Source organism: Amblyomma maculatum, chromosome 5 (genome assembly GCF_055883805.1).
Source record: "Amblyomma maculatum isolate TAMU_Amacu chromosome 5, ASM5588380v1, whole genome shotgun sequence".
In the NCBI taxonomy this organism is placed as follows: Eukaryota; Metazoa; Arthropoda; class Arachnida; order Ixodida; family Ixodidae; genus Amblyomma; species Amblyomma maculatum.
The window spans coordinates 150,286,096-150,358,184 of record NC_139348.1 but is presented as its reverse complement, the minus strand read 5'-3'; the positions used below and the strand labels follow the sequence as shown (position 1 = coordinate 150,358,184).

General features: G+C 44.3%; 2 protein-coding genes across 2 annotated transcripts in view; one reads left to right on the top strand and one right to left on the bottom strand.

Annotated features, from left to right (window-relative positions):
* Nucleotides 1–3,036, bottom strand: part of LOC146189955 (uncharacterized) — a 5,191-nt gene extending 2,155 nt beyond the window's left edge. The window contains exon 1 of the mRNA XM_084605388.1: nucleotides 2,242–3,036. Within this exon, the coding sequence (XP_084461514.1) occupies nucleotides 2,242–3,036 (795 nt within the window). The remainder of the gene's footprint in view (nucleotides 1–2,241) is intronic.
* Nucleotides 3,037–40,283: 37,247 nt separating this feature from the next.
* On the top strand, nucleotides 40,284–63,066 carry LOC146189954 (uncharacterized). The gene is made up of 16 exons (XM_084605387.1): nucleotides 40,284–40,386; nucleotides 41,994–42,139; nucleotides 45,343–45,390; nucleotides 45,604–45,639; nucleotides 46,094–46,289; nucleotides 50,505–50,657; nucleotides 51,138–51,711; nucleotides 52,336–52,576; nucleotides 53,224–53,262; nucleotides 53,394–53,426; nucleotides 54,219–54,318; nucleotides 56,728–56,840; nucleotides 57,540–57,584; nucleotides 57,823–57,858; nucleotides 61,703–61,868; nucleotides 62,937–63,066. The coding sequence occupies exons 1-16, from the start codon at nucleotides 40,284–40,286 to the stop codon at nucleotides 62,942–62,944; spliced, it is 2,037 nt and encodes a 678-aa protein (XP_084461513.1). The 3' UTR covers nucleotides 62,945–63,066.
* Nucleotides 63,067–72,089: the final 9,023 nt, after the last annotated feature.

The following is a 72,089-nucleotide window of genomic DNA, read 5'->3' as shown; positions in this document are numbered from 1 at the left end:
GTCTTTTTGTCCGTAGGTGTTGGGAACTTGGCGACTGCGGAGAGCTTTTCAGGATCAGGCCGGACACCTTCTTGGCTAACGACGTGGCCTAAGAACTGCAGCTCCTCGTAACCAAGTGACACTTCTCGGTTTTTAGGGTGAGGCCTGCAGATCGTATGGCCTGAAACACAGCTAGCAAACGCGTAGATGCTCTTCAAATGTAGCCGAAAACACAATTACGTCAAGATACACCAGGCATGTTTGCCACTTAAGTCCCGAGAGCACAGTGTCCATCAGCCTCTGAAATGTTGCTGGTGCCGAGCACAAACCGAACGGAAGCACCTTGAACTCCTACAATCCGTCGGGAGTGACGAATGCTGTCTTCTCCCGATCCCTTTCATCTACTTCTATCTGCCAATATCCACTTTTCAAGTCCATTGATGAGAAGTAACGTGCATTTCGTAGGCGATCAAGGGAATCGTCGATGCGAGGAAGAGGGTACACGTCTTTTTTAGTCACTTGGTTGAGCTTGCGGTAGTCTATGCAAAATCGTAAGCTGCCGTCCTTCTTTTTAACAAGCACCACGGGGGAAGCCCAGGGGCTCTGTGACGGCTGGATAACGTCGTCTCTAAGCATTTCGGCCACCTGGCGCTGAATGGCTTCACGTTCTTTCGGAGCCACACGGTAAGGATTTTGTCGAATCGGGCGAATCGAGTCATCCGTAATGATTCGATGTTTTGTCAAGGGCGTTTGGCCGACCCGTGATTCGATGCAAAGCAGTCTCGAAATTGATCAATGAGATCCAAGAGGCGGTCCCGTTCTGAAGAAGACAAATTTGGACTCACATCGACGATGGTTACGGGCGTCTTGCACATTGACCCTTCCTGTTGCAGTGAGAAGCAGTGCTGCGCATTTAGGATGCTGTCGAAAAAGGCCACAGTTGTGCCTTTCGGAATTTGCTGACGCTCGTCGCTGAAGTTTGTCAACAGCACTTCGGTCTGTCCATCGGTCAAGTTGACTAGCCCCCGAGCTATAGAAACACCTCGGCTTAGTACCAGGGTGACTGCCCTTTCGGCGATTCCATCGCCGGTATGCGCCACGTCGCACTTCACTTGAACAAGAGAGCATGATCGCGGAGGTAATGTCACCGTCTCCTTGGCGACGCGTAAGGGCATCAGTGGTACTTCCGCATAACCAAGGTCTCCATGATTCTTGGTGAAGGCAACGACGCTATCTCGAATGCTGATTACAGCCCCATGAAGGCGCAGAAAGTCCATGCCCAAGATGAGGTCTTTGCAACAGTCAGGGAGAATAACGAAACTGCCAACAAACACCGCGTTTCCTATTCCTATCCGGGCAGTGCACTTCCCTGTCGGTGCCAGTAGCTGACCCCCAGCACTTCTAATTACTGGCCCAGTCCATTCGGTTCTTACTTTACGCAGCGTATCAGCCAGTTTCTGGCTAATAATTGAAAAATCCGCTCCGGTATCCACTAGAGCATGCACCTCCAGCCCGTCAATAGAAACGGCGAGGTCAGCACTAACAATTTCATCCAGGTTGCTCGTCTTTTCGGCATTTGCGGCGGAAGTGCAGCAAGGCCGGCGCTGTCAGCTTCGTCGTCGGGGCTGCTCATCTGGTGCGGCATTTTCGGCGGTAGTGCGGCGATGTCAATGTTAATATTAACAGCGGCGTCAGAAGCACATGTTGTCGGCGGTTGCGGCGGTGGTGAGGGGTTTGGCACTTTTCGACTGGTTGCAACCTCCCCTCGCGAGGTTGCGGCTGTTAGTTTCCCCGGTGAGGGCTCGGGGACCGCTGTCCGCTAACTTCTGCAATGCTACGGCGCATCGGCGAAGGATAACGCTGTGGTGATGGGGAGGAGCGGCGGCGGAAGCCCCGGGATTTGTTTTCCCTGCTGACCGGAGGGTCGTCCTCGACTTGAGCAGTGTCGGCACTGAAGTGTTGGCGAGCAGAAGCAGGCGGAAAGGCTTGCCCTTCTTCGCGGTAGCGGCAATACCGATACACTTGGCCAGGCTGTCCGCAGTAGAAATAGAGTGGCCGGCTATCATAACTGCGCCACCTGTCAGTTCGGCGTGGTTGAAAGCGCCTGGAAGGCGCCCACTGAGCTCCATGGAAGAGTCGCGTCTCCTGACGGCTCGATGAGCTCGGTGGGGCGTGGTCTGGAGGCGGGCGACGAAGGACTGCGGCATAGCTCTCATGTTGCGGCTCGTGGTAAGGTGCAGGAACGTCAGCCGTGAAGCTGACCGGTTGTGGAGCGTGGTATGGCTCCGAAACAGCTGCCGCGTTGTCGCCGGGGTGAGTCTGGTTACATGGTGCAGACGGTGATAAGGCATACCGAATTTCATTCCTGACGGTTTCCACGAGGGCCTGTGATGACTGAGCCTTCGTAGCCGTGATTCGCTGGAGCTCCTCAAGAACAATTTCCCTAATGAGGTCTCGAAGAGCGGTCCTATCGGTTGCATTCAGCGCCGCCGCAGTCGTCGAAGCACAGTTAACGGGTCGGTTGTACTGGCGGCACCGGTCTTGTAGGGCTCGCTCTATAGCAGTAGCGTCCTTAACGAACTCTCTCACCGTTTTAGGTGGGTTGCGTATCAAGCCGCCAAACACTTGTTCTTTGACACCATGCATGAGATGCCGTAGCTTCCTTGGCTCACTCATATCAGGGTCGGCACGGCGAAAAAGGCGAGCCATGTCTTCCGCAAACATAGCCACGCTCTCATTTGGCTTCTGGATGCGCACTTCAAGCAGGCGCAGCACATTGTCCCGTCGGTCAGTTCTCGCGAAAGTGTCGACCAGCTGGCAGCGGAAGTCGTCCCATGTGGATAAGCTGGCCTCGTGGTTTTCAAACCACGTCCTAGCATTATCCTGAAGGGCAAAATAAACATTACAAAGCTTCTGGTCTGCGCTCCACTGGTTTATCTTGGCCACTCGCTCAAACTGGTCGAGCCAGTCCTCCACATCTTGAAACGCTTCCCCGCGAAAGCACTCTGGCACCTTGGTGTTCTGTAGAGTCACCGGCGTAGGGTTGGTATGTGCCATGGCTTGGGAGGTCTGAGGAACTTGGGCGTTTGAGGAGTCGTTCAGCAGATGGCTGTACTCCGGCGCTAGGCCTAGAAGACGGCGGCTAGCACGATGGACAGGCGTGTCGATGTTTGGGATCCGCTGTGGACTGCCGGAAGGAGTCCTATGCATACCCCAGCGCGCTCCACCAGTGTCAAGTCTCGGTAGAACACCAAGGAGAACATAGCGATAGATGGTTTGAATGGTCGACCAGAACAAGCCTTGTGTTCAAGCTTCTTTCACTTCCAGGCTCGCGCTTGTCGTCTCAGATGTCATCTTTTGCGTCGTCTTCTATACGCGTTAATATCTTCAGGCTGAAGAGTTTGAGTTTTCCCCCAATAGGGCGCAGCGGGGTTTGAAGAGCGCTTTGCTAGTTCACAAAACGGTGCTTCGTGATTCATCAGTGCCGTCAGGACTTACGTTTATCATGCTGCTATTTGAAACACTAACGGATATTTCCCTGTCGGGAAAATAATAATAATAATAATAATTGGTTTACAGGAAGGGTAAGGCGCAGTATCTGTCACACTTTCTATGTGTACACCCGAACCGCGCCGTAAGGGAAGGGGGGAAGGTGGGAATGAAAGTGGATAGAGAGAAAGGGGAGCCGTAGTGGAGGGCTTCGGAGTAATTTCGACCACCTGGGGATCTTTAACGTGCGCTGACATCGGACAGCACACGTACGCCTCTTCGTTTCGCCTCCATCGAAACGCAGCCGCCGTGGTCGGCATCGAACCCTGCAGGAAAAAAACTAGACAATTTTTTCTGCTGTTACGACAGAATTTGTGTGGTTCTTTAAAGGACACTTGTTTTGATAGCAGAAATTTCTACAGGAACATAACAATGTTCTGTAGTTACAATGGAAAAGTACTAAACAACTACAGAGAACAGAACTTTGCTACAGAACTACAGAAAGATCTCGTTTAGAGCAGAACTTTGTCCTATTTGACACGGTTTTGTAGTTTTTTTTTTTTCGACTGGGTTCGTATGCTTTTCTTCCAATCACCGCGCACCCATCCCTTTTAAGCTGGTCAAATATTCAAACCTCTTCAGTTATCGTTACCTAGAGTGAATGTGAATATTTATAGACGATGAAATGGAAGAGAAATTCACAACTGAATATCTTCTGGAGACCATTCTGAGGCATCGCTTGCAAGCAGAACTGTTTGTTCGAAAGAATGATTAGGGATCCTTCGAAGGTAGCACGTATCAACGGTGTTCGAGACATGAAATTAAATTTGCACGTGAGGCCTAGATCATGATAAACTGTTGGTACGCTGTTGGTGAATGGAAGAATCCTGCTTTGATATTTCGCTCTTTCGGCTTCACCCCTAATTCAGGTGCTGCGCCTCTGCCCTGGAGAAAGTGACCCACCTCCCAGCGTTGAAGGAGAAGGTCGCCTGGGTGGCATCGGTCAGCGAGGCCGAAGCATCTGTCATGATTCGCTCAGCATCGGCACGCTTGCAGCCAATGGATGAGTTCATGCGACTCGCGGGGGTGGTCCGGGAGCGGGTTGCATGCCACCCGAGGAGCGATGGTCGCGTGCAACTCCACGACCTCAACGAATACTGCTGGTGTTCTGTGAGACGCTACCTGTCCTTGAGCGACATCAAAGCCGGCCCGGAACTGCAACACGAAGTTGGGCACATTCCTGATCAGCGACGTTACGAGAAATAAAAACTTTGCGATACACGTAAAGAAACCGTAAATTGAATTTCTGCACCTTCCGCTTTGGCTGAATGGCTAAGACGCTTGGCTATCATACTGCACTACACTGCGTCAAACACAACCGCAGTGGACGCGTTTCGGTGGAGTCGAAACGCAAATTCGTCCCTGTGCTACGCGACATCAGTGCACGTTGCAGAATAAATAAAAACGGCTGCTGTTTAGCTCAGATAAACCCGCTTATGCAAGTAGTAGAAGTAGCAGTTTAAAACTTTATTCCGTAAAATGGGAAGGACCTCATGGGTTGGGGTCTTGAGCTGCAGGTGGTGTTCCTAGGTACAGGATCTCATTGGTTCTAGCTGCCTCTCCGGCCCGCTCAAACAGCGCTGGTTGATCTTGCGGGTCGGAGCTGGACAGAAGCCCCGAAATATTTGTTCTGCTTGGTTGTGCTGATTTGCTAAGCCGGTTAGGCTTATATATAGCTCTTCGCTGCCGCCTTTTGCCTCATTAAACAACCGCTGTTCCAGCCGAAGCTCGTGTTGTCCGGCGGTCTCTTTCGCTAGCTTTGCACGTCGATGTTTACTACCCCTAGCTAAATTCTTAGCAGGTCTGGCAACGTTGGTTAATTAGGTCACAGGAAAAAAAAAATATCACAGGAAAAAAAAACTGATTTATTTATAGGAAGGGAAAGGCGCGGTAACTGTCTCACTTGTTTTTCTGTGGACGCCCCAACCGCGCCGTAAGGGAAGGGAGGAAGATGGGAGTGAAAGTGGAAAGAGAGAAAGAGGAGCCGTAGTGGAGGGCTACGGAGTAATTCCGACCACCTGGGGATCTTTAACGTGCGCTGACATCGCACAGCACACGACGCCTCTTCGTTTCGCCTCCATCGAAACGCAGCCGCCGAGGTCGGGTTCGAACCCGGGTACTCCGGCACAGTAGTCGGGCGCCTTGCCACTGCACCACCCCGGCGGGGCTCACAGGAAAGGAAACATGCATCCCATATTTAACACAGAGAGGAGAGAGAAGAGAGCAGAAGCACTAATCAGACGCTTCGATTCGATGGACAGCAAGTCGGTTGCGTACGTGGATGCGGCAAGTGGCAAAACGGGGGCGGCGGTCGCCTCGGTGGTCGACGGCCGAGGTGCCCCGGTATCAGCCGCCACCATTAGAAGCCGCAACACTGAAATGGCTGAAGAAGTTGCAATAGCGCTCGCTTGCATCGGAACGCAAGCCAATTTCATAATCAGCGATAGCAAAACGGCTATTTTGAATTTTGGAAAGGGTAGGGTCTCGCCGGAAGTGGCAAGGATTCTGGCCAGCAGACGACTAAACAGGAAAATTCGCCTAATTTGGACCCCTGCACACACGTCCGTTCTGGCAACGAAGCGGCCCACGAGTTAGCCAGAGCTCTCTACTTCCGGGTAACTGTGGAGCCGCCCGATTGCCGGAACATGGACGAGCGTCTGCAAAATTATACGGAGGTTCTTCAAAATTACAGGTTAAGAAGGAGACTTGTGCCACCACCGGATAAAAGTCTAAACAATAGGGAGGCAGTCGCATGGCGGCGCCTGCAAGCTGGGAACTTTGTAAACCCGGTCTGGGCATATTATGTCCAAATGGAAGATAGGAGAAACGATAAATGCAAGCACTGTGGGGAGAGAGGGACCCTCGACCATATAATCTGGGACTGTACTAGCTCCCCAGGGGCTAAAACAAATATAAATTGTAGAGAAGCCAGGGAAGCCCTGCTGCGGAGCGAGGCCCCTGCTCCACAGCTACAAGCCATCCGCCTGGTGGAAGAAGCCGCGAAGAGCCAAGACCTCTTTGTTGGTCTCTGCTCCCGTCCCTTAGGCCTGCGTGCCGGGGGCGGGAATTGGGGGCCTCCTTATCTGGTGGAAAATAATGTTATCATCATCATCATCAAGACGCAGTATCTGTCACACTTGTTTCGTGAACACCTGAACCGCACCGTAAGGAAAGGGAGGGTGGGAGTGAAAGTGGAAAGAGAGAAATGGGTGTCGTAGTGGAGGATGATCGAACTTAGCCCCTTATCCATACGATCGTTCCGACGACGATGACTGTTCCGGCGGATTTGCTTAATCCACGGCTAAAGGAAGAGGAGGATAAACTTTACTTTTGTCGTCCGCAAGTAGTAATTTTACTTCAAGACACTTGGCTAGCCCCAAATCGACCAATATAAACATTTCATCGGGTGAAGGTGTCGCACAAAATTCTTCGACCAGACTGTGAACTGCTTTGCGGTTGATATTGCAATTCCACATTGTGCTCCTCTCACTATTGCAACTGTCTACTTCCCAGCAGGCGTCCGTACAAATGTTTAAGTGAGTTATTGACTTCAAACAAGGCAGGGATTATTGCTGGCGGTTAATTATCACCATGTTCTTTGCGTTTACCGTTCAAATATATGTAGCGGCGTCTTTGGAACTGGATGTCTCTAAATGATGTGCGTGGCCGTAATAGTCAAGGCATAGCCTACCTACATGCAAGCAGCCTCTACGTCAGTAATTGATTTAACGCTAGGAGCGAATGGATTAAGGACCTCATCACGGGCTACAGCGGATTTTGATACTTCTATCGACCACTTTCCAGTTGCGCTTGATATAGTGTCCGTTCCCCTTAGAGTAATAACTTGTGAACAAACACTTGTCAACCGTGAACTCTTCAAAAAGCTTGTGAATTCCTCTTCTTCTTCCATAGTATCATCTGAGCACTCTTAACGGGCTCAATAAGCATTCTCTTCTGTGTTAAATGCCACTGAGCGTTCAGTGTTCACTGTGAAATCGCTTGTCAATAACAAAATGTCGTGCGAATGGTGGAACAAATAATGTGAAAAAGCATGCCCCTCTTGGAAAAGCTGCATGGAAGAGCATTTCTCATAACCAGTGTCCTCAAAATTGGATACATTACAAATTTCATGCGGTTTCATTTCAAAGAACTATTGGTTAAGCTAAGGATGAGTATAATCCTAATTTAAACATTTATCTTTCTAATCCAAATAATCGGATGGCAATGTATGCATTCATGGAACGCAACCAAAGTTCATCTATACCTCATGTAACCGAGTCAGAGGTTTTACTGCCCCGTAAAGCAAGATGATAAACTTGAACACATAGCGAAAGGCCTTGCTCCTAGCTTTAAAGTACATACAATCGTTCTGTTACCTCGACCTACACCATATGCTGATTCCATTGCAGCTGAGCCATCGTAGTTGCATTTGATAGTAGCTGCTCTGATATCTGCAGCCCCTGGGGGCGATGGTATCACAGTCACTCTGCTGAAAACTTTAGTGCACGATCACAACTCGGAAGTGTTGAATATTGTAAATTGTTTTCTCTGGGGACTGCTTAGTTGCCTGAAGACTGGAGAGTCACTAAAATTATGTCAATCCTCAAAGATCTGAAAAGAAAAAAAAAGTGTTGATTTGAATAATATTCGGCTGATTTCTCTAATTTCAAATTTAGTGTTCACATTCGCCTAACAAACCACGTTATGACTCTGAATGCCTTCAGTAATGCACAGATTGGGTTTCGTCAAGGGTGCTCGACTCGGACAGCTCATATAAACTTGGAGAGTAGATTCAGGATTGCATTTGGTCACTATGGATATCCCCCAAAGCATATTACAGTGAAGAACACTGTATACTGTTGAATAAGATATACGAAATGAAGCCACCTTTTTACACTTTTGCAAGGCTAAAATGATTCTTGGCGAATAGAAACTTTTTCTGCACTAGAGGTTCTTTTACTTCTGAACCTTATTACCAAACTAGAGGTGTCCCTCAAATATCGATGCTGTCTCCATTGCTTTTTGAATATATTATTGAGCTATATCGCAAGAACCCTCGACAATTTACCTGCTGCGTCTCAGAAATCGCCACGACGACAGGCCGAATCCGATCATTGAGTGGGCGTAGCTCGCCGAGAGGCTGCCGCAAAGAGACGAAGAGAGACGGGACGAGAGAAACTTGTGGTCGCTTTCGCTTTGGGTACTTAGGTTTAGCACTGCTTCTCCTTTGAATATTTTTTTTTTCGAGACCGTCTACATCTTTGCCAATGACGCTTTCTATCTAAAGAGACCAATAATGCTAACTAGTCCATGATAACTAATGAGTAAAAGTCTGATGTCTAGGCAATAAATATTCACATTTTAGGCGCTTAAAATAGGCGCATGATATTACAATTGAGGAACCAAATGGAGAAACTTAGCACTAAAATCGTCATCCAAAGCGCTTATTGTATAAGATCTGAACATCGGTGTATAATATCTGGCGCAAAATGAAAAAGAAAATGGAGTAATGATTTGTGAATAAAGAAAGGCCCGAACTTCAGAAGCAGTTTTTTTTAAAGCCGGCTCGCAGCATGAATCATAAAATTTACAAGTTTCAGTAAACCAAAGGGGTTAGTCACTTCCAGTCACGGGAAATCTTTGGAAACAGTGTTACTAGCCTATTCAAACACGTGTAGTGCGCCTGAAAGGAAGCACTAAAATTAAAATACAACTACTGAGACTCGTTAAGGTGCTTACTTAAAGACGAGACTTTCAATATCTTTAACGTCAGAACTTGCATGTGACGTTGTAATAGTAAAACAAGGAATGAATCTTTTACGAGGAGGAGGTCTTGTGTTTAGAGAAAACACAGGAAATGATAGTTTAAATCATCTGATATATGAGCGCAAGGTATTCACCCGTACACGAATTAAACGTCTTCCTGTGGACATGTACGATGCCTCAAGATTCAAAATATAGGTTACAGTTTATTTAAAAACATTGGGATAGCTAGTGGCTTCAGCGTATAGAGCCACAACACCTTCTAGAGCTGCTTGCATTTAGAATAGCCGGGGCAATCGAAATACTTGATGCGGGAAATTGTTCCCGTACGTTGCTGCTTAACAATACATGTGGCGGTAAAAATAACTTATTCTGCACGGGCCTATGTACATCCGCTGAGGGCCCATAATCAACACCGTCCATCTAGAAATAACTTCAAAACCTAAACATTCATTGGCACGGAAGCGCAATTTGCTGGTTAATGGGCTCCAAGTTATGCCCCATCTCGGTCAGGTGGGGGTCGCAAGCTATAAAGAAGCACTTGATATCAATGAACGTACATCAGGATGCTGATTTGTTGGTTTGTGGGGTTTAACGTCCCAAAGCAACTCAGGCTATGAGAGACGCCGTAGTGGAGGACTCCGGAAATTTCGACCACCTGGGGTTCTTTAACGTGCACTGATATCGCACAGCACACGGACGCCTTGCTTTTCGCCTCCACCGAAAAGCTGCCGCCGAGGCCGGGATTCGATCCCGCGTCCTTGGGAACAGTAGTCGAGCGTCGTAACCACTGCGCCACCCCGGCGGGGTATACATCAGCATGCTTCAAATTCTAAAGATCCGGTGCTTTTAACTACTCTTGAATACGGCTTGGTATGAAGACTGCTTGAACATTGAAAACCTCTTGTTTTTGTCCAAGAGTGACTGTAGTGACTGGCGAATATATTTGGCAAATTGTCTACAAGGAATAGTAGCGATTCGTTTCTGCATGTACACTCTCAATTAGTCTCCTGTTGTTAGTGAGGATTACAAACCTCCATTCTGGTTCTCTTATAGTTGTCGCCTAAAAGAAAAAATAAGTTGTTACACAGTACACCAAGCCCTGTTGGGAATTGTCGTGAGAAAGGGAAGCTTCAGCCCTCCTGACGAAGCACTTCATCCACTGAGAAACTCTATGACGGCATTTAGACAGAAAAGTGACAGTTCTGGCATTCATGGCTTACAGCTGCGTTTCCCCAACTTGCGATGATAGGCTTCATTGAGAGGGACACTTCCGGCAGCTGCCCTTTCAACAAGCACACTCAAGAAGGTGCTTTCAAAACACATCTTTGACTGAAGCAATGAATTCGTCAACGTCGTTGAAATCCTTTCAGAGTTCACTAATGCGGTGAAGTAAATTAGCTGGGCAGTGGACATGGATCATCCGCGGGTAGAACGCCTTGAGTAGAAGTGCAGACTTGTCTATATAGGTTGTTTCACCTATGTAAAAGATATAAAACTCTGCTTTGTTCAGTGCCATTTGGGTAAGAAATGAAATGAAATGGGTACAAGCGTCCCCCGGCCTGGCGCTCGGCTTTTCCAGGGGTGTGCGTTTGGCAGAAGCAAGGATTGGCTAAAAAGGTAGGTTATAATTTTCCCAATTGGTCCACCCAAAGGCGTAGGGCCTATAAACTTAGGCCTCTTCTATTTGTCTTCAAGATTTTGTGCTAAGAATTTAAAGAACAAGGAACTGCCCCTTCACATTTGTTTTTTCATCTACGGAGACCTAAAACCAGGAGTCGTCGCACTCGTCTCGTTTCTTTCCGAGCATTACTTAATAAGTAGGTTCGAGGCAGTTTTTTCGCAGTGTTGATTCGGACTAAACGGTATGCGGCAATACGTCTATAGGAACTGTTTAAATACTGTACTTGTTTTGTTTTTTTTTTGTCTATGCCTTCTGCTTTGGCATGGCTTTTATGTCCAGTAGAAATCCCTTGCCATATATGAAAGCAACGAGGCATGGTGCGTAAGTGCTGCTGCTTCTGCTTTGGTTAGCGATGCTTTTACATGTAAGTTGCACAATCTGAAAGAGAACGGCGGAACCAATCCATTCGAAGGATCAAGGTGATCAAGCACGCGATTGACAATGGAAAAGTGGTCTTCATGAAAGCATTAAATAAATACCGTATAAAAAGTTGTTGTCAGGGCGCAGATGTGTCATAATATGCACGCACCACTGACAGCTTTCCATTGAAGCATGTTTATATATCAGATCGCAGCCACATATAACTTGAGAAGGATAGCCGGTGACAAGAGCAGCACATGCGTCTATAAGGCGGATAGTCAGGTGGAAATCTTCACCACTATTCTAGTGCTAGCTAGTTTATGCAATAGGTTTCTTTTAGTTTCTGAATACATCAGTTGGGAAATGCGTTGACGAACGCGCAACTAACTTCAAACGCTTTATCAAATGCGGCGCCATTCGGTCGATTCCAACTTTGCAAGTCGAATAATACAAGCTGCAACAATAATTATCAAAAATGGTAAAACGGTTTTCAACATCTTCTGCTCACGTGGTTGGCACCATTTGTTGGTCCAGGACTATTTTCTATAAAACAGGGCATTTCAGGCATCAACGTATGAAATAGGCATCTATAGGCACTACTACCCGAAATGGGCAGTTATATTCACTACAAAGCTAGTATTAAACGTATTTTCGACACCTAATTAGTGTTCATATGTAAAATGGTGTGCTTATGATGCACTAAAAATTAAGAATTGGCCTAATATTCGGCATCTACTAATGAGCTTTGGGTTATGAGAAGAATACCGCAGAGTAGGATAGCAGGCTCTAAACTACTCTCAGCAGGTTCCAGTGAGCTAGGACACACTGCATTTTTTTCAAACCTTGGTTACATTTGGGTAGGACATCGTGTGTATATTATTTGGCTTTTAAGAACATCAAAAGTTTATTTTTGATTTTTGCACCATTGTTGCATAGAAGCATTTAACTGAAAAAAGCATTTGCTTGCATGAAGGCCGGACTTTCAAAATTGGCGACGTTCTCTATTTTCCAGGGTCAACAGTACGTGGAGCTGTGCTTTATAAACTAAGCCGTGCCCCGAAGTGGGGGTGTTTTAGCAATGGAACTGAAAGACGTCGTTCTACTTCTCATCTTTGGGCCTTCGCTGGCAGCCTCTCACGCAGGTACATCCGCCAGAGTGACCGCCTTCATTTCCAGGCAGTACTATATCACGAGCAAATATTCTGTATAAAAAATACCGAGCCATGTATGTCCTTAAGCAATGTTCTAGAGCTGTAAAGCGATTCATATGCCAAACGCCGCAAAAAAAAAAAAAAAAAAAACAGGCTGAAATGAAGGAGTTGAAAAAGCATGTTTAAACAACGGGTATATGCTCAGAATCAGACTATTCGTAAGAAGACAGTGGCATCTAGCATCAGAAACACGAAATAAATATTATAGCATGTCCTTGGGTTCATTATGCAACTGTTCCTTAATGCTAGCTAGTCATCACTCTGCGAAGATAGTGTGGTGGACAACAGGGAATGAAGTAAAAAATCGGAGAGCAGGCTTCGAGCGAGCATCATTAGCGAAAAATAAGGATTCGTACATGAAGCTTATACTCAAAAACGTTTTAAGAATTTAGCAAACTCCTACAGCCTTCAAGCACTGCACGTGTCCAATGAAAGTCACAATAAGCACTGTTCTTGGATAAAATGCACAAAACCTCACTTATTTCGCTGCACGCCATGATAGGCATTTGATAATAATTTAAATTTATTCCTTGAAGCAGCAGTTTATGGGCGCCTCACGCAGGTATATCTTTCAGTCAGCCTTGACAACTTATCGGCAGCACCGCGTTTTTCATTACTGAGCAGACACCTGCCTGCCGCGCTCAACAGGAGTCTTCCATAGCCCTTTCCTGTAGGTCCTTTTACAGAGGCCCAAACACCATCATGCTTCTTAGTCAGTTTTAAAACTCACATTGCTAGATAAATTCTCAAAATACTTCTAACAATTCACATCCAGCTTGGATCATGTTGATGAATGCTTTTCAAAATAACAAAAGCAGCCGAAAAAATGAAAACACAATCTATGATACATGAAGGCGCTGACTCATAGTCCTGCGCTCTTTGCTGTGCTTGCGTACAATATACTAGTTTTATTTCAAGCGGTCTTGTACAGATCAGGACAAATGTGAATGAAGAGGGTTAATGGCTTGTAACTTTTCTTACGCTCTGCCTGAGATGAGCAGGTGCGCTATGGGCCAGCACCCAGTGCACGCTTGTGGCTTCCTTAATTTATCTTTGAGAAGCTGTGCTCATATTTGAAACGGAATATCGGGCTCCCTTATAGGTGGTCGCAATCCAATCTTCTGACGACCTATCATGCATCTTTCCATCTTTTAAGCAGGCGAGTATGTTACTTACAGAAAAAGGCAATAGGGTTGTTAGCATCGCTTGTGAACAGTGAAAGCCTCCATGCGTGGAATAACAAAGCAGTTGCTGGACTATGGTAAAGGATATGAGCTTTATTACTGCATAATAATAGCGAGGGCATTATTTGGTAGAAAGCGGGGTGAATGGGTTTCTTCCGTGTATTCCGGCGTTTGCTTCCCGTGTAAGAACACTTGGGCCCAGGTTGCATTTGGATCGTGCCCGTAAACATGCCAGTGTGGTGTTCTGAACTCTTAAAGCTATGTTATAAGCTTTGTGTTAGGTCCTGAACTTCCACTTTTGTTCCACACTTGCCGCCCGCGGCTCTGTTTAATAAGCGCAATTATATGGCTACAAACATTCATACTCTGCACACAGAAGATAACACTGCTTTGGCTCTCAACTCAAAACGAAAGCCCATTGGTTTACCTAGTAATCCCTTGTGTTAGTTGCACCGCGCCGTACATTTTGATTTAAGTGGTATCTTGTATTTGTTACTTATCATATAAAACAAGATGCTATTATATTGATCAATGCTCAACAGATGCGTCCATGTCCGAAGCTCGCTATGTTACTTAATAAAGTTCAGACCTATGCATCAATCTATTATAGTTGTTTTTCTCAAAACCAAAGAGCCTGGAAAGAAATATGCAAAAGTGGACTGAGCGAGTACACAGTGTCAATGTCGCGCAAAATATAGGTCCTACATGAAAGGTTTGCTGTCGTAAGGAACATGCCATGAAGAGTCCCCTCTCTTTCAATGACAGCCGACGTTCCCGAGACTCTACTCTCATATGGAGCATATAATGTACTTGCAACGGGGTCTCTAGCAGTGAAGAGGACCCCTAAATGACCTCGTAAAATGACAGTCTAGCTTTCAATGTCATCAACTCGATCTCGCACCATGCTCTCGCTGTGCGGCTGCTGCCGGAGATTATCTTCCTCTTCCCAATTACCACCGGTGAAACGACGAGCCGTCCTTGCGGCTCACGGCGATAACATCATACAAGGGTCATAGCAACGCCTGAGCAAGCACACAAGGACAGTTTCTCGGTTGCGTCGGCGGATATCAGCGGCGAGCTTCGCGGATTCCACGATAATGTCGACTGGCGAAGTGCAATCGCGGGTGCGATAGGGTCCATGCTATTTGGGCAGAAGTTTCGAAGACCTACCCGGTGTGGTGGATGGCACGCGATGCCAGACGGGAGAGCCGGGTCAGTAGGTGTCCGTAGTGTGGGTAGAGTCGAAGCGGGACTTGGCGTCTCTGCTTACCGGACGTCAAAGGCTGAGCGAGCCCACGGCATTCCTCTGCGTGCTTGGAAGCTTCAGAGACAGTGGCGCATTTGGACGTGTCAGACCATTAAGGAAGTATTGTGTCCAGCAGAGAGGAAGGTAGAGGAAGACAAATAGAAAGCAGTAGGGGTCTGCATGGCAGTGTTGCAAGCTTACGTAGCGAATGGTAAAAGCAGGTCCCAGTCGGAACAGTCAGTCGCGATGTATTCAACATTTCTCAAACCATTCGTCTGTAGATGCTATCCTGTAGTAGTCCGGTGAGGGATGTTACATTTTTGCAATAGATATTCCACAAACCCGCGAAAGGAGGACATGCCCTCGGTCACTAAAACGTCCGATGGGTACACTGTGGCGCAGAATGCACTGGTGCAAGATAAAAGAGGCAACACAAGATGCTGTAACCTCAGAGAGAGCCGCTGTTTCGGTGTAACGAGTCATCTGGTCAATAGCTACGATAATCCAGTGGTGGCCGGCAGCAGACTATGGATGCGGTCCATAGAGATCGATCCCAATGCGGTCGAAAGGTCGCAAGGGGAAAGGAAGAGGCTTCATCGGGACGACTTAGGTAGGAGTACCAGACATGCCACGCTGGCAGCCGGCAGACGAGCGGGCGTACCTGAGAACGTAGGCAAACATATCACGGCTATTATAGCGGAGGCGGAGCCATGTGCATGTTCGACAGGTTGTGGCATAAGCTTAAAATGGGTCATCGTGAAATGATGCGCTGATTTTGACCTCAAATGTACAGGGATGACAAGAAGTCGCTTCCGAACATTAGAGGTGTAGTTACGGCGGTTCATGACGCCGTCGCAAATGGTGAAGTGAGCAGCCTAGCAGGTGACAGAACGAGGTACAGGTGCGCCCAAGGGATCCGAGAAAATGCTAATAAAACGAGTTGTTGCTTGCTGGCTATATTGTGCAAAGGAAGGGTCAGCGACGAGCACTCGAAGCGGAAACTACAGGCGCCGATGGGGGATAGGGGAGAGCGGGATAAGGTCTCGGCGGCTGTGCTTCCGGCCGGAACGATAATTGAGACAAATATTGTTCTCCTGGAGGTGGAGGGCTCAGCCAGCCATAGGGTCTTTCAACGAGGACATCCAACAGAAGGAATGGGTGGTCGTATACGTAAGGGCGAAACTTGGAGATTGCCCAAATGATGGCTAGGGCTTCCTCTTCAGTGATGGAGTGATTGAATTCTGCTTTGGTCAACGAATGGTACACGTATGCAATGCCATCTTCTTCAAAATCGGATTTGCATTGTGTAAGAACAGTGCCGAGGCCAATGTCACTGGCATCAGTATGAATTTAAGTTGGAGCAGTTGAATCGAAATGCTGTAAAATGGGAGATGAGATGAGGAGATGTCGCAAGGTTATGAACCCGGCGTCGCAGGCATTTGGCAAAGCACTGTTACGACCAAGCATCCGCATTTGCGCGCTCTATTGTTCGCCTGTGGGCATGGATAAGTTTTGTGAATAGGTGGTGATGGTCCAATGGCTCTAAGTGAGCCTGTTTCCAGGAATCCTGTTTTGTAAGCATGTTTTGCTTTGTGGACAACCTGCAAATGCCAAATTGACCCTGTCAAGAGAACGTCTGGAAAAACACAAAGAAACGTCCCCCTGCGGGAAATAGCAGGAAGTGCTTTCTTTCTTTTGTTCACCCTTCCAGTCGAGAAGTGCTATCCTCCAGTGATGAATGCCTCCTATCCAAAGGAGACGACAGAGTGACATGTCCGCTGACGTGCAGGACAAGAAAGGAGCATGACTCATACGGCCATTAAGTGATTTCCCGGGAATGCAGGAAAGATTTGCAATTGTCGAAAAGGGACAATGTTGGGAGCCCTATGCGGCGCCACGTGCACTCGGGTTTCTGAGAAGTAAAACCCCTTGTCAGAACCAGCCTGTGGTTTCTTTGCTGAAGAATAGAAATGTACCTCCTCTCCTCGCCGTTCCCAAGCTTTTCCCGCCAACAAGTGATCACGCCCAACGAATGAATGCCGGACCAGTCAGTGCTTCAGACCATCAGTGCAGTGATGTGTTCGATTGGATGCCGATACCTGAGGGGCGTGCCCTGGATTTGGTTGGTCAGCATCTTCAGAGAGGGGCTGGACATAGGGGGTTTTAAGGACGCTGCAGAGCACGAAATGTCGCTCTGGGCCCTGGGTAAACGGCTCATCCAGTCGCTTCTCGCTATGAACTCTTAACGCTTGCCATTTTGCTGATGTACCCTTCTTTTTCGTGTAAATAATCTTGTAAATAAGTTTCTCAAAGTGCCATTAAACCTGCTTGTACATATTTTACCAACTTCGAAGATTCAGTCCTTCTTCAACCCGGAGTCTCTGCACGCTACCAAGTGAAGGCCGGGTCGACGTAGCCCCAGCGTCACGACAACTGGTGACCAGCGTTGGGATCTGAATCTACAAGCCACAACATCTGGTGATTGGAGGTGGATCTGAAGCTACAAGCCACAACACCTTGTGATCGGAGGTGGCATCTCAAGCAACAAGCAGGAGCAACAATCGGCCAACAAGAGGGCAGCTCGGAACATCGATCGCATGTGTGGGTGAGTGCTTGGCTTTTCTTCTGATGTGGACCAGGTTCTAGAACAGGGTTAGATTTTAGAACTGGTAAAGAGAGTGTGGAAACGCCTTTAGGTTGGTAGTTTGCACAGTTGTTTTGGAAGTAGCCGACACTCGGAGCGATCATGGACCTACAAAAGCTGCAGAAACCGGACCTGTTGCTATTGTGTGAGGAATTGGGAATTGATACAAGTGGTTTGGCACGAAAACCCTTGATTATAAAGGCAATCACTGATCTGGGAACCGATGATGAGGAGCTCAGTGAAGCATGGAACCTCATCGGTCAAAAAAAGGAACAGCTCAGACAGCAGAAAGAGCGTGAAATTGAAAGAGAAGCAAAAAAGCTGGAGCTAGAAATTGAGCTCCGGAAATTAGAACTAGAGTTGAGCAAGAGGTCGGGCGATTGTCCCCAGCTAGCGGTACCTCGTCTCAACAAGGAGGCAGATTTCAGGATGTCAAAGTACATGCAGCCATATGTGATATCAGGGGATATCGGTCTATATCTGGCTAACTTTGAGCGAACTTGCGAAAAACTGTCCTTCCAGCGAGACACGTGGTCTCAGAGATTATTGACGGTTCTGCCCTGCGAGGCAGCGGAGGTTGTCGCGCGGCTAAGCAAGGAGGACGCGGACAACTACGAGAAGGTCAAAGCTTGCCTTCTGAGAAAGTATAGGCTTAGCGCCGAGGCGTTCAGACAACGTTTTCGGAACGCTACTAAGTCCAGGGACGAGAGTTACCCTGAATTCCTGTACAATTTAAGAGTAAATTTGGGCGAGTGGCTAAAGAGCACAGATTCCTACAGTGACAGGGACGCTGTAGTCGAGCGAATTCTTTTGGAGCAGTTTTATAACTGCCTCCCAGAAAAAGAAAGAAATTGGTTACAGGACCGAGGCGAAATTAAGTCGGCAACTGAAGCTGCCGAACTTATTGAGGAGTATGCTTCGCGCCGACAATTCAGCAACCCAGCAGTGGATAGGCCCCGCAATCCCAAGTTCAGTGTGAAAAACCGTCAGGAAAGGCACTTTGCTAGAGTTGGAAACGAAGAAATGAAGGTTTCTTCAGGCAAATTCCCTAGAAAGGACGGCAGTGAGAAAAGTGGGGAAGTGACCAACGTGCAGAACACAAAGAATAAGCTTGAGGCTAGGAAGCCGCTCACATGCTTTAGGTGTAATGAGCAGGGTCACATTGCCGTCAACTGCCGGAAAGAAAAGATTGCTTTCTCGTATGTCAGGGACTGCGATGAAAATATGCAGCTTTTAGAACCCTACCTGCATGACCTAGTAGTCAACGGGAAGCCTTGCAAGGTACTGCGCGATTCGGCCGCAACGATGGATGTTGTCCATCCGGCGTATGTATCGCCTTCCGACTATACAGGACAGTGTGCATGGATCCGACAGGTAGTTGAGGAACAGAGTGTGTGCTTGCCGATCGCGAACGTGGTCATCGAGGGCCCTTTCGGCGAATTAACAACCGAGGCTGCCGTTTCAGGAAAGCTTCCTAAGTGCTATCCGTATTTGTTCTCCAACAAATCGGACATGCTGCTGCGAAAGAGGGGCATCCTTTTCGGAGACAGAGTTGTGCAAGCCTTAACACGTTCAAAGGCGCGAGAACTAGCTACACTGCTCATTCCAGAAAAATCCACAGCGGAGGAAACGGCAGTTAAAACAGTGGTAAATGCGGAAGATAGCAGGTCAGAAAACTTTGAGAGCGAGGCATCTCAGATATGTCAACTTGAAAGTGAGCTTGATGAGACGCGGAATGAGGACGTTCTTGAGAGTAACCTCTTGCCGCCAGTGTCTAGTAATCTCACGAGACTTTTAAGTGGAACTCGAGAGGACTTAGCTATGGAGCAAGCCAATGATCCCAAGATACAGGAGATAAGAGAGCGCCACCGCGCCACTAAGACAGCAAAGAACATTTTTTTTGAGATGAGAAAGGGAGTGCTGTATCGCTTATTCAAGGATAAGCGCGGAGTAGAGCGGGACCAATTAGTCGTTCCCCAAAAGTACCGCGGAGACTTACTGCGACTTTCCCATGGCAGCTCGTGGTCATGTCACCTTGGAATAAGGAAAACAAAGCAGAGGCTGTTGCAAGAATACTATTGGCCTGGATGTTTTAAGGACACGGAAAATTTTGTACGATCATGCGACACGTGCCAGCGGGTTGGAAAGGCGCAAGATAAGTGGAAAGCTCCGATGGTGTTAGTACCAATCATTACCGAGCCGTTTCACCGGTTAGTAATAGATGTAGTTGGGCCACTTCCTGTGACAGAGTCAGGGTACCGTTATATCCTCACTATGTTATGCCCAGCCACAAAGTTTCCAGAGGCTGTTCCGCTGCGCGAGGTGACGTCCGAGAGTGTAGTGGATTCGCTGCTGTCAGTGTTTGCACGAGTTGGATTCCCTTCCGAGGTCCAAAGTGATCAGGGTAGCGTTTTCACGAGTGTCCTCACCACCTCATTTCTCGAGCGATGCGGCATTAAGGTAGTGCATAGCTCGATCCATCATCCGCAGAGCAACAGCGTAGAAAGATGGCACTCTGTTCTCAAACGAGTCCTGAGGGGACTGTGCTATGAAAACAAGCGCGAATGGGATACCTGCCTGCCTGCAGCGCTTTTCGCTTTGCGGTCAGTGCCGCACGAATCCACTGGATTTAGCCCAGCCGAGTTGGTGTACGGAAGGTCACTGCGCTCACCTTTGCGAATGGTGCGCGAAGCCTGGGAGGGGCGCGGAGAAGACCCAACAGTAGTAGAATTCATTCTGAACCTCTTGAATCGCTTACATAACACTAAGGAACTCGTTGAGGCCAGCATGAAGTCAGCCCAGGCTCGTTCCAAGGTGTACTATGATAAGACAGCCCGTCAAAGGACGTTTTGTATCGGGGACCAGGTGATGTTGCTGAGAAGTTCAAGGCAGAATAAGCTCGAAGTACAGTGGGAAGGACCGGCTGAAGTCGTTGCAAAGCTTTCTAACACTAACTACGCAGTGAAAATTCCCGGTAGGCGTAAAGAAGTGCGCATTTATCATTGCAATCTTATGAAGCCTTATGTGCAGAGGGAAGCCGTGGTAAATCTAACGTTAAACCTTCCCGAGGAGATGGGGGACAACTTGATTTGCCTCAGCGGAAAAGGAAGCAACGCTCAGGAGCTTCTCAAAAAGACGGAGCAGAGAGGAGAACTAAAGAAATCCCAGCTGTCCGATCTGGGCGAGATAATAACAGAGTTTGAGGCCTGCTTCGTGGACAGGCCAGGCAGAACTGATTTGACTGAGCACGATATTGAGCTGACTTCAGACGTGCCAGTGCGATCAAGGTGCTACCGATTTTCTCCAAGGCAAAGAGAAATTCTGGATAGGGAAGTAACTCGCATGCTGGAATTGGGAGTAATAAAACCCTCGGAAAGCGATTATGCTTCGCCTATGATCTTAGTAGAAGCTCCAGGTAAAGACCCTAGGCCTGTGGTAGACTACCGAAAGCTAAATTCTCTCACCAGGGATCAAGTGTATCCTATTCCGAATATTGAGGAGAGAGTAGAACAGGTCAGTAGAGCGGCATATGTGACTACGCTGGACCTTACTCGAGGATACTGGCAAGTACCGCTCACTGAACGCGCCAGCAGATACGCGGCTTTCGTCACTCCGACGGGCAGCTACCAGCCAACAATGATGAGTTTCGGGCTCAAAAATGCTCCATTTTGTTTTTCCCGACTCATGGATAGGGTTTTAAAGGGGTGTGAAACATTCGCAGTGCCTTACTTAGATGACATTGCGGTTTTTTCCGACTCATGGGCGGACCATATGGTACATCTAAGAGCTGTACTGAGCCTTTTGCGTCAAGCTGGACTAACCGTAAAGGCCGAGAAATGTTGCCTGGCAAGGGCGACCGTGGACTACTTGGGTCACAATGTAGGTCAGGGTTTCAGGAAACCCAGCGAGATTAAGATTTCTGCGGTAGCAGACTATCCGCGGCCGAGCACGAAGACGGAAATTCGAGCATTCCTAGGTCTGACTGGGTACTACAATCACTACATCCCTAACTATTCAGCTTTGGCTAGCCCTCTGACCGACGCTCTCCGCAAGACAGAACCGACAAATGTAGTCTGGGACGAACAAAAGGAAGCCTCCTTCGTAAACCTGAAGGCTGTGCTGATTAGCCGTCCGGTATTGCGAGCTCCAGACTATGACCGAGAATTCACGGTCCAGTGTGATGCCAGTGATCGAGGGTTAGGTGCTGTTCTCTGCCAAAGAGATGACGACGGTAATGAGCACACCGTGCTCTACCTGAGCAGAAAACTGAGTTCTAGAGAGAGGGCTTATTGCGCGTCAGAGAAAGAGTGCGCTTGCATTGTATGGGCCATTCAAAAATTGCAGTGTTATCTTGGAGGGGCCAAATTCACCGTAGAGACGGACCATTGTCCCCTGGCTTGGCTGCAAACTGCGACATCGAAGAACAGTCGCCTTCTTAGGTGGAGCTTGATTTTACAGCAGTACAATTTTGAAATAAGATACAAAAAGGGGAAGTTAAATGGGAATGCGGACGCGCTTAGCCGCTCTTTCTAAGCGGTCCGAGATGTTCCTCACCATGTATCCAAATTGATAATCAGGTTTTTTTTTTTCGTGCGCTTGTATATGTGTGACTATGTAAAGCAGCACGTTTGGTTTTCTAGGAATACGTGGGTCCTGAACGTCTTGAGAGTGGGCTTTTCTCGAACAACAATGGCAGTTTTCTTTTGACCTGGTCTCTTCAGACGGGAGCCGAGTGCTTGCTTCGACATGTGGTTGAGTTTCAGACAGCTCGAGCAATTTGGCCTACAACAATCAAGACAACGCGACAAGCAACAGCGAGCTTCAAGCGTTCACGTGCAGGCCATTAAGTCGTCTCTTCATGCAGCAGCTGGGACTGCTGCCCTCCGAGACTCTTCTGGCGGGGGAGGAGGCTGTTACGACCAAGCATCCGCATTTGCGCGCTCTATTGTTCGCCTGTGGGCATGGATAAGTTTTGTGAATAGGTGGTGATGGTCCAATGGCTCTAAGTGAGCCTGTTTCCAGGAATCCTGTTTTGTAAGCATGTTTTGCTTTGTGGACAACCTGCAAATGCCAAATTGACCCTGTCAAGAGAACGTCTAGAAAAACACAAAGAAACGTCCCCCTGCGGGAAATAGCAGGAAGTGCTTTCTTTCTTTTGTTCACCCTTCCAGTCGAGAAGTGCTATCCTCCAGTGATGAATGCCTCCTATCCAAAGGAGACGACAGAGTGACATGTCCGCTGACGTGCAGGACAAGAAAGGAGCATGACTCATACGGCCATTAAGTGATTTCCCGGGAATGCAGGAAAGATTTGCAATTGTCGAAAAGGGACAATGTTGGGAGCCCTATGCGGCGCCACGTGCACTCGGGTTTCTGAGAAGTAAAACCCCTTGTCAGAACCAGCCTGTGGTTTCTTTGCTGAAGAATAGAAATGTACCTCCTCTCCTCGCCGTTCCCAAGCTTTTCCCGCCAACAAGTGATCACGCCCAACGAATGAATGCCGGACCAGTCAGTGCTTCAGACCATCAGTGCAGTGATGTGTTCGATTGGATGCCGATACCTGAGGGGCGTGCCCTGGATTTGGTTGGTCAGCATCTTCAGAGAGGGGCTGGACATAGGGGGTTTTAAGGACGCTGCAGAGCACGAAATGTCGCTCTGGGCCCTGGGTAAACGGCTCATCCAGTCGCTTCTCGCTATGAACTCTTAACGCTTGCCATTTTGCTGATGTACCCTTCTTTTTCGTGTAAATAATCTTGTAAATAAGTTTCTCAAAGTGCCATTAAACCTGCTTGTACATATTTTACCAACTTCGAAGATTCAGTCCTTCTTCAACCCGGAGTCTCTGCACGCTACCAAGTGAAGGCCGGGTCGACGTAGCCCCAGCGTCACGACAGCACTCAGTTCGTTGTTGACGCGTAGGAGGTTCGGCACAGACGCGATAAAAGTGGCCAACTTTCGAACAAAACGTCGGAAGTATACACCAAGAAAGCTGTGATGTTTCTTCATAGTTGACGGCTTCAGGAACTTATTGGCGATGTGAATTTTGGCAGGAGCAGGAAGCGCGCCGTCCTTGCAGACGACATGGTCTAAAACCATGATGTTGCCTGCGCCACAGCAACACTTCAATTAAAAAGTTCAACACACACTCCAAGCGGAGAAGGTTGGTCTCGAAATCAGAAGAGAAAATGACAATGCCATCTAAATATCAGAGATATGTTTCCACTTCAATCCATGCAGAATCAGATCTATCATGCACTCAACAGTGGCGGCAGATCACAAATTCCGAAGAGCATGACGTTGAATTCGTATAGGCAGTCAGGTGTTACAAAAGCTGTCTTGGTGCGGGCAGCATCGCGCCAGGGATACTTGCCTGTATCCTGATCACAGGTCTAGAGGGGAAAAGAATTAAGCTCCTTGTAAAAAGCCGATAGTGTTATCAGTTCGGGGCAGTGGATAAGCGTCTTTACGGGTGATGCTAAGGCGCCGATAATCGATGCAAAGCGGTATTGTGTATTCCTCTTCTTTTAAAAGGACTACAAGTGAGGCCCACAGACTATTGAAAGGTGAAATTATATCCCGCTGAGGCATTTCGTCCACTTGGTCTTCCATAATCTGTTGTCCAGCCGCCGAGACACGGTATGGGCATTGACGCAGCGGTTTGTCGTTACCGGTATCAATCTCGTGGGTGATCGCAAACGTGTGACCGAGTCGACGTTTAAAATATCTAACGAGGAGCGATACTTGACCAGTAAGTGAAGAAGCTGTGCGCTATGCGGTGCAGCGAGACTAGCGTGCGTCGACGGACCCCGACAAGACTGGCTGCAGCGGAAGCAGTAACGCAGGCAAAGCGAGAGATTAGGCAGAAGGAGATGTGGAGTCAGTGCGACGATCCGGAACGATCAAGACATCGATGAGCTGGACATGAACGAGGCACTTACCACGAAGAAAGTATGGATGGCTCAGAAAAGCGTTGGAAACCCGTTTTTATGTTGCAGCCATCTTGCTCAGTAAGCACAGTGGAGGATAGAAGCAGGCCGTTACGAGATTCGCAGATTTCGGACGGGGTGAAAATGACGACGCAGTCAGGTGCAAAGATCAGGAAACAGGAATGATGATCCCACTGTCGAAAACGTCTGGCCAAACGACTGGTGTAGGCGAAGAAGCAGAGACGTGGCTCATGTCTGGGGTCATAATTGGCGCGATGGTTCGACTTCGGAGCTCCAGGGTGGTAGCCGAAGGATTGACCCAGCATGCTACACTAAGTTGTGGGGCTTCTGGCAGCAAAGAGGACCCGAGTGAGATTTCGTAAAAATGCCAAGCTTTTATTGCCAACAACTCGATCTCGCACCGTTTACTCGCGGTGAGGCTGCTGCCGGATCTCATCTTCCTTTTTGCATAACCTTTAGCTTTCATGTTATTTCACGAGAGCGCGCCATCTCTAATCACGACAGCCAGGAGTGCTTTGCTCCATGTAGATCAGAAAGACAAAATCCACCATGGGCAAAGCCAAGCTTTCTAGCATTCGCTGAAAGTATGAAATACTTCCAGCTTCCTTAGATGCTCCTATGTAGGAACAACGTTGTAACAGTGGAGTTGCAGTGACTGAACCGAATGCACACTAATGTGAATTTTTGTTTATTTTTAACAGGAATGGCACGGGTGGAGACCGAAGCCACGCCCAATGGGCCTACGCCTGCTATGTCCTCAAGTGGATCTATTGGCGTTGGAACCAAGGAACCAATAGGGACTACGAGTAGGGTACCTACTACCACATCAACTCAGAGTACGACTACTGTATCCACCACTGCCACTACTAGCACTACAACAGAAGGAACGACAGTGACGACAACTACAGCCACTACTGACACGCCGGCTTGGGGTTCAGCTAGTACAACTACCAGTACTCCTTCTCCAAAGAAAAGCACGACAACCACGGCTATCAAACCATTTGCTTCCACAATGAACTGGCGTTCATCTAGTACGTCGACGTGATAATTATATGGCGTTTCAATAGTGGGACTGACAGAGATATTGACTGGAGCAGGTCATGTTGCGACTTTTGCGTCCGCTGCTGCCCGACCTCATCTTCCTCTTTGTATAACCAATAGCATTCATACTACTTCTCGAGAGCATGCCATCTCCCATCATGACAGCCAATTGTGCTTAGCTTTATGTAGACCTTGCAGAGAAATTCACCATGGACAAAGGCAAGCTTGTTAGCGTTCGCTGAAAGCATAAAATACTTCCATCTTGCTTAAATGTAAATGATGCTCATTTGTAAGGCGGTGTTGTAAAAGTGCAGTTGTAGTGGTCTGAACCGAATGCACACCAGAGATGATATTTTGTTTATCTTTAACAGGAACGACAAGGATGAAGACCGAAGCCACGCCAAATATGTCTGCGCCTGCTATGTCCACAAGTAGATCTATTGGCGTTGGAACCAAGGTACCAATAGGGACGTCAAATAGGGTACCTACTACCACATCGACTCAGAGTACGACTACTGTATCAACCACTGCCACTACTGGCACTACAACAGAAGGGACGACAGTGACAACTGCAGCCACTACTGACACGCCGGCTTGGGGCTCACCAAGTACATCTACCAGCACTCCTTCTCCAAATAAAAGCACGGCAACCACGGCTATCAAACCATTTGCTTCCACAATGAATTGGCGTTCATCTAATACGTCTACTAATACGTCTACGTGATAATTATATGACGTTTCAACAGTGGGCCTGACAGAGATAATGACAAGGGTAGGGCATGTTGCGAGTTTCTCTTCCGTGCTGTGTGAGCCGCCACTGTCGGAACGATGCCAGTGCACTGGTGAAAGAGGCAAAACAATACAGTTTGCACTGTTCTTAGTAGAAATAGAACTTCCTAAACTAGAAAAGCATTGGCACAATAAATTTGTTTCCGCAGGTAAGTTTCGCAACGAGTCACATGCATATGAAAGTCATTAGTCGTGGAACATTTCTCTGTTCTCGTGGCATACACATCCTCCCACCCATTTGCATCGCCGACGAAAAGAGCGGCGGACGGCGCGCGCAGGCACCACAAACTACCGCGGGCAGTTAGGAGGCTTTCTGAAAGTAAGAGGTGAAAGCAAGCGAACTTGATGCTCTTGAGCTCTGTAGAGAAGCTGTGCGACAGGACCGGCTACACTGGATTGCGCGACTTGTTCTATAGTTCCTATTACCTCGGGTAAATTTCCCACTTAATCTAATACCGTTAGTGGAACCGTTAGAATCGTAATGCCTGTTCGTTGTGAACGCACATAAGGGTAGTCACTTCCCCCCCCTCCCCCAATGTTCGCGGACTCGTCGATTTTGTACATGCATTGTCGAGTGGGGTGTTCGAATAAAGTATGATTCATAGAGAATGTTGTCTGTTGTTGCCTTGCCAGCGCGCGCTCTAAAGCCTAAAGTTGTTCACTTAATACAAAAGAAGAACATACACGCACGAGAGGTTAGGGCTAATTAAATTATGCGGAAGCGCTGTGTGAAAGCACCACGGGACAAAATGATCTTTAAACGTGCCATATGCAGAGTTAGCGGCACCAATAAGGAAGGCGCTCCCGGCGTGCGCACTGCCATATTTGCATTGGATGGGCTTCCTGCAGTACGTGTGGCTTGCGCAACTTTGAGGCTAGATTCAGTACGCTTCAGTAGCGAGAGACATCTGTCGTTTTTAACTGCCGCACACACCGCTATATCAATCTTAATTATGCTTTTTAATCCTGTATATTGCCGAATTTAGTTATTCAATGCAATAAATATGTTTTTCGACTCTCGGGTGGCTAGGATAGCATTATCGCAGTCCCTGTCTTTACAGCCAAAAACTACAGGAGCCACTACTGTCGCCAGGGAGTTTTTTCGCTCCATTGCTTCTACGGGAGCGTCCCCCCACTGACTGGAGCCTATATTACCGCAATGACTGAGTTTTGGTCTATGCTATCCGCCAGTGGCTCCATTGGCGTTGCAACCAAAGCACCCAGATGAATGACGAGCGGGGTATTCACTACCACACCGACTCAGATTATTCTTAGCATAGACTGCTTCTACTGGTTCTGCACCAGAAGAAATGACAGGGGCAGAACTCGAAGCCTCTGACGATCGGGACCTCTACTGCTACACCCACTTTTGGTTCATCTATTAATTTCGCAAGGGGCCCTGCTTACATTCTAATTGCAGGACCGACAAGCATGGCGAATGTAGCCACTACTGCAACGCCGACTAAGTCTTCCTAGCATGTCCATCAGCCTCTCCTCTGCTGGTGTTCCAGCAGTAAGGTTTCCAAGGATGTAATCCGATGTCTCTACTATCACATCTACGTAGGTATCACCATGTAGATCTGCTACTGCCTTCGTCGGTACTGAAACCAAATTAATAATAGGTATGATGATCGCCGCTTCTATTGCCAGTATGAATTGGTTCCCCGAGTGGGTCCACCACTGACACTAATGCAACTCCAAAGGAAGGCGCTATAGGCATGACAGCCGGAGCATCTCACGCCGACTTCATGTTCGCGTCGCATTAATACGATAGCATTAGTGGCCCCGTTAACCAGAAAATCTGGCGTCGTTGTTGAGATCGAAAAATCACGAACATTGCGTTGGCGGATGGTAGACGACAGCTGGCATAGTCGAGCGCTAACTGGACGTAAGCTTACCTGACGTTACGTTCGGCATGAGCTGCAAGCTTGGGCCTTATCTATCACATAATATGTAAAAATCAACCTGCCGGAACTCTTGCATTCACGTTACCCCTAAGCAACGCAAGCACGTTCATACTGCGCGGTTAAAGTAGGACTTTACGTGTGGGGCAGTAGCCTATGCTATGGCATCGTCCCCTTAAAGGCGAAGCTTAAGCAGCTCCCATACTTTTTCCCACCGGAACTTTTAGATACGTAGTAGCTGTGGGGACAGCACGGATGTAGACAGAAGCATTTTCTACCGCGCCGGCATACTGTCGGTTACCTCGCACGTCTTTATCGGCTGAGTCGCAAGTCAATAGGGAATTGCTTCATCAGTGGTGCATTGAGCGAACAAAACGATTACCTCTTGGCAAAGTACCCATCCTCTGTACAGATAGAAGTGAGAAGCGACAGTACTTCAGTCCCTTTGGCATTTGTAGTCTAAATAAGATTTTAAACGATGGCATTCAGGCACCGTCGGCGACAGCATTGTCAACCTGCGCGTTCTGGGTGTTTCGCTTATGTGGCATCATCAGACGGCATGTAAATGAGTATGTGTGGGATAATAGATGTTGAAGCGAGTAACACGGCACATGTACGCAATATGTGTTTGCAAGGGCGCGGGTAAACTAAAGGCAGAAATGCTGCTATGTTATACCCTTAAAGATAATGGCGAAGAAGGCAGTCCCGTGAAGTTAATTTCCGTAGCTTCTGGGATGTCCGGAATTTTGTTTTTATTTTGGTCATGACATGATAAAAGCGACGTCTTACATTAAACCTACTGCTCCATTTTTGTACGTAAATATTTTGTTTTCATGCGCTGCTGTCTTGTTTTTGCCCGCAGCTTTATTCCGCCACCCTTCCATCACATACGTCTGGTGACGATTACGATTATTACGAATAAACGATTACGATTATTATTATTATTATTATTATTATTATTATTATTATTATTATTATTATTATTATTATTATTATTATTATTATTATTATTATTATTATTATTATTATTATTATTATTATTATTATTGTTATTATTATTATTATTATTATTATTATCGTCCTAGTCAGTTCTGGCGTTACGTTCGCAAGCGTTCCATTAAATCAGATTTAAGTATCAGCTTAGTTGACTTTCAGGATTCGGAAATTCGGGATGTTGCCGACAGTTTTGCCCAACCTTTTTCCTCCGTTTACAAACATCCACATTGTGATTCCGTTTGCCTCCCATCTGGTGCACTATCTAATTCCATTCTCTTTGACGAGGAGTTGATAACTGAGAGTCTTAAGCGTCTGAGACCATCTTTGTCTCCTGGACCTGATGGCATTCCAGCTGCCATAATAAAAGCCGTCAGTTATATCTTTGTACCAGTACTGACTGTCATATTTAATAACTGTTTAAAAAATGCTGCCTTTCCTCGCGTGTGGAAAATGGCACGCGTGTTTCCTGTCTTCAAGTCCAATTATCGTCCGATTTCTTTTCTATGTGCAACCTCTAAGCTTTTCGAATTAGCTTTGCACAGCGTACTTTCCTTCCATCTCAAACATATCATAGTACCGAATCAACATGGCTTCATGTCGGGTCGCTCTACTTCTACCAACCTAGTCACGTTTATGACGTATGCCTCTGCAGCAGTCCTTCAGAGGGGTCAGGTTGACACTGTGTACTGTGATATGAGCAAAGCTTTCGACGTTGTTACTCACTCATTACTTCTTGAAAAACTTCTACTCTCTGGCGTTGAAGTCTCACTCGTAGCCCTCCTACGCAACTATCTCCTTGATCGCTTCTGCTTTGCCAGTGTCAATGGACAGACTTCTTTCGTTTACCCTGCAACGAGTGGAGTTCCTCAAGGTTCAGTACTAGGCCCGCTTCTCTGCTCCGTTTTCATTAATGATGTTTCCTCGGCGATAAAGAACTCTTCGTTTCTTCTTTATGCTGATGATATAAAATATTCAAGGTAATAGATTCTTTTCAAGATTGCTTGCTGTTGCAATCGGACATATCTGCTTTTTCTGATTGGTGTGCGAAGAATCGACTTACCCTCAATTCTTCCAAAACTGGGGTTGTGTCCTTTACTCGTAAAACACATAGCTTTCTCTACCATTATTCTGTGAATTCTGTGCTGTTGGACAGGGTTGATGAAATTAATGACTTGGTGTACTTTTTGACCGCACCCTCAGCTTCTCCTCTCACACTAAACGCATTGCTCAGCGGGCTATGCGCACACTCGGATTCGTTTGCAGACTTTCGAGAGAGTTCGATACTCCACTTCCGTTCCTAAAACTGTACCTGTCCATATGCTTGCCGGTCTTGGAGTATGCGTCGGTTGTTTGGAATGGAACTTTCAAATCGAACTTGAACAAGGTTGACACAGTACAAAAAAAAATTTACGGATATTTCATTATCGCTTTCCTTGCGCAACTTCCCCCTCTCGCTCCACCAGGAGCGCCCAACTGAATCTTCCTTCTCTTCACTGCCGTCGTATCAGACTTGATATCATATTTCTGTACAAACTCCTTCATGGCCACATTATGTGCCCTCAGCTCTTAGAGTACATCCTACTGCGCGTTCTGCGAAAGAGCATGAGGGAATTCAGACCATTTCAGGTTTCTCCTCTTCATTCCCAATCCCCTCTGGACAGGATGCAGTGGTTATTTAACTCTTTTTGTCCTCACCTTGACATCTTCCAAAACTCGCTCTGTTCATTTACATTGGATGTTCGTAGCGTTGTATTCTAAATAGTACTTTATCACATATGCCTCCCACTTTCTAGCCTTAACATTGTATTTACTTCACTTTTTGCTTTTTCTCCTGTTCAATGCTGTCTGTATCTTGATCTACTTTTTATCCGTTTCTTACTTATATTTCAACTTTAAACTTTATATTCGAATCTTACTGTCCCTTGTTCAATTTTACTTCTTTATTGTATTATTCTGTATTTCTAGCCTGTGTTTGAAGTACCATGCACTTGTTGCGCCTGGAATGGTTGTTTATTTTATGTATATTTCTATATTACTATAATCAATGTCAGTTATTTGTTGTTGTTTTTTCCTCTTCTATCTACCGTTCGTTTTTTTTTTTTCTTTCCTGGTGTGCTCAAACATTCTCTCACTGTGTATATAAGTGATGCTACTCATTGATTGCTTGCTTTCCGTGATACTTTTCGTCTCAGTTTCATTTCATGTATTATTTATTTCTTTTTTTGTGTTCTCTCTATGTGTGTAAACATGTTTGTGCTTTTTCATTTTTGTTTCTTTTTTTTTGTGCTGCAGCACAAAGACCACATGGTTGTTCCTGCGCACATTAAATAAAGATTGATTGATTGATTGATTGATTGATTGATTGATTGATTGATTGATTGATTGATTGATTGATTATTCATTTCGGTAATAATTTATTGTAAGAAATCCTTATAGTCTGTGAACATTCGTGTCACATTGAAAAGCTCCGCGTGGGAACTCTAATTTAAAAGTAATGTCTAGAAAATGCTCCTCGTAACCGCTCGCCACCGATTAAGGCGACGCCTCTAAGCGCGCTTCCATCCCGTTCCCGTCAACTAGGCTTTCTACATGCGCCCACTAACTGGGCGCCCCCAAGTGACATGGGCAGAACGGGGCGCGGCCGGTTGCCTTGCGGAGTCTTTCCATTTTTCTTTGGGCGCACTAGCATGAGCTGAGATGAGAAAAAAGGGAAGAAGCGCTTTCGAACACCGATAATTTCGGTGCTAGTAAAGCTAGCTTAAAACTTTCTTGTGCTGCGGAGTGCCATAATGGAATACTTATTACTTGTGCGCGTTTTCTAATATTTGCAGACAGATTTTCACGGCCGGCCTAAGTGTCGCACTTATATTTTTTTCGCAATGATTTGTGCAGTGCAACAATAAACATGAAAATGGCGAGACAAAAGCAGTAATTATGACATCAATTCAAAAGCGGAAGCACTATCAATGCCGCAAAACAATTGAAAAAACGCAAACAAAAAACGATAAGAGTGCACTCTAAAACAGGTGCCCTATGTCCACATATTTAGAGGTTCCTAAAGAAGAGCTGGCAATGGGTCGATTCGTGCTGAAAAAAAGTGGCAGATGCTGATGTAGCTAATGCTCATTGTGTCTATGTTTGCATTGGGTAGATCCTTAAAGACTGATGGAAATTGTAGCCTTCCATCTGGCATTAATATATTGTTCTGACTTCTGGCAATTCGCAGTGAGGTTCATTCTGGTGTGGATACATCAGGCGACATATCAGAATCGCTGCATGATCAGATATATTATTGGAGCATATTTTCCGAGCTTTGTTGCAACTGCATAATTATCTATAAGAATAAAGAATAAATATGGTGATAATTTCATGCTTTGAGAGTATGTTTTTAGCCCTGTGTCTGTTCAGAAGGACTTGACTGACCTTTGGCAAACCTTGTGCCCGTTTTCAAATATGCTGAAGGGCTAAGCGTTTAAAATGACCCCTGTTTCGGTAATTGCCACAGCCTGAAAAATATTGAATTATATTGTCGTTTTAAATTCTTAGATCAGCACCTGCAAATGATTAATCTTTACAGAATGCAAAAGTTCTTGCCTACAGCCACGAAATAATTTAAGACCGTGCCCAGCTTTGCCCTAGCCATCAACGCCAAGGAGCAAACACATCTTATTGCATTAGATTTCTAGGTGTTCATGAACTTAGGTTAAGAAAACGTTTGTTTCTGTAATTACATCAAAGTAATCAGGTAAGTAATGTGTACTAATACGGTAGAACAAAATTGCTGAAAATAATGGTGAGTAGTCAGCAGCCCTATATGTGCCATCTCGTGTTCCACAAGAGCTTGTTTTAGGTCCCATTTATTTCCAGTAGTATCTGAATGCTATATCGAAAATTACACACCCCGCTGTTCATGTGCGACTATCAGGAAAAGATTGCTTATTGTTTTTTCGCGCAGACATCATTCATCACCTGATTCGGTTAAAACTGATTCTTGAGAATTATTCACAGCAAGTGTGTTGAGTAAGTTACAATCGCCAATGTTGGAGAGATGACCATTTCAAAATAGCAAGAGGCTCTTGTTTTTCAATACGTAATTAGCAACACTGACATTTCAAGCATTACCAAATTGCAATACCTAGGCATCAACATTACTTACAATCAAATTGAACTCAGCCTATCAGACATGTGTGCGTTTCGGCTCAACGCAAGTGTAGCTTTCCAAAAAAAAAAGAAACTCTAAGAACTTAAGCCAAATATTACCCTGAAAGCTTGTGCATTACAGCCCGACTAACTTTGGAGTACACGGAACTACCCTGACATACTCGTCAACCAGGCATCTTCAACTGAACGACTTGAATGGGTTCCAGTTAGATACTTTTTTCCGCCATTCAATCCCACGAATCTAGGATAGCACTGATTTCTCTGCCCATATTTCCAGAACTAAATACAAGAAGAACGGTAGCCTGACTTAACTTTGACGATTCATTGTACAATAATAAATTAAATTTTAAACCGAGTTTGTACCTTTGACCTCATCAAGGACTCTCGACTGGTTTTCACCATTCACGCACTATTATTACTTACAGACTGAAAATTCATTTTATACGCATTTTGTTTCCTTTCGGAAATGATAACAGATTGGAATACCTTGCATCCTCAAATGTTTATAGAAAGTGCCTTCATACTGCCTCCAAAATGTATGCTACGAAAGTTGCTTCTGCTTCTCGGTATTTTTTTTTATTATTCTCCGGTTTGTCTATTTTATTCTATGCCACCCTGTAGGCTGTGTAACTTGGAAACAGCTAATTTATGTTCATGTTTTCTTTCGTTCCCCCTCTATAACAGTCAAAAAGAGCTATCAACATTCTAAAAAGGCAACCAATTTTCAAGGCGAGGTGCAAAATAGTATCGCCAGTATAGACGAAATATTTTGAAAGCGTTCAAGATGCTGCACATTGCGCCGAACGTCAGCAGTGACAGATTGCATGTGTTGCGCATGAAAAGCACCGACAGATTTGCCGTAGTGCATTGCCCCGGTTTGGCTTGGCTTGGCTTATGAGGTTTAACGTTCTAACTCAAGTCAGGTTAATAACGATACCGTAGTGATGGTCTCCGGATAATTTCGACCACCTGAGGTTCTGCACCGTGCACTGAAACCGCACAATACACAAGCGCCTTGAGTTTCATCGGAATCTAGAAGTGGCCACCATGGCCAGGTTCAAACCTAGGCCTCCCAGCTCAGTAGTCGAACTACTGAGCCCCAGCAGCATTTGACTTTGTTTCTATTGTTTCCTTTAACTATTCTATGTTTCTTTTAACTTTCAAAAAATTGGTTGTTTAGGGCACAGTTTAAGAACAAACTGGCAGGAAGTGCGGCGGTAATGTTTTTTGTAGCTCCTTGTGCCAGTGTGCAATAAAGAACAATCTTAGAAAATATCGACCTAGACTGAAGACGATGTTTTAAAGATGGTTGTATCTAAATCTAACATCGTTCCCCAAGTCAGTAACGGCTGCTTTATGAGTACAGCAAAATAATCAACATGCTCCAAAGAAGGTACACTAACGAAACACACTTGATGGCCTGCAGGGCGAAAATAGTAATGCAACCAGGAAATAAGCCCGAGTGTGGGAATTAAGTAACGAATTAAATTAAGCACCGGATAAGGAACATTCATTGGCATGAAACTTGGAGTCTAGGTTACCACAGAAACGAACTGTTCTAAATAGGTAGTGAAAAGCGCTTGTCTAATTATCAGCTCATGGTGGGGAGAACAATTCGAACGAACGCTGCAGAGGCTGTGGTCAGTTGATAACTGATTCTCTGACTGACATACATTGCTTTTAATTAAACACAGAGCCAATATCTTTAGTCGCAAAGTTTCTATGAAGGAAGCTAGCAATCGTACTAACATGGTGTTGCTACTGACATATCACTGCATTAGTTCACCTATTATTAAATAGCAGTCACAACAGAACGCTTGATTTACTTATACGAAATATTTGAAAGCATCAGTTCTATATTTCCTTGGGGATGTTGTTAAAATCAGTACAATCATTCTTGTCTTCGTACACTTTTAATCTGGTTCCACATAGGTTCCAATCATAAGTGGAACATTTTTAAAAGTTCCGCTTGGTATATGGAGCCAGATTAAGAGTGAGCTCTTTACTTTCAATACGCAGAAAATCCATGTTTATGTCAATGTCTTAAAGGCACTGAAGGGGTATCCGAGGGCAGGATCACACGTGATCCTGAACTGCCTGATGCTCCACGCCATCTCGATTAAACCATAGCATTTACTCTTACAGCAATGATCACGATATTCGTGACCAATATTCTTGTCACCTTGTTCAAAATAAAAATAATATCTCTTACATCCCCAAGAGGAGAGGAGAATATTGTGCTAAAATTTGCGAGTTTAATACCTTTTATTAACTGATGGATCTAAAGGTGTCATGGGCGTCAATGTAGGTTATGGTTGTGTAAACTAGAGAGACAATAACGCGGAAAAGCAGACAGGAATTGCGACCTGGCATTGTCCCTGAAAGCAACCCTTGACACACTCTTTACACGCTCGTTGCCAGCATTCTTTTACAGTGTTGGAGAGCTGTAATCTTTATTTTTCTTTTTTAGTGTTACCTTTAAGTGGTGAAACGGCAGTACTCATGTTACGTACATTTACTCTCCGAAACTTAAAGATCTAGGCCCATGTTACAGTTGGCTTTGTCCATATAGGGATGGAATATGCGTGCTGTGTCTTGAAAAACAAAGCAAAATTGCTTTCGACAGAATTATTTGCGAAAACTGAGCGTGGGGATAAAATCGGCTATTGTAATGTTTCCAAGGGCACAATTTGTCAAGTAGGGATGGGCAATCTCCCTAAATAAAGCTTTCATTAAACGGCCTCAGTGAAAGTACGCTTTCACGGGGTGCTTTGAGTATGCTGACGCATATTGTATGCGTCAGCTCGACTACCGACCTCATTCATGATAAAAACTTTGAGAGAATACATTTTCTCAATCCTGAAGACAGAGATCAGTTATAGAAAAAGACGCCGTCTTGAATCATGTCGTATATACACCAGCCGAAATAATGTCAGCCGGACAAGCGGCAACCTTCCTGATGTGTACCAACATGTCTTCGCTCGTCGCTGCCCACCTGAGAAAGGGAAATAAAAAGGACGCCGGCGAGCACCGCTGCACTTGCCGACACAGGGCTGAACAAAGGTTTAAGACCCCCCTCCCCCTTTTTTCCACCCTTTTCGTGTCCTCCTCTCTCCTTTCGTTCACTTATAGCGGCATTCCAGTCCCGCGTTCCCAGTGAGGAAGTACCCGAGCCGGCTACAAAACTTCGCGTTTCACTTATATAAAATATGATAGTTGAATGATTAAGTGTCGCTTAACATATTTTCTCCTTCGGAAAGCTTCATCAATGCATTTTACAAGTTGTTCATTGCCTAACTATAATTTAGACTTAAAGCAGTTATGAATAAGGCTTTCAGGCTTAGGCACTTCTATTGAATACTCCGTATCCACTCTTCCAAAAATGAAAAGCCCCGCAGATACACAAGAAACTATTGCTGCATTTTTGACACACCTTGTTTTCCCTACGCAAGAACCAAAAACACACGTGTTCTTGACACACCAAGCAATCCGAAGGAAATGTACAAGGCAGGAGCTTTGCACGCAGAATCGCATTCTAAATTATTCACATACAAAATGCGTCAGCTCTCAAAGCAGCCCGCGGAAACGTGCTTTCACTGCTGCCGTTCAGTGGAAACTTCACGACCCCTGTGACAACTGCCGTCTCCTGCCACCACGCTGACGTGGCTGGTCCAAGGACTGGGCCCATGGGGTTATTTACTTTGTGGTGCTTCTGACAAAAACAGTCGTTTTATATGGGTGCTTCTTTGAGAGAAAACAAACCAATGCGCAGTTTGGGACAACAACCCGTCGGCTGCCGCGTCACATGAGACAGTGCAAAACGGTTCTTTGAGAGCTGCTGTGCAAACGAGAATTCAGCGCGCTGTGTTTCTAGTTAACTATCAAAGCCAACGCAACCATGCACGATAAGAACATTCTCATAAGCTTCATTATTCTCGCATCAGCATTTTCAGCATCTTACGGTGAGTACGAGGGCATTTTATTGTTTTAAGTTTAAAAACTCCACAAACGTTCAAAACGTTGAGCTCCGTGAACTTCAATTCAGGGATTTGTCTACGACGTCTGGAATTTTCGCTCTGCAGATACTCTCTTTTGCTCCTCCTACGCTCACCTGAATGCCTCCTTCACGCATGTCCTCAATAACTATGCTCTCAGTGGAATCCAAAGCTTTTTATTGGAACTACATGTGGAAGAAGGGGTGAAGGAAACCAATCTTCTCTCGTGCGCAGAGCCCGTGTCCTTCAGGGTACAGTCACAAGGAAACCAAACTACTTTTTTTTTGTGTCGCTTGCCACCACTCGGTATAAAATGTTTCATTGTAAAACTGGTTGTAAGCATGCCTCGGTTAACGTTGCAGCCATAGTGGTCCTGATAGGTTTCGCTGATGATGTTTTTAAACTAAATGAGCTTTGGTAAACTCCTTGCAAGTAATAGACTGCCTCGGAAACATGAGGCTTGTAGACGTGTTACACGCGAAACAGTGAAAATATTTTCAGCAGCATAGCATACAGCGGTTACTAATAAGCGATAATTTAGAGAATAAAAACACAAGACGAAAAACTGTTGTTTCTTTGAGCTTTCTTAGGCCCCCTACGCTTCTAATGACTTTTGTAGCAGCTTTGCTCACTTTGAGTGTCGGCTTCTTCGGCTGTTCAAATGATTATCCTGCCTTATAAGCTGTCATGGTTATCTAGTGGGCTGACGCCAGCCGCGTAGCTCTTTTCCTACATATAGGAGTACTGAGCATTACTCCCTTGATGACATGTCAAGAAATCATGGTGCTCGAGATTCGTGATAGGAATGACTGCCGTTAGACAAACAGAGCCCGCATGACACTCTCGCTGTTTTTCTTGCTTTCATCTACAAAATTTATAAAGGGGAATATCGAAAGTAATGTCATAGCACTGTTATGTGACAGCAGTAATCATGAAAATACTTCCGTTTTACGAAAACACTTTTTATTCATGTAAACGACATAAGCGAACTAGCCTCAAACTCTCAAACGTCTCTGTCATCGTGTTTTTAGCTGTATTACTTTTATCGCTGCATGCTGTGTTTTGTAAAAATGTATCATATTGTATTCGCAACTGATCAAGTCACGAAATATTTACGAATATCCCTGTGCTGAATATTGTTTGGCGGCTAATGTAGAGGGACACAGCAGTCAGCTTAATTTATGTGCGATTCATACAGAAGTTCGAAGTTTAAGGTCGGACGAATTTTCATGCGGCAGTTCGAAGTTTAATGTTGGAAAAATTTTGTGATTTGGCTAAAGAATTTAAGAAACTGCTCCAGATTTCGATATTAATTTTCTATGTGGGCTGCGTTTTACTGTTTTTCTGCTTATAAATATGTTTGTTTCAATTGAAAGTTCATGTTATGGCCCCTGCAGGTAGTTATTGAAGTACATGTGTCTAAATTCTCCTTCTCTGCACAGCTCAATGTGACAATGTTCTCCTTCCAAGCGTCGGAAACTTATCCCAGGTAAGTGTTAAGTTGGTCGTTAACTGTGATCTGACAATGCCGATATATTTCTTCCGACAGTGCCTTGATCGAAGGTTAGGTGCCTGTGGAACAGATTCTGTAAGTCGTTTAAGCACGTCACGTGAAGGATTACTAAGCATTCAGTGACCTAAGCACATTCTTCTGGAATTCTTTTCTGTCTAGGAGGAAATGACAGACGACCTGGAGCAATTTTTTGATGTACGTAGAAAATTTATATTATTCCCAAGAATTCAGTGACTGCTTTCTGTGGGCATTATTGTGGTAAAATACTATATATTCCGTGCAGCCGTAAATAATTCTTCATTAAGTCGAGTAAGCACAGAGGTTTCTTTTATATATCTACAATGAACTATCCTGTACCAGCCACTTCCCGCCATTTCACGAAAGCTTCTTAAACACAAGCATCCACCTCCTTGTGCCACTCCCTGCTACTTTCGTCATCTCATGAAATCAATTCCGTCCTCTAATAGATAATATATTTTTACATACCCCGCCTATATTCCTTTCAATTGATTTCATATTAGGTATAATTATACGCTACTCGGTTCTATTCTTTTAAGATTATGTCTTTACACAAGTAAACGATCATCAAATATATGCAAGAAAAACTTGGGGTGCCTAAAACATCGTGAATCGTTATACTATAGCAAGCTTCCTACTTCGAGCATTGATTATAGGCGAACGTTAAATCTTTTGGATCACTCTCAACTATGCTCTTTATGAAAAGCACCTTTGCGAGCCCTTCATAGTTTTATTTAAAGAACATTGCTGGCTTCTCTCTCGATTAAAAAATACAAAAGGATAGCTAGCATTCTGAGCCCCCTGCCTATACTTGTCTTGGTTGACGAAATGGTAAAGATGTTTGGAAGTCTGGTGCGAATGCGGTTTCTTTTGAATTTTTTCTCATTCTAAGGGTTATATTATTGTATGAAATTGCTATTTAAGCTTCCACAATCGTAAAGCGGAAAAAAACCGCTTTAACTACAATATAAACGTCTATGGAAAAAATATATTCTCGTGAAACTTATATAAGAGCTGTTGGAATATATGTATTATTATGCAATGTAATATACACCACCTATATAAGTCGACGCCATCTCACAGCAGTGTTGAGCTTCATGACTATTTAATGATTCGATATCAGTGCACGTTAAAGAACCCCAGGTGGTCGAAATTTCCGGAGCCCTCCACTACGGCGTCTCTCATAGCCTGAGTCGCTTTAGGACGCGTTAAACCCCACAAAACAACCAACCTTTACCACGATTGCAGTTATAATTGTCTTCGATTTGTGTTCGGCAACTTAGTATTCGATGCAACGTTCATGCAGTGCGTGTTTGAAGAGTTGCCCCGGATTACTAATCCCGTTGCAGCATTCTTCAATCTCGAGGATGTATCTCAATTGGTGCTCTCTGCGCTCGAACTGCGTGAGTGTTCCCACCTTTTTTCGGCCTTCTAAGCTTTCTCTGGTAAACAAAGAGGAGGAAGCTAGGTTAGCTACAAGAAAAGCGGTACACACTATTAGTGCACGAAAAACACGTGGTAGCTTGTTTTGATTGGTAAATTTTATATATTCCCTCAGAACGAAAAGCAATGTTACAAGGTGATGCATGGCAGAAACAAAATTCGCTTTTCCTCCATGATACTGATTTTACAACATACTTCACTCTATAAATCGCACTTCATAGAATGCTATTTTGTTAATACCTAGAACATAAGCCTTGCCCTGAGAGATAAAACTGCACCACTCAATTACAATTATGAACCCACTGAGATGGCTCAGTGGTGAGCACGCTCAGCTCTAGATCGAATCCTGGCTACGGCGGACGCTTTTCAATGGAGTCAAAAAGGAAAGTGCCTGTGTACTGTACGATGTCAGCACATTTTAAGAAACCCCTGGTGGTATACATTACCTTAAACTCGCGTCAGCTACGTCGCTTTGTAACTTTCAACCCCACAAAACTAAAGCAAGAAACATATGTACTTCCCCTGTTGTTTAAAGCTTAGATAGTTTACATCACCACTATAAACACATTCTGCAGCAAACATTGGTGGCTTTTCATCACCACTTTCAAAACAGAGCCGCATTTCAAGAATGTTTTTAAGTTGACTCAAAAAGAAGCAAAGGAAACAATGGTGCACCTTTAGTGTGGGTAACTCTGACCTAGAGTTGAATGCATTTGTAGCAAGCAAGATAAAGGCCTTCAAATGTTGCTATGTGTGCACTGCACTAACTTCGGGGCCAACATCAGCAGCTCTTGCTTGTACCTAAAAGCTTGTTTTGGCAGCCACATTGCAAGGATAATCTAAGGATTCATACACCTAGAAATATGCTGTAAGGGCATCGAAAATTATTTTTCCGGCGTACACGGGACGACGTTGCCGCACTTTAAATGTTGGTAATGAGTTGCGCAGCCAAGAACACGAGCACTTTAGCAGTGTCTATGTCCTTCCGTACTTTAATTCAACCAGTGTGCGCACCCACAGGCGTGAGGAAACGATTGTGCTCGTTCTTGTAATCTTATCTAGCGAGCACCTCTCGACATCTGCATGAATATTTGTGTAGGTATGGGTGTGGTTGTGAAGAAATGTGTAGGGCAGCGTGGTCTACGGAAGATTGTGAGCAGTGGTGATGGATAGTATGTGACAGGAGACACTAAAAAGAATGCGATTGGTTTGAAAAACTCCCGTCAGCTTTACAGTGAGCTTCATCGTGATCACCTGTCCTGTCGCGGAAAATATAAGCCAAATGCCACATGTTCTGTTTTTCATTTGCCAGTGGGACTAGGCCAATACCAGAGACAATACAATGAATAAGGCGACAACTACAGGAGATGCGGAACGCTTGCTCTATTGCAAGTCGCTAGCTGATGACTGCATACTCATCGGTTATCTAGTAACGACTTGTAAGGGAATCGGTAACAGATATCTCGCAGTGATTATCCTATTAACGCTGCAATGATGCGATCAGCACTGAGTGCAATGCTATCAAGGATATGAGGAGCGACATAAGCGCAGCTGTCTTTATTTGCAGCTGTCAACGTGAGCTCCGTCGCCAGGCTACTCTGCTACCGCCTCAACTTCTCTTTGGAAGCTTGCACGCAGCCTGCTGTCTCCAGCGGCGTTCGTTGTGGACCACTGCTCAGCGTTTACTTCCCCTCTTCTTTCGCCATGCGGCAGGCAAGGAAATGTTTAAACACATTCATGTGCTCTTCACTAGTGTTGTAGGTTTCGCGGTCACTTTCTCGAGTTAAAATTGCAATGCAATCAGCAATGGTAGATAGAATCACCGCAGGTATTTCGCGTTTTATTTGAAGAGACCCATAGCGTCGTAACTGGTTTCTTTGTAACTGCAACTGTTCAAGCCCCAGGCGGCTACAGTCTTTGTCAAAAGTTGAGAGCCCCGGCGGTCTGCTTATTCGCCGCTTTGTGGCGCTCCATTGCCATTCGTGGAAGTTGTTGAGAGGATAAAACAAAAAGTCTTACCTTCAAGGGATTGGAAACGCTAGGAATGAAGTAAATTCTAGACCTCGCGGTGGACGTGCTTCTGGCTCAAGTATGCTCGTATAAATAAGCGCAAATGAGCTTATCCTGAGCAAGTTTCTGTACAACTAGCGTGGTGCAATTAATTTGCTTATTTACAATTTTTTATATATAATTGTCCTTGCTCGATGAATACTTCTTTAGTGCTTCAAAATATTCAGCGTAGTGGCATTTTCTTAATGCAACAATAAATATCTTATGCTGAGGTGTGCCAGCTGTTATATGCTTTCTGGTAGAGAAACTATCGCGCCACTAATTGGCTGTTTGTGGCGTTTAACTCCTGTGACGCCGATGTTAAAGAAATGCCTTAAATTGAGAGTTGAACTCTCAATTTAAGCAAGAGCATTGTATGCTCTTGAGTCGCATACAAGTTGACGAGAAATACTTGAATTGCTGTATCCGCAAAATTGCAGGATCGTAGCAGCTCGACAGAACGCAGATGAAAAAACATTACATAGAGTAGGGAGGAATTGGATTGCTTTCTTGTAGAACAATACATAACTCCCTTAAAAATAAAAGCTGACATTCTTCGATACACCGGCAGACTGCTCAATTATTAGCAAAACTAAAATTTGTATAATGTAATTTGAGCCCCTTGGTTCCACTTGGATTAGATCCAAAAAATTCCACGATGGTCTCGGTAAAGCATCAGGTTTAGCGAGGAAGCTAGAGTACTGACATGTTGTCCACAGTGTTGTCTTGGTTGTTACCGTCCTTCTGTACACTCACACCAGAGCCTTGCACCCTATTTAATTTTACGTGTGCAATTTTACACCTAACATCCTGAAGTTATATATCGGCTTTAGGGACATATTAGAACAATCGGACAGGTCTCGTCGTTATCAGAATGTGATAAATCGGTTAATGGCAAAAGAAACAATGCTGGTGATGATATAAACGAAGTTCGCTTGTTTGAGGTCTTGATTGAAGCACTTATATTTCCTTCATATACCGCGCTTACGTCATTAATGCTTCAAATTTTCTTCCCACGAAACGTCATGTCCTGAACAGCTCTTCGAATGATATACAAGCTGCCTTACAGGAGCAACGAGCTCCCAATTTCGTTTTCCTTTTTTTCTTTCGAGGTCTCTGAGAGATCGTTTTAGCTTCGCAATGTAGAGCACCTGGCATTTCCCTTTCAGCGTGGTCTTCTCTGTTCTCGCTGCGCGTTGCATTCCTTCAGATCACTGTTCCAAGTATGCCATTTTCTATTTGAAACCTAATGCTAGAGTATTTTACAAATACACGACGTTTTGATTCATAAGGCTGTGTTGCAATCTTTCATTTACGACGTGCAGTAGCGTGAAGGCCTGATATACAGAAGGAACAGACAAATACGCCACTTGTGTGAGTATTTATTCAGTCTGGTTTTAGCGCCAACAAAATTATGGTCTTCTTCTGAAGCTGATTTGGTATCGGCGATGGCATTGTAGGCTGCGATTCGCGAGCAGGTGGTCGCTGGTAGGTTATATGGTCAGGCGCTCATTGTTCGGCTCGTTATGTGACGTCACGAAACCATTTGACATGATTTAGGTGGAACGAGCTGCCAAGTAGGGGAGTTTTTAAAATGGGAGAGTGAGCTGGAAATCGTACCTGGGACCTTTAAGTCCATGTTAGAAAAGCTGATTTCGGGCACGCTGGCACGTTCCTACCATTTTGGTTAAATCGAGGCACTGTATCACTGTCGGATAGTCTTTACATCTTTTGCAACTTGTGACTACATGCTAATGATTATGTTTGAGATAATGAAGACACAAATAGAGTATTAGTTATTAACCTATTAGTAAAGTGCATAAACATGAGCGAGGATCGGTAAGTCAGCAGCAGAGGGGAGCGGTCGCGCTACACCCTTAAAGGCAGAGCCCAAGTGTCCCCCAAATATTTTTACTGTGCCGTCTTTTAACTTGATGAAATATATCAGAATCACAACCTGATTTACTTTTCTGCTTTAGCCATGTTTCGTGCTATCACGTGCCCATAACAACATTATCAAATGCAGTAATATCTTACGTACATACAAGTGAATCTGAAATTAACAATAAGAGAACTGAGCTTTGCAAAACACACCCCAGCGATATTCCAGACAGACAGAAAGAAAGTGGCGAAGTCTGAACTATGCTCGTTGTTATGAGATCTTTTCTCCACCAAATAAATTAGTGATGGTCGTGGCAATGAAAATGTCTTGCAGTCAACAACTCTTGCTGCTTTTGGCCTTTGGCTTCACGCTACTCAGAAATGACGCAAAAAGTTTTACGTAAACCGGTCACGTTATCGATCACATGATCGGCGTCCTGTTCTCATGCTTACCAAGACCTTGTCTTTTATGCGCAAGCTACTTGTCCTAATAGGCCTATGTCAACTACATTACCGAGACTGACAAGATAGAAAGCCACTGCACCACGCAACGAAGACAGTAAGCATGGAATGTGGAAAAAATATGAACGTTACAACGAAGTTGGAATTGTTCCTGCCGGCCATAACAGCTTTTCTAGATTCTCGGCCTCCCGTTCACAGAATTTTTTTTTTTTGTAAAATTTGATTTACAATCAGTCGTTCCTTTTCTACAGCCATATACCGTAGCGGTAATATAAAATAAAATATTTGCTCTCCAAAGAGAGCGCCATACGAGGCGAAAAAGACCAGTTGATTCCTATACGCTCGTGACATGATAATCTGTAATGTTTATTTCAAGATGTGCATCAAATCAGATAATGAAATCTCTAAGATTTCATAATGAAATCTCTAAGATTTCATTATCTAATTTAATGCACATGTTTGTTTATTTTTTACATTTTTCGTGGCCATTTTTTCAGTCTCTTATTCTATGCCTGTCATTTTAGTGTGTCGACCGGAGCTCCCTCGTCTGCTTTGAAGGAGAAGAGCTTAGCGTAAGTAAGCCTTGCCATTCTGCGGGGCATTACTTATGTACGTTTGCGTTCTGCTTTCCATCGCGTATCTCAACTGTCTTTCCTGCTACAGTTTATGCGTGACTGCATTATAACTGTTGTATACTATACAATATTCAGTACTCTTAATGTCATTCATAAATGTATACAGTTGCCGTGAAACATGCTGACTTTTCGCTTCTTTTGATCCATCAGACGCGGACACTCAAGCAGCTCTTCGTTGTGATATCGGTAAGCCAACATTGATATTGGGTTTTTGCCAAGGAGGTAAATTTCCTGAAGGATATTATTTAATTTACCATGTTTCATCATTACGGCAACGTTGTGCCTGGTTTGATTAAATCAACCGTAACGCTTTTCAGCATTATTGGTGAAAACGTATCATTCAGTCACACAAGTAATAACTCGCGGAACGTCGCCTCTTAGCGAAGAAATAAAGGGCAAAAACACTGTCGACCTAACCTGCCCTTAAAAATAAGAATAAAATAGTTATTGTTAGTGTCCTGAAAAAAGCCCTCATGATAGGCCCATAATCAATGCAAAACGGCAGTTTCTGGTTTGCCATCCACACTAACCAGGTAAAGGCATGAGGTTACGAAAGGAAAGCGTTTCGTAAGTGTCGTCAGCCCTGTTTATCAACACTCTGACGTAATCATAAGTCTTCCTTGAATATCTGTCTATGCAGTGCGCATTCGAAGGCGCCCCGACTTCATCGCAATCTCGTCTTGCCCGCCACTTGGCCTGCCCTTTGGTCGACCTACTAAGGCTCTCCCTGCGGCAATTCGTCGAAGTCATCACGTGGCCTCTCTTCGCAGAGCAGGTTCGGGATTCTGTCGAACAGCTGGCCACATTGCTGCTTCACCTGGCAAGCTGTCAGAATGGTTAGACAATATTCGCTTGCATTGCAACTGCAGCTGTGGACACGATTGCACACGAGGCCTGCTTTGAACTCGAATGTTGTGAACAACCGCGAAAACGAGGGGAAGCAGGTGATGCCATCACTTTGTGGCATTAGAAAATCACGCTTGTTTTGATAAACTTGCTGCAACCTGTTGCCTCAAGTGTTGCCTCAGTAAGGTACAAGACAGTAGATAAAAAGCAAAGTAGCAGTTCGTAAACAAAAAGCTAGGTAGCAGTAAGTAGCTAAGTAGAGGAAACCAACGGAATAGCGGAAAGGTAGAGAAAACAAGATGTGTGGCTACGGAAGGTGGTTGTTTCGATACGTACCAGCCGACAACGACCACTTAATATCAATACAAGCATTTGCCGGCCTGACGCCATTCTTTCTTAGGAGTTCTACGCTAGGAGGCTCCGCAACCCCGTTGCGCCCTTCGTGGGCTAAGCCTTATTTTGGATGACCCATCAACTTGGAAAGGTAGTTCTTCACAGTCTTGGTTCTCATAATGTACTTTCACAGTAGTAGCAGCCTTAGCAACAATTTTTATGCCATGGGTTTTCAATACATGATAGACCCGATTATTTTCGCCATACTCAAAACGCACCTGCGACTAGTAGCGTAGTGCATTTTGGTAGTCCTTGAACCATACCAAGGTTAGGAAGGTATGGAGTTTGTTAACCTGCTCTCAAAGTAAAAATACTTGAGACCACATCGATAAATTCGAATGCGATGTGTACGCAGGATCGATCTATTTGTACTTATGTGTTATAACTCTTAACAAGCCACTGCCTACTTATCCGTCTTGGGATCCTCCTTATATTTTTTTTTCCTTTCTTTATCCGACACCTTTCTATTCTCAACGCATATTTTTATAGGGTTGACCGCATGCGCGTCGCACTCGTTACTGACACAATGTACCAAAGTTCGATGTCCACTGTACAGTGATTAATAAATTGCATTGTTGCCCAATTATTTATTCTTTCACAATCCTTTGAATTTCGCTGTGACGCCCAATTCCCTATGTCATACCACCGTAAGATGGCGTAACAACAAAATCAAAGGTCAGAGAACACGAGAGCACACAAACTACCACGTCACATGGGATGTCATGGTAAAATGTGATTCGTTGGGAGTGATACTGCGTCACAGACCCGTTCATCCCACCCGTATTTACTGCCACTCCCGAAGCTTTTTTAGCTGAATGGAACATATAAAGATATCGCATTGAAAGGTGTATCACAGGATAATTGCATTCTGATAGACCGTCGCGGATTGGCAGCTGGTATCCAGAGAAAGAACTGATAATTGGAAATCTATTGCAACGCGCGAAACTATCTATGAAGGTACGGCTTAAAGTAACATGTTCCAAGACTGGTTGTTAGCTCACATGGACTGCACAAAGTTTTACTTAACTTACCAATGAAGTGATTCCCTACAATTACACACATCCTCATTCGCTCACAGTTACGGGACAGAATACACGACATGTATAAGAATACCCTGCCGTGTCCACTGTACCGTCGTGTCTCGCTGGTCAAGTAGATAGCATGTGTGGTTGGAATTCCTACTACTTGTCTTCTTGTTTTTCTTCATTTTTCTTCTTTCTTCCTAAGGAGTACAACTCTCGGCTGCTCTCAAATGCGGTATTTATTTTTTTTTTCAAGTGGATCATGTATTTTGGTGAATAAATTTTATCTTCCAGCTTTATGAGATGAAAATGGGTAGTTTTTCAGCGCAAAATTGTGGTAGAAAATCTCTGCTCTGGGTTGTGAAAAATGTGCACAGCGTAATAACTAATCGAAATAACAGTCAAATGCTCCCTTTCATCAAGTAAACACCCTAGGCCCTTATAAATAATTTCTCTTTCGAAGTTGCAAGTTTCGTTTGCAATTGAACAGCATACTTGATGCTTGTGCTAATACCAAAATATGTCTGCCAAAAAAATGGCGGTAGACGGGATACCCCGATCATTGTTCGTCCAGATATTATTCGCTATTTTCTCTAAAAAATGAATAAACACAGCTTACTTCTAGGTTAGCTATGCCTGATACAGCTAAAACAAAAACAAGCAGGTGCACGGTGCAGCAAGCCCACAGACAAAGCTGTTTGTTCAGTTTGCACACAGTTCTCTACATAGTATCTCAAAGCGTTAAGTTGTAACGGTCCTACAAAGAGCCTAACGTTTGTTGGTTAGTCAGTGAACTTCAACCAGCGTAGGCTTCCTGCCAATCACTCCGACCGGTGTCGGCAGTTTGTCCCCGCAGTGTCATATCTGTGGCAGGATGTTACAAGCAGAATGGTTTCCGCAAGGTGAAATATTTCATTGCGCCCCGGATATGTGTTCAGTTGTCAAAATTATCAGAAAGGAAGTTGAGCAGTAACGATTCTTGCTGTAAAGAAAGAAAAAGAGCCAGCAAGTTGAGTAACTAATGTACGAATCAGGTGTCGGGCTATTCATCGGGCTAGTCATCTATGCATTTGTCAAACCTTCGGGAAACATGAAACTGTCGTACCACTGCTAGCCAACAGTCTTATATGTTGAAGTCGGTCAATAAACAGAAACCAAAACAGCGTCTGCAATTAGTGCAAGCCATTTTAATGGCTAGAGTGAAAAGATGCCCTAAGCAAACTATCCCCAAAACATTCCCTCTATTGGTAACTTACACTTTTATTAGTTTGATACCCTTACGATGTGCAAAGCGTATACCTTGATGGTTCTACTATGTTCCGAGAACTAAATACGACAAAACACGGAGCGCGGGAGCTATGTGCACTCAAGGTAAAACACATTTTTCAAATTGCAGTCGAAATGTATCTGTGAGAGTAATTTTTCAACCTACATTACGTGTTGAAATGTGTTGTAATAGAAAACATCGCAGTCTTCTCAGCTCAATTGTACAGTGAAAAAATTTGTTTTATTTCCTCAGTTTTTCTTCGGCTTTCTTATCATGAGTCAGGGCTGAAAGAGGGAAACACATAGTATGAACCCACATTGGGTAGCACTTTATGTGGCTGTCAACTAAGGGGTGAGAGTTCCATCTATTGTTTTTGCTTCTTGTTCGGGTGTCACTACTTCGGACTGAATTCATAAAGAGTGCTGAACTTGTGCAAGTGATCAATGAGCTCTTCTCTGTTTGAAAAACGTCTTACAGTATTGTGCATGAAGCTTTACAATTGTCCTTCTTATGGAGTATTCGGACAAACAAAATAGGTTTACACAATTTTTTTTTTCTCAGTATTACAATGCGGCAAACAATGCAGCGCAAAGTTAATACTTAGATTCTATTCATCAAATACTTCCCTCGAAGGAGTGAAATAGCCGCACTGATATGAAATTCACGCAAAAATCTTCATATCTTGTGATTTTAAGATCCTAAGCGAAAAAGTTAGTAAATCTTTTTCGGAAAAAATAGTGCATGGAGTAATTTATTTGGGTTATTTCATTACTGGTTGCTCGTTTTAAAATATGCGTTCTGAAGTCAGCTCAGCTATGTGAAATACCTTATTTACCTAAATTTCCAATGCTTTTTTGGACAACCAATTAGTGATTAATGTTGTTTATTGCAGCCGTAACTAAACACTTTGGGTAGTTTTATGCGGTTACAAGAACATAACCCAACAAGACGAAAAATATAGGCAGATAAAATGTTGCTTGTCTCTTTTAGATTGAATTATGTGGATTACGTTTCAGCGATAAGGAGCGGAAAAGCGAGTTTTTATACCATGCTGTTGAAAGAAGAAGTAAAACATTGCAAACCAGACAACACGCACAGCGGCAAAACGTTAGAACGTTGCATACGACAAATTTGCGCGCCCTCTCCTTTCACGGGTCTCTCCGTTTAGTGGATGCGACCTCGTAACGCCTACAAGTTCTTATAGCTACATAATACTACCGACTATTTTTGACCACTGTTCTTTAATTTTCCGAATGTGCTTTGTCAGTCGCTGCAGAAATATCACTAATGAATGTATTTAGAGTTATAAATATATCTCCTGTGCGACGATAGTATTGTTCCAGTATCCACAAATATATTGTGTCTGTGGTTTTTAGTGAATTTTTATGCCTGTTGTACCACTAAATTGCAAAAAATAAAAACTTCATTAACCATTTTTCTTCGTTGTCTTTTTGAAATAAATGTACAAAAAGAATACTTCACTTCAACTCTCGATTGCCGTGATATTTTGCACTCTTTTTCAGGAACAACTGCCACAACAAGGATCACTGCAAACACCACCATTCTCACTCTACCAGCCTCTTCCACAGAAAGGGGCCAGACAACGGCTACGACGGCATTTTCAGCAAGGTCTGCTTCATTGGATCCTCCTTCATCCACATTCAGCGATCCTCCAAGTGCCACTGAAAGTTCTTCCATCGTAGACGAAGCACCTATTAATGCAAACACAAGCGCTTCAATGATGTCACCTACGGATAACACGGCAATAAGTACAACCCCTACATTTGCGCCTGCAAATACTAGCTCTGGGGTAACTACATTCTTTACATCAGTCAGCGATACTCCATTTCCAACAAATGGTACTACGGTGGCAACGAACTCTGACCCTGGAACTCCAATGACTGCTTGCGTAACATCGTCAGGTTCACAAGGAAACGCATCGATGACGAACACAGGCCCTTCTTTTCCAGATATAGGCATACCTGGCTCCACAACAAGACAAGATGAAATTAGTACTAGTTCTTATATAGGTAACGTTTCCGTAAATGTAACTACGGTGACTGCGTTTTCGGACTCCACTTCCACAAATGCATTTTCAACAGCACAAAGTCAAGAGGAAAACTCATTGAGTTCATATACGGGCCCTACTAATACAGATGTAGCCACAACAGCTTCAATAGCAGGTACAGAAGAAAGAGGAACCACTAGTGGGAATGGCAACTTTTCGAACACGTCAACACCGCCTCAAGGATCTTTTGATTCTACAATGGCGAATAGCGCCACTGTTTCTCTTACCACAAATGGAACCGCGTTGACTTCAAGCGCCCCATCATTGTCACTGAGCACTACACCACTTGATGAATCAACGAAGATATCGGCATCTTCGTCAGTAATATCTGTTTCATTTCCGCCAACGTCATTATCAACACTGTCAACATTAGCAGCAACTACATCTCAAATGCCACCGTCGACCCCATCAGAAGCGACGGCACCATCATTTCTGACTCCTTCACAGGCATCAACGCCTGCTTCAACTACTGCCCCAGCCGAGGGTAGCGAGTCGACAAGCGGAAATGGCACTACAGCATCGGCAACTGTCACCACGCCAAACGGAATCCCAATTACAAATTTCGTCACAACTAAAACAAGCCTCGTCACAACTAGCGGAATTGAAACCTCCTCACAGTCCTCTCTTTCATCTATCGATGAAGATATTTCATCTACGTCGATGTCAGTGACTGACTTGCGGTCAACTACAACCCGCCCCACAACAGCGCAGGCCAGCGATGACACATACAATAATACCAGCACGCAACAATATTCTACTTCGCAGAGTCTGGAGTCCAGGGCAACAACACCGGTGGTTACCAGTTCTAGCGTAGCTAACATCAGTATGACGTCTGTGGCGACAAGCAACGGGATAAGCGTGCCGTTTAACACAATGTCATCTCGGGTTAACATTGACACAATCAGCCCTGGAGAAAATACGCCACAAACAGCCGGAACGTCCGCAGCGTTGACGTCTGCTTCAACAGCAACCAGCATTGTTGAAGTCGACCCAGAACAATCTTCACCATCGGCGATGCCGACCTCTCTTACTAATCTTGACACATCATCTCCAAATCTGGTTAGCAATATAACTGATCAGACCGGAGGAAATAGTATCACTTCTACAGCTTCCACCAAAAGTGAAGCTGAACCTACGACGGCAGACAGTCGAGCGACAGCTTCAGCTGACTCAAGCAATAATAATCAGTCTATGAGCGCAACCTCGGAGCCATCTTTCATATCGATATCCATGACAGCTGTTTCCGAAACATCTGAAAGCACATCCAGCTTCAACTCTACGTCTAGCGCGTCACCTGGTGAAACGACCGCTGTCAACGACACTAACAATACCTCACTAAATTCCACAACACCTTCACTGTCATCAACAAGAGGTTCGTCGAGCAGTACTCTTCCAACTCAAGATATCGACGAACCGGTGATACAGACGACTACCATCTCTACATATGTGACATCTGCAGTTCCGACAACAAGCTCTTCGGAATCGTGTGCTGACATCACGCTCCCAAACATCTTCGGCCTCGACACGGTAATATTCATTATAGGATAAAAGCATAGAATGTCGAAGTGCTTAAAATCGAGCTGTCTATTTGAAAAACGCGAAAATGCATCTTAGAAAAAGGATGAAAGGTGCTCTTTTCAGCACTATATTTCAATCAGCTACGACATGCTAATGCAGCTTATTATAAGGAGAAAACCGTCAGACAAAGAGTTAAGAAGAAATTATTTGGAATACAAGGGGTTATAATTACGGAACTTGCCAGAATTGACTCCCAGTGTGGATGAACTTAGATCCAGCAGCTTGCTGTTGAGGCTGCTGGATATATTTAATTCATGCCATTAAAGACGAAAATAAACATTAGAGCCTGATTCATGAGAACCAATTTGTATTTGTTATCAGAAAAATCTTCTAATAAACCAATAATTTTTTGCCATAATGAATACAGTCAACTGCAAATTAACCATAGGCCAAGCAAAACAGAAACCAGCAACCCAAATGATCGATAGCATGAAGCTGAGACCCATATCATGGTCCTTTTTTCGCGTGTTGAGTTGAAATCAACCCAAACCACCTCCATGCTTTGGTGGACAGTAAGAACCAATAACAGGGGCAAGAAACGTATAACGCAGGGCTGATGCTTGTCGTGGTATAATTTGCTCTCTTTTTTTTTTCAGTGTCTCGGGGCATCGCTTGACGTTTGCTCTAATGAAAATGTGAGTATGCGGGCTGTGTTCTTTAATTTGAGTTGTATATTGTATATGACATTCTGCTGCTTTCCGGGTTGCCAGAGTGAAACTGAAAACACTAATGCGCAACTAGTGTTTCTTTCGACTTTTCCCATTAGGATGCATACGAAAGTGCCGGAAAAGTTGTCAGGGTAAGTATAGTCAATGTCGTAATATATTCTGGAAACATTAATGTGTATATAATAAGAGTATAATTTCCCGAGTATTGTAAGGTAAGAACATTAATTGGCAAGCCAGCAAAAAGCTGCAGCTGGAACTTCTTGCAACTCATTGCCCAACCATATACTCATTATTTTGCAGGCATTGATAAAGTGTATGATATGTAACAGTCAATATAAAAACATTAAATTCTGTGTTTGAAATGTATAATTTGGCTCTTGGATCCACAAGTTCTTATATTGCACTCGAACACTGATTATATTTTTGCGTTTTGAATTATTTCTTACGCCCATCTCTTCAATTTCGTGAGCTTGAAACTCAAGAGCAAATTGGGGTAAAATGAATTTGTACTAATGATCTGGAAGACATGTGAACCGAGAAGAATATGAAAATTTAATAACAAACTCTATTCGCAGCAGGAAATGGAAACATGAAGCTTATTTCCAGTATTCTAAAAGGAAAATTGGCTCCTATTGTGAGACATGGACTACAGTTTTCCAAGAGCTTTACACAATGTTAAAGACAAAAATTTATTCTGCGGCTTTCGATGCCAGCCAGGGCGGTTTGTTAGGATAGTTGTTAAGTCTATCGAGACCAAGGACACCTAGAAACCGTGCATGTTTACTATCTGCCTAATAGCTACGCATCAGTCCCTAGTAAAATAGTGAGTGCTCCTCTTCGTTGGCTTACAGTGAAACCTAGTTGCCAACAAGGACTGCTTTGTGGACTGTTTTAACCTACATGAAGCTGTGACTCTCTTTCAGTGCACAATTAGGGTGCTGAGCGCGAGCCTCAGTCTTCAATGTGTGCTTGCAGCAGTGAAAGACCTCATCATTGCAGCCTTTAGTAGATTTAGCGATGAAGGTAAGGCCATAGTTTTTACACAGCTCTTTACAATGCTCTGGTTCTCGACAGAACAGATAACTTTACTAGAGACGAGGATACCAGTCATAAAATCGTTTCCGCAGATAATTTCAGTTCGTCTTCATCCTCAGCAAAGTTCCTTCCAAGAATCATGCTTGCAGTCATTGTCTGCTATTCACGATAGCTTTGGATATCATGCATGAAGAATCAAGCAGCACTTGTGCCCGAAATTCTGGTAGTCGATTTTCACGGTATGCGGAACACGTTTTCGCAACACTTATCCTTGTTACCTATGTAGCATTTGTTATTCGTTCATGATTATTATTTTTAATAATACTCCCATCAATGTTCGGGACGTGGCTTTTACGCTGGCTTGTTGATGAACGCACTGCCTTTTGTCAGTGGCGTCGCTAGTGTCAACCGCACCCGGTGCGGTGCCCCCCTCCGCCGTTTCCGCGTTTTAAGCGCCGGATCGCAACTTCCTTTGTACCTCATCTGTGTAGTGATCAGACTTGTCATTCCAGTGAGCAAACAGGCAGTCCGTGCCTTTCGGTGTTTTGAAACTGTGAGGTGGATGCGTGACTGGGCCGAGGAGCGAGAAAGACAGTAAGAGATAAATGAACAAAGCAAAGGACTGCCGGAGAGATACTGCCAACGGTCCTCGATTGGGAAAGGAGAGTGAACTGCACATACACAAAAAGAGGCGATGCGGTGGCGCGACCGTCGACAGGTGACGTCTAACACGCTCCCGCGCAAGCGTTTCTGATGGGTGTCAGGTTAACGCTGTTGTTTCCAGGGTACACGCACGTAAACAGGCCCGATCCAACGTTTATATAGCGTGGAGCCTCTGGCATAAACCTAAAGCATATGTTTTTAAGCACTCCTCACAACAGAATAATTCGTACTACAAGAAGGTCACAATTGCCAGTCAGTAGCCGCGTTTATATGAGTGGAACAAGAGCGCATCGTGTTAACTTTCTGGTTTATCACCCTCATGTAAACCAGCACAATGCGCCAGGAACGCGTATCGCATTAATTCGCCGCACTGATGTAGATCGAGAGGGTGAAGTCGACTTTCGCGGTGTATGTAAACAGAGCGGCGCATCGTATTGAGAATGATGGGAAAGCACTCCAGTGCTCACTTCCGGTGAAATCCGGCCAGCTCTGGCGGCACACTGACGGGCAGATGGCACACAGGACATCGGAGGACGGGGCGTGCGCTAGGCGTATTCTCTTATTTCGCAAGTAAACGACAGCATTACTCGCAATCATAAGCAATATTAACATAGGTCAGCTACTCGATTCAAGACGGCAGCGCAATCAAGCGCATTTTGAAAACATCGAACAGAAAATGAAAGAGTTCGGCCGCACCGTTCCGGTTGGCGTAAGTAAATCACGTAACCTCCATAGCGCTTCTAACCGCCATTGTGGCTGAAACTTTTTACTACGCGTGCCCCGATATTACTTGCTATCTCTGGCTTATCGCGGCCGGTAAGCCGGCACGTCTGCCTTTACGGCTGGTGTATGCCCTTGTGTCGATGAACCGGTAGATACTTGACATTGGCACACTTGTCTATAGGGCTCTGAAGCGATGAACTCTCGGCAAAATGTTTTTTAAAGCAGGTATTGGTTTAACACAGCTTCCTTCACACGGCCGGGCATTGCTCGAGTGCTCTGGACACGCTTGTTCAAGCTTGCACTGTATTAAAATTCATTTCTAAATACACTCCTTGTTTTAAAATCTATGCGTTGCCAGTCCACCCTGCAGCACGTCCGGCAGCACGTCCGGTAGCACGCAAGAGCGCCTCGCTACAGGCTGTCGTATCCGAGGGCAACACTGTAGTTGTTGTAGTAGTACATGGTGTATAGCTAGGACATGAACATTAGTCTACGCCGCTAAAATAATAAAAAATGGATAAATGAAATGCTGCGGTGAGATGCTTTACGCAGGTATGTTCTAGGCAATATAACGTAGGTATCGCAAGAGCGACAAGAGACGCCGTCCGCTTTAGCGAGAGGCGCTGTGGTGCCGTGGGAACGCAACCAGAAGAGTGTGATCAGTTTCACTCTCACTCAAAAATGCGACGCTGAGCGGCGCCACCAACTTGACGCGGCACATGTAAACGATAGCGCATCATCTCATCGAGATGCGCTAAGAAATACAATGCGCTACCGTCGCATTCATATAAACGCGGCTAGTTTCAACGGCCCCAATGCGTGCCTTGTCGCGTCTTTACACAATAATTAATTTAGCTCCACGCCCCTACATCTCGCTCACTGCCCAGCTGCACCCACCTAAGCCCTGCACCCGGTGCGGAGCACACCCCCCGCACCGCCCTCGCGACGCTAATGCCTTAGGTACATTTTTGTGCCAACCGTGAAGTGCATATTGAAATTTCGCTTTTCTAGGAGACGACAGTCTATCGTCTCTACTCAGTTCATTCACATGCCAAAACATGGCCTTAGAAGGAGTATCATGCAATGGAAACATTCAGATTACCTTTCCAAGGACATTTTCGCAGGTAAGTAAATTCAATATATTTTGATCCCAGGAAATGATCCTGCTACGCGTTTCATGATTTAATAATCTTGTCGTAATATTAAGTGTAAAAATAGCACTCGAGTCTGGTTATTTGAATGGGAGTCGCCAAGCTACAGCTCTTCACGCCTGTTTACAATGCTTATTGCTTAACTTGTGGCATTCATAAAAAGGTACACTGAAGGATGGGCAACTAACTTACGTATATATTAACATTCTCAAGAAAGGTGAGAACGCATAGTCTCTATGTAACGACTAGAAATAATAATAGTTCTGGCCTGCGCAAAAAATTATGTGTGGTAAATGCTTGTTCAAAGATGTCGTGGTGGCATTTTTAATTTCTGTCTTTTGTTTCAACCCGTTGCTGGGGTGAGCTCGCGTCCTTCTGGGACCGCTGGGACAGGATATTGATGTTTTGAAGCCATCCGTGTGGTGTATGCATTTCCTTAAGCACAAGACCTACAGCTTACAGGTCCTGAATGTTTGGTGCCCCCAAATGTTTTCTACTGCCAAGTAAAGTAAGCGCTGGCATTTAATGAGCTAGCACATAAACCCTAGTACGTTTAGATATCAGTGCAGGTAATGGGCTGTATTTTCTTCAAATACCTCTGCTCTCTTCCACTACAACAGGCTAACACGCGGGAACTTTTCAAATATTTCACCTTTTGTCGTTTTTATTCAGTGCATTAACGGGACGCAACTGTGCAGAGGACAGGAGTCTGTTCAGGTGAGCCATTTTACTTACGTGATGTACCACTAGCACGCACGGCTTCTGTACAGTTCTGATCCGTTTCGGCGTTCTCTTATAAAGTGCAGGACCAAAACGTTAAAGCATAGATGGCTTTGTTACGCGACTCGTATTTTCAATTAACATTTTCTACCACTTGTTAAATGTGTAGGAACTAATGTCATATTTCAGATACTTTGGCATGCATATAAATACGCAACTTTATTCTTGCATGCAGGAGTCCTTGGTCTCCTCGTTTCTAGGCCAAGTGAAGGTGAGTTTGCTTCAAGTGTTTAGATGCAGGCAGCACAACATAATGCTCTTTCATTTTTTCGCAGCACTCATTATTCTCAGGCGATTAATATAGCCAACTATGCATGGGTGTGAGTTCTAAAATAGACCCCTTTCAAAGTTCTTTCCTTCAACTTCCCCATGCATTACAGAAAATGTCAATGTCAAGCTATTTCCCGTTTCTCCAGGCACTGGTAGTAGCGAGGCGTCAAGCATTGGTTTATTATTATTATTATTATTTTATTGAGGATGCCCTGCGCTAAACTTTAGGATTAGCAATTGCTTGTGATAAGTTCCTGAACTTCAGTGCTTCTAGATGGGCATAAAAAATTATCGCAGCCAAATAATCACACATCACAATGAATAAACCGTATACCAGTTGGTAATTCTGCCACCTGAAACGAATCAAATGAGGTGGTCAAAATGCAAGACCGGTTATGTGCAGACGTTTTGCGTTTGCACGATTAAACACACGTTTTCAAGAAGAGGTAGAAAGGACTTGAAACATGAAGGTTAAGATGCTGCAGTCACACAACTCAAACATATTAGCATTCCATTTCCCATCTTGGCAATCTGCTGAGTCGCGAATGGGAAGACTGCTGCGACAGGAAGGTTGATGTGGATTTCAATCCACAGACGCTAACCGAAGTTCAACCCACTCATTTCTCTGGGCGCAGCTTCTTAGACAAACCTGAGGCGTTTTAAAGACTGCGTCATTTTTGCCACTGAAGTTAGAAAACGCTCGGTTTACTGCGCATTGTCATTTGCACTAAACGCCAACTGGCATGACCACAGCGTCCCCCTCACGGCTCATTCCTTACAAAGTGAAGCCAGACGCAATCCGGGCTTGCTTTCATATTTTTCAGAAATCTAGGAAGCACTTTTTATGGCACAGCGATGAGCGCAGCGGAGACTTTATTTCTTCTTATTAGCCCAGCTCCAAAAATAATAGCCCTGCTGCGGATTGTTAGTTTTGTGTTAGTAGATTTATGATTATTGAAACAACTCAAATACAATATATATTTTATGCTCATGAAAGGCTTAAGAGAATCGGAAAGAAAGCGTAATGATATTAACACAATGCGAACTGCCCCAAGCAGGATCGATATTCGAAAAGAAAAACTGTACTGAAAGGTTTGTTTAAATTATACAACAACAGATTGTCACGTATTCACGTGTAAGTAGAAGGTAAGTTCCTAAAATCTAGGCAATCGTTCTAAGTGCCTTAAGTAAACAATGATAATTATTGACCAACATCCAGAACAGAATGCAGACGCAATAGCGGAAGACTCGAAACGCAGGCAATTGTAATGTTTGAACAACTTAGTATACGTGCACTAATAGAGTTTATTATCTCTGTCAGTCAGAAGTGCTTACTGTAGGGCTAGTTACTTATTCTGTTTTTCGGTAGAGGCGAAAAGCCAGGCGCCCGTGTATGTGCAATGCCAGTGCACCCCAGGTGACCAAAATTTCCGGATGTCTCCAATACGGCATCTCGTTAAATCTCGCAAATCAAACCAATAATCTGGTAGTCAGTAGAACCCGTGTTCGTCTTTCTTTTGCAGCGTAAAGCTACACTAAGTGGGTCAGAGCCGAGTTTTTCGTGAGTGTGCGCCGCCCGTTATGCGCTAGCGAGGCCGCTCGCACAAGCGTCTTCTTTCTCCAAAAACGTTGGCGCTTCCTCTCTTTCGGCTACACTGCCTCCCTTCGAAAAGAAGCATCGTCCTGATGCTAAACCCAAACTGAATTGACAACCGCGCAGAAATACACAGAATCTCGGAACGTCTTGCTTCCAGATGATCAGTGTAGGGAGGAGAAACAAGGAAGGGTTCTCTGTGATCACTGGCAATACGGCAATTATTTACGCTACGTATATCCAGGCATAGCAGAGCAAAGCCATTGGATATTTTTTTTTGTTTATCTTCTCCTTTCACTTAACTTAAAGAACTATATTGACTATTATTCAAGATCATCACACGAATTTCCTTTTGAGGAAATGGGTTTAGTCTTCTTGAAGCTACAGAGCGCAACACATATTCATCGTAAGCGGCTCCGCTGGAACTTTCCTTTTCTCATAATGTTTACAGGCGAACACGTATATGGGATATCGACAAAGAAGAAAAAAAAAAACAGCGGGTTGCTTCTGCAATTGCAGGGGAGCAAAATTTTCTTCCATCATAAAAATTTGACAACGTTAAGAAAGAAAAGGCAATCATATAGGTCTCATAATAAAAAAGAAAGCAAATAGTGTTAAAGAAAAGCGGAAGTTTGTCGTAATACTTATATTTGAAGTTATAAAGAGCTAAAGAATACGAGCGAAATTAGTCAGAGGAAAACGAGCAGTGGGCCAATTAGCAATCAAGGTTATATAGATAAAGAAAAATTAAGCAGCCGCTCCCGATAAAGCTGTCGGGAGAATGCATCGATAAAAGCAGATGTGCTTTCTACTTTTAGCTCAGCAAAAAATAACCTATACTAATGCAGCGAACATTTCAACTTTACATCCTGCACTAGGATGAAGGAAAACAACTGAAAACATGAGCGCTGTGAAACGTAAGAGCTCATGTTGCTTCTTCAGTGCGTGTAGAACTAGAGGAACAAGATGGTTTACACGGTATGAAGGAGCACTTAACAAGTATAAAGGGGGTAAACCTCAGTTCGCAGGTTGAGCCAACGTTTCGACAAGGGGACTTGTCTTCGTCTGGGCAAAGCGATCATCACTGGGTGATGATCGCTTTGCCCAGACGAAGACAAGTCCACTTTTCGAAACGTTGCCTCGACCTGCGAACTGAGGCTTACCCCCTTTACCGTTGTTCAGTGCTCCTTCATATCTTCAGTCCGTGTGCTTCAAACTGTTTAGAAGAATATGGTGTACAGAGTGTTTCAAAGAATACTGTATTTTTTAATGGCAGGTTAAAAACAAAATAAAATTATCTACAAAAGCACGGTCTCTGCCGCAGCGGACAATGTATGATGCACACTCTCTAATCATCAAGATAAGTAAATAAAACTCTTTAATTAGCTTTTTGTTTATCGCAATTGGGTGGTTGGTCCCAATAAGGAATTCGAAGCCGGTAGCAAGGCGATGAAATATCAGTGGTGAACTATAAACTATCAGAAACTCCAGCGTGAGGAATTCCACCACTTTTTTTTTTTTTTTTTGAGAGAGAGAGAGAGAATGCGAAAGAAGCTCGGTACAGAAGAGACGACCGATGAGGATGTCAGCAGGGGCAACAGCGCTCAGTTCGAACTGCAAGCGATGTTTGCCACTTCAAATAGTACTTTTTTTTACTTCGCAGCTTGGTTCAAAAGAAGAGCAGTCATTGCCTGCTGCGTAGTTGTTATTTTCAAGACCGACGGAGCGAAATAATTTGCATGACACTTCACTGTAGAGCAGGCATTTCTAATTTGCCGCTGTTGCCACAGCATAGTATCAACCCCGTATGTCGCTTCTGTTTCGACCTTCCTCGCACCCCTTGCGCTCAGTTTCGGGTTCGTACGAAAAAAGGGTCTCATTTTCTTGAAGACTTAGGAAAGGCCTTTTTATTCGTTTCAGAAACTAATACGGCATCATCTTGTTCACGACTTCTAGCTCCGTATTAAGGTTAACCGCTTAACTGCGGTAATTAAACAGTTAATGAGTGGGGTTTCGTTAATCATCTGGATAATTAGAGGAGTTTTTGCTGCATATTCTCTCTGCCGCAGTATAGGGTATTGTCCTGCTTTTTTTTTTTTCGTTGTTTGAATCTCCTGTTTTTTAAAATTACTCAGTCTCCCCTGAAGCACCCTGTATATCTTGGTGCGGTTTCTTCTCTTTCCTTCTGCAGTGCATTCTGGTCACAATCATTGGCGACGCCCCTTCCAGCGTCCTGTCGGGAATCCTGTGCGAGGTGTCTTCCGTGCTGGCCGAAAAGGTCCGCCAGCTGCCCTTCTTCAGCTTTCTACGCACTTTGCTCAAGCCAGTTCTGCAGCTACTCAGGAGGATTGTCGGATGTAAGTGCAGCCGGAGGGCCGCAGTTTATAGCCCAATATCAATGTACACACTTAACCTTGCACAAACGCTACTATAATCCGAGGTATCACAAAGCATCTAATGAAGTGAAAATCAACCATAGTAGTATATTTGTCCACAATATTAGGGCTCGCAGCATTGCGCTACAGCAGGCATGCAAAAATATATTGCCAAACAGTGCGTGCCACTGAGGCCTGTATTCAGACTCTTCTAGTCCTTCTGATATGCCTTGCAGAGATCAGCACGCTAGTTCTTCCAGCCAGCCAGGGAACTCCTGATGAAAAGCTATAGTCATGCTAAACTGTCCATTAGCAAGCCTGTTGAGTTGGATATTTTGACAGACACTGTATGTGCGAAAGACGAAAGACTTGAACAAAGAGCACTGTTGGGTTAGCTGACCAATTGTTGTTAACAAGGGAAAACAGGTCAAAACAAAACAAGCCGGTCTTTCGTCGCGTTTCGGAATAGGACGCACAAGACAAATGCGCCCTGTTCGTCTTTTTTCCTATGTTCTTGTTTCGTGTAGGGTTCTTCTCTTTTGCCGATATAGACAAGGATATTCCGTAGGTCATGCTAAGCTCCACGTTACTTCAAAGTTATCAAGACAGACAAGAACACAGACAGGAATTTCCTGTTACTTCCTTTGCTCAACAATCCTGTACTCCTGCCATTTAATTATCAAAGCCTCTCATACAGATATCCAACTGCGATTAGAGATGCCCACTCGGGACCAAGTTTTACCTGGTGCACCCAGATTGTTTGTCACGGAGATACTAGCGTGGAGGAAGCCAGAATAAAAGCTGTTTCACGCGCAAGAGAGAACGCTCGCAATTTCTGCCGCGGCAACGCAAAAAACCTGTTTTAAGGTGTCGCGGCGGCTTGAGTGGAGAGAACGACGTCCTTGCACTTTAGAAATATTTCGCTCTGTCGCAGCTGCTAGTCGTTAAGTTGCTAAGTCGCTTGTATGTGAACCGTTCTAAAATGCTGAAATGCTCGGTGCTGTAAAAAAAAAATTATTCGGTTTTTTTTTTTTCTTTTTTTCATTTCAGGCAGCTAAGAAGTTCCAAGTGGAGTGTTCGCCATTGTTCCTTGTTGCGTGTTCAAATATGGCTGGAGATCATCGTACAGCAGCAAATACACGAACTGTCACCTCATTAAACATCCTGCGAAAACGTTTCACTGGAGACATTATTATGTTTTAGCTCTTTACGACAAATGTTAGTAACCTGCGACCCTCATGTTTACGTTTAGGTGCAGGCATTAGTAAAGTGAGCACGGGCCGTTCTGTCTTATATACAATCACTACTGTGCCAATTGGAATCAATGCACACTGTATGCCTGTGATGACGTGTACCACCGCTGCGCTATTAACAAAGAGCGCCTACACATGCCACACCTTACCAGTTTCATTACGAAGTGTGTAAGTACAATTTTTCCGGAGCACCATCGTCCGCTTACCTTTCTCAAAGTTTGTATAGCCCTTACTCTTATCTACAGATAAAATGGAAGTATCATTTCCCCCTTACCTTTCTCGGCATTTGTATTGCTCTTATCAGTAGATAACCAGTAAGTACTAGTAGCATTTTAGTCATCAGTGCGTAATTGTGACGTATTCATGCGTCCCTTTCCTCTGTTAACGTAAACTATTAGTACCTTGAATAAGGAACAGAAAGCTTCAGTGTATTCTTCCGCAAGCTATCACACTAATACATCGTGAAGAAACATAGAAAGCACGGTCAATTCCTAGCGCTCTGACAAGTCAAAAGAGCACGTGGTAGTTGATACTTATTAGTTTGGCCCTGTTTCTATGATAATGCAGATGAATGTACGCTGAATGTAGCTTACGCTTGACGATCATATGACAGCTGTGGAAATTCTCACCACACATAGAGCTTTTATCAGTTGTGGCATCAGTTGTGGCTTGAAAAGGTCCGAGCAAGTTGCTTGTGTGCATAAACTGGGTTCGCGGACTCAAGATGCAATTTGGACTCTGTCGGTAGCTCTTCTCACATTGTGACATTCGATGCGTCGAACTGGAACGCCAAAGGTAAGTATAAATTAAATAAGGCCTTCCAAGGAACATGTTTTGTTCACTGTTGTTGAGAATGTATTAACTTCCGGGTCTCTGTGGGCCACAAAAAGCAGACGCCGATGAACCGGACAAACATTGCTATTGTTCCTTACGTGCATCAAGTGTCCCATAAACTTAAACGTGTTGCGCGCAGGGTAGGCGCACATGTTTTGTTCATTGCTCCATACAAACTGGAGCGTATGTGCAAGAAAGTTAACTTTTCAGGTCCTCGAATGAGTGCATGTGACAAGAGGCATAATTAAGCGTTTTGTTATCAGATAGTGTTATTCGAGAAGTCTCGTTTCTTGAGAGTGCAAAAGAAGAAAAAGAGAAAATGGGATGAAATTGGTTGTTCGAAATTGGCTGGCCTCAAAGCATAGAGGAAAGAGGCTGACGTGTTCTTTTCAGGTATTTGTAACATGGGATGTCAGTGACGAGCAGTTTTGCACAACTGATGAATATCAAAATATGAAAGCCAAGAGATCAAGACCCGCGGTTTGACGTACTGCTTCAGCAAAAAAAAAAAAAAAAAAGAAAAAAAAAACAAGCAAGAAACATTTGCAAGTATATAGGTTATTACAGTCTTTCAATGCTATTAAATTTTGTAACTCATGTGATAGTTTACATTAAAATATAGTTTTGCCGTTATTGTGTGGAGGAGAATGTGAGAATATCAGCACGTCACATGTATCCGCGCACTTTCCTCTCTGAGTCTTTGCCCGTGTCTTGCTGCTCCCAGTTTTCAGGCAACCAGAGGATAGAAGATATGGCCTGAGTGTAAGACCACTATGTTACGATTACTTTCGTCCCATTGTATCCTTGTGTTTTTCTGCCTGCCTCTGTGATTCTGCGAACAGGGAGGACACGTAACAATATAAGCAAGAATAAAATGGCAATAAAACAGGGTTCAAATAGAATGGTAATATCAGCCTCCAAGTATTCAGTGTAGCTATTAGAGTATCATGTAAAAATTTCCACATACCGCAATGAAGCACACATTTACAGATGCAGTCGCGCAAAACATCCCTCTCTTGACACGCGAGTGTTAGTCGTGAGTGCCAGGAAATGTTTGAAAACGAACGCCGCCGCAAATATACACAGGTCATTCTTGCCCAGATAGATAAACGCTTATAAATGAGAAATATAAGTTGAGTGCATTTTAAGAGCAGCGTTGTCGTTCTGCTGCACACCTTCTTTTACAGAGTGTAACCATTTTCCTGTCATGGGCTGGCTGTACTGTTTGAACCAGAAAATTTCTGCTGGGCCACTGAGTTTCTTGTGCATCATGTCAGCGTTTTTGGAACTCGAGTAGCGTGGCCCGGCCGGACATGAGACGAGGAAGATAGAGACAGAGTTAGTGAAGAAGCGACAGAGGTTTACATCATAAAGATGGTCCTTTTCAATCAAAATAATAGCAGAAAGACAAGGAAAGTAAAAGGCCTTCAAGAGGACTTGATTAGAACACAAATTCTGCTCTTGTTTAGGCGTCCCTCAGCTCTATAGTTCCTAAAGAATGACTGCAGTGTCGTTACAAACGCCGATGAAAGTCTGGCTGCTGCGCATTGTGGTGCATTCGCCCCCGCCCACTTCACAACTTGCTGCAGGAGCGCTGCCTTGCTGGAGAAAAGCAGGGGGGGGGGGGGGGGGGGGAGCATCCGCTTATATGCATTACGGTACTCGTGGCTAGAAGATGGCTTCCATTTTCTACCTAACAAAATAGGCTGACAGTTAGTCACATCCGGCAAGGTTCACTCTTGGTAATTTTTCAGTAGTACGGTGTATCAGGCGTTTTCTGAAAGGGCGAAATAGCACTCTTCTCAACTAGTCAAAATTCAGCGTATGGCTTCGTTGAAGTTCTATGAAGACGACAGCCAAGTAGCTTCTGATCTCGGAACTGCAAGATTGTCCAATTTTGCTAGCACCCTGGCACAACTACGTGCAGGCATTCATGCTACAGCACTTCAATAATGTGTTTTTACTGCAGATTTCTAGCCATTTCGTGCTTTTAATGCTTCACATAGTGCAGCGAACATATCTTGAAAAACGAACCAGTCAAAAGGCGAAGGACAGAAACGAGACAAGGCGTACACTACGACCATACATGGCAGTAATTGAATTACAGTAATGAAATTACTGTAATTTATTTACTTTTCTCGGTAATTTGTAATGTAATGAATTCCTTTTTCGGGTTGGTAGTTTAGTACTGTAATGAATTACTTTTGGTAGTAATTTCGCAGCAAAAGTAACTAATTCCTTTTGAAATTACTTTTACTAAAATGCGCCACTACTTTTTCAATAGACGACGAAGTATAGTGCCGCGAAAGCAGAAACGGCGTGCGGCAAGCGAAGCCAGCGTAACGGATCGGCAGAGGGGGACAGAGTTGAGCAGAACAGTGCGTCTGAGACCTCAACCATTCTCCAAGCAGCAGGATACAAGGCGTCAAGGGAATGCTGAAGGGAGAGATGGTGCCAGAAGGCTGGAGCTGAAAACTAGTTTGGAGCGCGGCGTAGCGGCACTCCCTGTTGCGTCGGCTAGGGCACAGTGGTGCCTGGTTACACTCAACACCACGGGGCGAAGGAGGATTGGGGTTAGGGGAGATAGGCAGAAGGGTCCATGACGTGAGGCACCGTGGCTTGAGCATTACTGAGCACTGAGCACAAATGTGCCGACATCGATTCTTGGGACTGCGGAAGCAATAAATAACCTAGCTTCTCGGGCCCTTCTAATGGCGGAGACAGCTCTGGGCCAGCAAGACGCTGGGTTCGCCGGTCATTTCAGGACCGTTCGACCATGTTTGTTTTTCTTTTTGCGGTAGTCTTGTTTTCGTAGTCGCACGTACTGTAGGAGGGAGAGAAGGAATAGCTCTCTGGGACGGAATTTGGCGGGTAGACAAAAGAATGTCGGTGCTTCGCGTCTGGAGAACAAGTTGTTTTGCTTACTAGCTTTGCTTATTTTTTACATGGATGGAAACTAGAAAGTAATTTAAAAGTAATTTAATTACTAAGTAGAAGTAATTGTAATGTAATTTCATTACGTTTTGGGAGCAATAATGAGTAATGTAATTTAATTACTTTTCTGCGATTTTCAGCATAGTAATTAGTAATATAATTTAATTCCTTTTCAAAAGTAATTTTGCCATGTATGACTACGACTGGACTGTGCTCCGTCCTTTTACTGGTTTATTTTGCAGGGGCATTTACCAGCTAACCCAGATTTCAACTCTGCTGCAGGCAACAAAGTTGATTGCTGAAAACGGCGCACAGAATGGCTAAGTATGTAAAATATTTCTTCTGTCTTCAAAGATCCATACTTACAAAACGGACTAGCATGTCAATAAAAGAGCGAAGTGTAGGGGGCTAGCAAATTAGTACAGCCAGGCAGAGGAAATACCTGTAACATGAATCCTCTCCACTGGGGTTCGTCAGTTGCGGTTTCAGATAACTAACATATAACGGAAATAGAGGTATACTAGCGGCAGATGCCTCAGCCTACATGTGAAGCAACTGATGCATTGATAGCAATGTTGAAGAACCGCAGTAGTTAACTTCCAAGATTGCCGTCTCATTTCCTTTAAATGTTTTTACGGAGTGCGCAATATGATAATGATAGCATCCAGAACTGCGGCGCAATGTAAACAAACACTTAGATAGAAACACAACCCAGGTGCAAAACTACCAACTGTAATATGAAACGAAACTGAACTTCCTCTTTCAAACTCAGCCACACTACCAACTTCACTGCTTGTAGTTATGTTTCTACCTACATGTTTCCTCTACGTTGCGCCGCCGTTCTGAGTACTATGCACCAGCTCGCTCCTCAAGCTGTTATTCTGAGATATTGATAGTTTTACAATAAATTATTAGTTTAAAGTCGGCGCGTACTTAACAATGTTGTATTCTCTTTAGTATAAAGTTTTTGTAAGTCAGGAAAATGAAGAGATCTTGCAGAAACATTTAAGCGTGCTTCGCTCAATAACAATGTGTATATGCTTATGCCTGCGAAGACAAGTTTCCAGAAGGAGGCCTTATGTATAGTTACGCCCCATGTATCAGCGCAATTGTTGTATGAGGAGCGACACCATTTAGGCACCAAGAAGCATTCATTGCATGACGCTTGCTTGGGGCTTGCTTGCTTCAAGCCGTGTCGCTGGGTCTACTATCTACACGGTCAAACATGCACAAGGAAGGACAACATACGGTCAGAAAAGAATATGGGCGCTGAACATCACTTCCCTTGTGAGATGTTCAAAATGCAGAGGTTGTACAAAGCATAGTGGTACAAAACGCGCGTGTTGGAGAAGGGAACTGTTTTTCCTCACTGCGCAGCAGAAGCCGAGCTTTCCTAATCTACCCCGACCCTTTCACTTGGTTCAGATTTAAGTTTCTAGCTAGACAGGATCCATTTCGTTTCCAGAAGTGGCAGTCTTATTGAAACATGTGTAACCATTTGAAAACCAGTGGAGAAGGAGGAACTGTTTCAATTTGAAAAAAACCGTCTTACTTCGTAACACTCTTTAGCTGCCATGTTTTCCAGTTCTGTCGTCGGGCTGTCGTGAACCAACACAGGTGATTTTTCTACCTTCATTCATACTGCTTTTCTCATCCATTTCGTTGAAGAAACCTAATGAGTTGATTCTGTATAGGCTCAGCCGTAGATTACTTCAGAACACGAGCCTACAGAGATGCACACGTGCTCAGCCTTTATACTAATCTATGTAGTACTTATTTAACCTCAACATTTTATCGTATACTCAGTGATGTTCTTGCGGGACTAGGGAACCAGGTTTGAAACCAGCAAAGCGCCTTTGTGCATCATTTCTTAACTTAAAATATTTTTCGCGGCTACTACTGCATGCCATGTTTTCTAGGCTTCTGCTGCACAGAGAAGAAAAACAGTTCCCTTCTTCGGCACGCGCGCTTTGTACCTCTATGCTTAGCACCGCCTATGCATTTTGAACATCTCACAAGGGAAGTGATGTTCAGCGCCCATAGTCTTCGTTTCTGACCGTATATTGTCGTCCTCAAGGAATGATAGAAAATCACGTAATTCATCATCTGCGTTTCCAATGGCTAAGAGGCAGAAAACACTAAAAAAACGCCTCCGACAACACAGCCATGAATAAATAATAATAAATAATAATAATAATTAGTTCAAAGGAAGGGAAAGGCACAGTATCTGTCACACGTGTTTCTGTGGATACCTGAACTGCGCCGTAAGGGAAAGGAGGAATATGGGAGGGAAAGTGGAAAAAGAGAAACAGAAGCGACTTTCTTCATTTATTGTTCGCTTTCACAGAGTTCCGTCGACACTGACATATTAATGAAACTACAGAAAACGTCGAGCAATCGAGCTTTGTAGTGGAGACGGCAAAACCAACTTCATTTGTTGGCTTTGTTTTTCAGGTAAGAACGTCCTTCAACTTGACTAAAGCCAGAAGAACCTTTCCTTGGCAGTTGCATTCGCGGGCATTCATTAATAATAATAATAATAATAATCAATCAATCAATCAATCAATCAATCTTTATTTAATGTGCGCAGGAACAACCATGTGGTCTTTGTGCTGCAGCACAAAAAAAAAAAAATGAAAAAGCACAAACATGTTTACACACACAGAGAGAACACAAAAAAAAGAAATAAATAATACATGAAATGAAACTGAGACGAAAAGTATCACGGAAATTAAGCAAACAATGAGTATCATCACTTATATACACAGTGAGAGAATTTTTTAGCACACCAGGAAATAAAGAAAAAAAAAAGAACGGTAGGTAGAAGAGGAAAAAAAAAAAAAAACAGATGACTGACATTGATTATAGTAATATAGAAATATACATAAAATAAACAACCATTCCAGGCGCAACAAGTGCATGGTACTTAAAACACAGGCTAGAAATACAGAATAATACAATAAAGAAGTAAAATTGAACAAGGGACAGTAAGATTCGAATATAAAGTTTAAAGTTGAAATATAAGCAAGAAACGGATAAAAAGTAGTTCAAGATACAGACAGCATTGAACAGGAGAAAAAGCAAAAAGTGAAGTAAATACAATTTAAGGCTAGAAAGTGGGAGTTATATGTGATAAAGTACTATTTAGAATACAACGCTACGAACATCCAATGTAAATGAACAGAGCGAGTTTTGGAAGATGTCAAGGTGAGGACAAAAAGAGTTAAATAACCACTGCATCCTGTCCAGAGGGGAGTGGGAATGAAGAGGAGAAACCTGAAATGGTCTGAATTCCCTCATGCTCTTTCGCGGAACGCGCAGTAGGATGTACTCTAAGAGCTGAGGGCACATAATGTGGCCATGAAGGAGTTTGTACAGAAATATGATATCAAGTCTGAAACGACGGCAGTGAAGGGAAGGAAGATTCAGTTGGGCGCTCCTGGTGGAGCGAGAGGGGGAAGTTGCAAAAGGAAAGCGATAATGAAATATCCGTAAAAATTTTTTTTGTACTCTGTCAACCTTGTCCAAGTTCGATTTGCAAGTGCCATTCCAAACAACCGACGCATACTCCAAGACCGGGAGGCATATGGACAGGTACAGTTTTAGGAACGGAAGTGGAGTATGGAACTCTCTCGAAAGTCTGCAAACGAATCCGAGTGTGCGCATAGCCCGCTGAGCAATGCGTTTAGTGTGAGAGGAGAAGCTGAGGGTGCGGTCAAAAAGTACACCAAGGTCATTAATTTCATCAACCCTATCCAACAGCACAGAATTGACAGAATAATGGTAGAGAAAGCTATGTGTTTTACGAGTAAAGGACACAACCCTAGTTTTGGAAGAATTGAGAATAATAATAATAATAATAATAATAATAATAATAATAATAATAATAATAATAATAATAATAATAATAATAATAATAATAATAATAATAATAATAATAATAATAATAATAATAATAATAATAACAACAACAACAACAACAATAATAATAATAATAATAATAATAATTGTTGGTTCACAGGAAGGGAAAGGCACAGTATCTGTCACACTTGCTTCTGTGGACACCTCAACTGCACCGTAAGAGAAGGAAGGAAGGTAGGAGTGAAAGTAGAAAGAAAGAAAGAGGAGCAGTAGTAGAGAGCTGCGGAGTAATTTCGACCACCTGAGAATCTTTAACGTGCACTGGCATCGCACAGCACACGGACGCCTCTCCGTTTTGCCTCCATCGAAATGCAGCCACCGGCGGTCGCGGGAGTTAATCGAAGATTGGTTTTATGGTGCCAACACCCCCCAAGAGAGGTTTTAGGCGCTCGGCGGCCGATCCCGAGGACGCGTTTTCGACCCAAGCATAGTTTCCGCGTTTTGATAGAGGCGAAACTCAGGGCGCTTGTTTACTGCGCGATGTCAGTGCACGTTGAAGACTGCGCACCGACGATATTACACTAGCTACCCACTACCGGGTCAATAAATGCGGATGCTGATTTTGAACCTTAAACCTCGTATAACATGTTATATACAATACCATTTTATGGTATCATTACTTAGCGGCATGCGGTTGCATATGGGGAATTTAATGCTCCTTTTCTTGTATCAGCCTCCTCATTCAGAACTGAGGCATCGAATGGCACTTCTGGTCCATAAGCTCAGATGTCCTGCGTGTGAAAACACGCAGTTGCAATGTACGCAGCATGCGGATGTGAGTTGATTCATGAAATGGACATCATACAGACTTATTAATTAATTGGTTCACAGGAAGGGAAAGGCGCAGTATCGGTCACACTTACTCTGTGGACACCTGAACCGCGCCGTAAGAGAAGGGATGAAGGTGAGAGTGAAAGTGGAAAGAGAGAAAGGAGAGCCGTAGTGGAGGGCTACGGAGTAATTTTGACCACCTGGGGATCTTTAACGTGCGCTGACATCGCACAGCACACGGACGCCTTTTCGTTTCGCCTCCATCGAAACGCAGCCGCCGAGGCCAGGTTCGAACCCTGGAACTCCGGACAGTAGTCGGGCGTCTTTCCACTGCACCACCCCGGCGGGGCTCATACAGACTGCCATCATCACTTTTTTTTATTTTGTTGATGTGCGAAAGGGAAAGAAAAGCGATTTTTAAAGGTACGAAGCTTTTGCTTTCCTCACTTCTGACTTGTGCAACTGCTGACATTGGGCTTGAAACTTGGAC

Coding starts and splice junctions, on each gene's coding strand:
- LOC146189954 (XM_084605387.1), top strand. CDS start 40,284: ATGCAGTGCGTGTTTGAAGAGTTGCCCCGGATTACTAATCCCGTTGCA. Junction 45,391..45,603: donor TTGAAGGAGAAGAGCTTAGC/GTAAGTAAGCCT, acceptor TTGATCCATCAG/ACGCGGACACTCAAGCAGCT. Junction 52,577..53,223: donor ACATCTTCGGCCTCGACACG/GTAATATTCATT, acceptor TTTTTTTTTCAG/TGTCTCGGGGCATCGCTTGA.